Source organism: Suncus etruscus, chromosome 3 (assembly GCF_024139225.1).
Source record: "Suncus etruscus isolate mSunEtr1 chromosome 3, mSunEtr1.pri.cur, whole genome shotgun sequence".
Classification (NCBI taxonomy): domain Eukaryota; kingdom Metazoa; phylum Chordata; class Mammalia; order Eulipotyphla; family Soricidae; genus Suncus; species Suncus etruscus.
The window spans coordinates 152101598-152173686 of record NC_064850.1 but is presented as its reverse complement, the minus strand read 5'-3'; the positions used below and the strand labels follow the sequence as shown (position 1 = coordinate 152173686).

Below are 72089 nucleotides of genomic sequence, written 5' to 3'. Positions count from 1 at the left end.
GTTGGTGGTTACTGAGGAATCATGTTTATGCCTTAGAATGAACCCAGGTCTGCACAGCAAGCATCTTACTAGTTGTAGTATATCCCTGGCTGCAAAAGCATTTAATTTGAAAAATAAACATTACTGGAGCCCTTTTTATTTAAGAATGTCATGCTTTTAAATTATTCCCCTATTATTTTTTTTTACAATCTGGACGTCTATATAGCCATGACCTGAGGAACAAGGATCTGCTGTTTTAATCAAGCCTAAAAGATCCACAGGCAAACTTGTCAAGCAAGTGAGGACACAAAGGAAATTATTTTTCTGACAATAGAGATGAGGATTAGGAGGACCACTCTATGGTAGGAAGCTTGCCGCAAGGAACATAGAGTGCAGTTAGACAAGGGTCTAATACAAAAGGGACAATTAGAGCACTCCTTCATTAGCAGTAGTATAAACCAGTATATCAAAAAAGAAAAGGTGGATAGGGAAAGAGAGAGAAAGGGAAGTAAAATGCCTACACCAGAGGCAGGCTGAAGAGGAGGCAGGAAGAAGGATGAAAGAGAAACTGTTGACATAGGTAGCAGGAAATGCACACTGAAGATGCACAGAGAAGATGCAATACATGAGGGCTGGAGCGATGATGCATTGGTAGGGCATTTGCCTTGCACACAGCTGACTCAGGACTGACCCTCATTTAGATCCCTGGCTTTCTATATGGTCCCCAGAGCCAGGAGCAATTTCTGAGTACATAGCCAGGAGAAACCCCCGAGCATCACCAGACGTGATCCACAATTAAAAGAAAGTATAAAAGAAGATTGCTATACAGGAAGCCCAAGCCTTCCCTTACAGATCTCATTGACCCAGAGTGTCCTGTCTATTTGACTTAAGAGTGAGCAAAGGGGGCAGAGAAATAGCACAGCAGTAAGGTGTTTGCCTTGCATGTGGCCAACACAGGACTCACCCCAGTTGAATCCCCACATCCCTTAAGGTCCCCCGAGTCTGCCAGGAGCCACTTCTGAGCGCAGAGCCAGAAGTAAACACTGAGAAATGCTTGCTGTGGCCCCAAAACTCAACACACAAAAAAAGAGTGAGCAAAGGTGGAGATTAGATTATACTTTGTGTTGGAAAGCTATAGGTCAAACTTCGTTAAGGATTGAAGGGAAACTTGAAGCTATGGGGTGGGTCCATCAGTACATAAAGCTATCTGAATAAAACAAGAGCCAAAAGAGATGTGTCCCAGGCATGACTGGTGCTTGTTTGGGAGAGTTGAAAACACAGGATGGCTAAATTACACAACTAGGTAAACACCCAGAAGAAGTGAAGCACCCATTAAAAAAGAACCCCCTAAACCTTTCTTTATGATGCAGTGTATGTCTGGGGAACATTGTCTGAGAACTCAAGCCAAGTCCACTGATCTGAGGGTCTGTCTTTAATTCAGTACCATGCTGTTTTGATACCTATTGCTTTGTAGTACAGTTTAAAGTTGGGAAAAGTAATGCCTCCCATACTCCTTTTCCCTTGAAGTGCTTTAGCTACTCGATAGTGTTTATTGTTCCAGATGAACTTAAGTGTTTGATCCACTTCTTTAAATAATGTCATGGGTATCTTTAGAGGGATCGCATTAAATCTGTACAATGCTTTGGGGAGTATTGCCATTTTAATGATGTTAATCCTGCCAATCCATGAGCACGGCATGTGTTTTCATTTCCGTATATCCTCTCTTATTTCTTGGAGCAGGGCTTTATAGTTTTCTTTGCATAGGTCATTCACGTCTTTGGTCAAATTGATTCCAAGATATTTGAGTTCTTCTACAAAGCAAGCAACCACTTGGCTCACATTCTCTTGCCTGGGGAAGGCGGTCCTTTACTGCTCACATTTGCCACCGTGTCCAGGCTTCTTGGGGACCATATGGACCCTGCAGAACATGACTGCTTCTGCTCCAGGAAGGATCCTGCGGTGCCTGTCAAATGGGTGTCCTGACCACTCTTGGGCACAAGGGGACGTTTCTGAGCTTGAACAGTATTTTCAAGGAGGAAAAATTTCCAGGGTGGCCCTGTATCCATGCAATAGTGATAGAACTGGGAGGTAAACACATAAATGCCCTTAGCATCGCTCTCATCTACAGAGAGGCTTGAGCACAATCCCGATTTTCTACCACTACAGTCCTGGAGCCAACAAGCAGCAACCTACCGCACTGCCACCAGAGGCAGCACTGTCCCATTGCGCCTCACCAGGCCAGCATGCCATGTCTCAGGGACTACAGGGGTGCAAATCATGCCACACAATCCCTTCTCCTGAGCACACAGAATCAAGTCTGTAGAGGTGTAGGTGGCCACTAAATTCCACTGGGCTGGCTGCATAACTAGAGTCATCCAAATACCAGGTTTCAGCCAGCGAGGGGGCTCAATCTCACCCCACCAGAAAATGTAAATGCTGGAGCCAAAGGTCTAGTTGAAAAGCTAGAAAATCAGCTCACATTACTTGCCAGCCCTTGCTCCTTTTGTGCCTGCCTCCTTTTGTGTTTGCAGAACCTCTCCCATTCAGCTATGGTGGGGCCTGGACTCCCACTTTGGGAATCCACTGGCTGTTTCTACACATCCCACAGCAATGTGTCATGAGTGAGAATCTGAGGAGAAGTGCTTTATCACCTGGGTTCCCACATGCCAGTGGGCATAGGCAAGGCTCCCTTCTTGTTTGTTTGGAATTAGTAAAAGATGCCATCTAAAAGAGGACACAAGATGTCACAAGATGGCAACAGCATAAAGGGATAGGTATAGGTGATCTCTCTCCTGTGCGACATATAAAGGAACAGTTTGAGAACAAGTTAAGATTATAGAGTCTGAGAAATCTTTAGTAATCTGGACTCTCCAAGAAAGAGAGACTGGGTGATGGGAGAGGAGGCAGGTGGGTACGAGAAGGAACCCTGAGACAATGGTGAAGGGAAAGAGACATACTGGTGGAAGCTGTGCAATTGGCGTGGCATTTCTATAAATCTGCATATTACCTGTATTTAAAAATTGTCACTGAAATGAATGGAGTTTAGAAACAAGGCAGTACAATGGTTAAAAATTTTAGATATTACAAGGGATAAAAGATCCGCCTTTTACGGGGCCCACTCTCTGCACTATATAGCTCCCCTTTCTTCCTCTCTTCCTCTCTTGGTCTCAGACCCTCCCAGGAGAACAGTAAACAGACAGACCCTGAAAGAGTTTCTAATAAACTGAAATGTATTCACTATTACAATTCTCTTCATAACCCCCCATCATGCAACTGGGAGTCCCTGCTGATGTAAGGAGGAGCAGTCCAAAGCTCTTGGGCAGGCAGAACCCAGGAGAGGCTTAGGAGGAAGTGGCTTGCCCCCAACCTAGAAGAGCCAAGAATCTTGATCCTCTGCAGAACCACCTCTTCCGGTCTCTTAATAATGGGAATGTGGGACCATGCTTAATCACAGCTGAGACCCAACACATACTTAGGGTCCCCCCTTCGTTCTAGAGATATGCTCAATAGGGCAAGATTCCTGAAAATCCACACATATGATGTTTCCTAGATGGGGTACAGCAGACTCAGCAGTTTGGAAGGCCTCTGGAATTAATTCTGTGTGGATGCTGAACCTGAGACCCAAGCGAACTCTAGGCAGCTGCTGTCAGGGGCAGGTACAAGACTCGAAACCAATCCTCTTGCCTTTGGATTATCTTTGGACTTTGTGACTATCTCCATATCACAGCTGAGTCCCCAGACATAATGAAGGTACCCTCAGTTCTATGGATCTGCTCAGCAGGGCCAAATACTGGGACCCCCTAAATTACACTTTCTAGATGGGGCAGCAGCACCTGCAGGGAACTGGAAGTTCATTTTCTGTGGAGGGAAAGGCTAGAAACCCTCTCGACCGATAGGCAGAGGGGGCTAGAGACAGGAACAGGTTCAGGAGTAAGATCCTCCTTTTTGGAAGGAAGTGGGCCATCCAGTACTACCGTGACAGTATACATTTCACACATCCTGAGGAGGGCCCCTCAGGTCTTAGGGTTTGCTCACAGGAACCCTGGGTGCTCACACACACACTACTCTCCAAATTGGGAAGGAGCAAAGCCTACAGACTTAAAGATCCTTCTCTGAGGAGGGCGAGGCCAGATTATTGCTCAAACACTAGGAGAGCTTGAGTCTGCCAAGCAGTTCCTGATCCTAGGCCACCACACACACAAGATACTTCAGAGATATGGGAATAGCTTGTTCTCTGTGGAGGCCTAGACCAGAGGTCTTTTGGGGTAGCCGGGGCCAGGGGTAGATATAGGACCCAGGGACAAACCACAGAGCTACAGACTGTGGCTGAGAGTGCAGGAGGAAAGGCAGGCCCGGAAGCTCGTCCTCCTCACTGGACCATTCTGTAGAACCAGGCATCATGATGTTAGAGAAGGGTGGAAACAGAGGCTGGGGTTGGGGTCAAAGGTTTCAGGTGCCTAAAAGGAGCTTCTGCTAAACAAGGTCTTGGGGTGTGTCCAAGGACAGTTTTTGACACACAAGTTCCCAGGCTGGATGTGTGGTGGTGCACCTTGGCTGGCTACAGTCTCATTGAGACTCGAGTCATTGGATTCACTAGGTTTTGGAGATGAACCTTCTCAGACTCCTTGTTTCGCATTGCCTACATCTACTTATCCAAAGGCTGGTTGTCTGTAGCTCTGTGGTGACTGGCTATAGTCTCATTTATACTCAAGTCATTAGGGGCCACCAGGGTTGGACGCTTCTACTCTCTTGTACAGATAACTTTGTATGCCATTCCTGCAGTTGTTTATCCACAAGCTGGTGGGAGGGACAGTGTTTGATGAGAGATGGGCTGCATTGCTGAGAAATTTGGGGAACAATGTGACCCAAGTCTTCTAAGGAATAGACAACCCATCTCTGTTGCCACTCAGGCTCCTGGTAACTTATGTCCCAATATGTGGTTGTCCCTCTTGACTAGGTTGAGGAGAGCAGGGTGTAAACAATGGCTGGGGTATGGAGCAAAGACTTTTGGTGCCAAACCAGGAGCCTCTGCTAGGGGAGGCCTTGAGGTATGTCCATAGTCAGTTTTTGGGACACAGGTTCCAATGGTGTGCTCTTCTCTCAGCTTTGATCCTGTTTGTCTTGAGAGTGCATGTTGGCTGGCAACAGTCTCATTTAGACTCGAGTCATTAAGGGGTCACAAGGTATTGAAGATGAGCCTTCTCAGACTCCTTGTTGTGCCTTGCCTACAGCTGCTTATCACAAGGTGGTGTCTGTCAGTGATCCGTGGCTGGCTGCAGTCTCATTTAGACTCAGGTCACTGGGGTCACTATGGTTTGGAGATGAATTGTCTATTCTTTAGAAATGTTTGCATCCCATGCCTGTAGCTGTTTATCCACAAGCTGTTGGGCAGGACAGTGTTTGATGAGAGATGGGCTGCATTGCTGAGAAATGTGGGTGATAAATTCACCCAAGTCTTCTAAGGAATGCTGCTCTGATTGCACTCAGATTCCTGATAACTAATGTCCCTCTCTTCACCCCCATGCCAACGTCTTGCTATATTTGAAAGCTTTGATAGCCACCCTTCACCAGGACTCAGGCAAGGGACAGGACGATCTGAGTCTCATACTGGGGCCAACCCACCACTAACACCCCAGGATGCTATTTTTCTCACCTATTCCCTCTATTTCCCACTCAACTTTTTGGGTAGCAGGGGGCCATTTGCAGACATGCGACCCAGGGAGTGATCACAGATTTATAGACTGTGACTCAGTGGCCAGGTGGAGAGCAGGCTGAGAAGCTCCTCCTGCTAAACTGGCCTTTCTGTACACTCAGGCATCATAATGCCAGGAGTGTCCTCTACCAATATGTGGTTGTCCCTGTTGACTAGGCTGGGGAAAGCAGGGTGGAAACAGTAGCTGGCTTTGGGAGCAAAGGCTTTAATGCCAACAAGGGAGTCTCTGCTAGGATAGGCCTTGGGGTGTGTCAATAGTCAGTTTTTGACACACACGTACCTATGATGGACTCTGCCCTGTGAGCCTGGATGTCTCGTGGTGCACGTTGGCTGGCTACAGTCTCGAGACTCGAGTCATTGGGGGTCACCAGGTTTTGGAGATGAGCCTTCTCAGATGTCTTTTTGTGCATTGCCTACAGCTCCTTGTCCACAAGCTGTTGTCTGTAGCTCTGCAGTGACTGACTAGAGTCTCATTTATACTCAAGTCATTGGGGGGCCACTAGGGTTGGAGGCAGCTTCTCTCTTGTACAGATAACTTTGTATGCCATGCCTGCAGTTGTTCATCCACAAGCTGGTGGGAGGGACAGTGTTTGATGAGAGATGGGCTGCATTGCTGAGAAATTTGGGGGACAATGTGACCAAGTCTTCTAAGGAATAGACAACCCATCTCTGCTGCCACTCAGGTTCCTGGTAACTTATGTCCTTCTCTTCACCCCCATGACCATTTACTCCTTTCTTTGAGACCTCAGTGTGACAGGTAGACAGACAGGCTAGGAAGCTCCCCCTCTTCATGGACCTCTCTGTAGAACCAGGAATCATCATGCCAGGAGGGTCTTGTCCCAATATGTGGTTATCCCTGTTGTCCAGGATAGGGAGAGCAGGCTGAAATCAGTGGCTGGGCCGAGGGCAAATACTTTAGTTGCCAAACAAGGTAGCCTTTGCTAGGCAAGGTCAACGGGTGTGTCCACAGTCAGTATTTGGCACAACGTTTTTGTTATCATGTGGGGCTCTGCCATGTAAGCCTGGATATCCGTCAGTCACCGTGGCTGGCTACAGTCTCATTTAAACTAGAGTCATTGGTTGTCACCAGGCTTTGGAAATGAGACTTCTCAGACTCCTTGCTGTGCCTTGCCTACAACTGCTTATCCACATCTAGTTTTTGTCACAGTGTCATAGCAAGCTACAGTTTTAGGTGGATTCAATTATTTTGAGGTCACCAGGTTTTGGAGACTTCTCTCTTCTTCAGATATCTTTGAATGTGATGCCTGCAGCTTTGGTGTTCATCCACAAGACTGTGGGTACGACAGTGTTTGATGAGAGATGGGCTGCATTGCTGAGAAATGAGGACAAAGTAATCCAAGTCTTCTAAGGAATAGACAACCGACTCTGCTGCCACTGATAGCTAATGTCCCTCCCTTCACCCCCAATTTCATGTCTTGTCTTTGAGACCTCAGAGTGCCACCACTCACCAGGACTCAGGCAGGAAATGAACTATGGGGGGCTCATGCTGGTGTCAACCCCCCACTGGGTTCCTAGCATGCTGTTTTACTCACCTGTTCCCCCTCGTTCTCATTCAATTTTGGGTAGCAGTGGCCAGAGGTCTGTGGCTGAGGGGCCAGGAGGAAATCCAGGCTGAGATGCTCCTCCTTACTGGACTCCTTTGTAGAACCAGGCATCATCATGGCAGGAAGGTCATGTCCCAATATGTGGTTCTTCCTGTTGTACTGGGAGGGAAAGCTGGGTGGAAATAGTTGCTGAGTGTGGGGCTAAGTCTTTAGGTGCCAACAATTGAGCCTCTGCTAGGCTAGGCCTTGGGTGTGTCCATAGTAGTTTTTGGCGCACAGATTCCCATGCTGGATTCTGCCCTGTGAGCCTGGATATCTGTTGTTATGCCATGGTTGGCTACAGTCTCATTTATACCATAGTCATTTTGTTTCTCCAGTCTTTGTGGATAAGCAGCTATAGACACAGCATGACAGTCTGTGAAGGCTCAGGTGGACACTTCCAGATGCTTCTGCCTCCTTGGGTCCTGGGCATTCCCCATATCAAACCATGAACCCCGACATGACAACCTTGACTTGCCTTAAACCTTCCCACAGCATTGTGGAATCTCAGTGGGAGCACCGTGATCATGTCACCCCATTTTAAACAGTCCTCAGATGCAGGGCCTTGAGCACTCCAAGGCCCCTTTGACTCTGCCCCTGCCTGCTCTTGGACTGTGCTACAGCCTGTTCAAACCTATATCAGAAGGACCTGTGTTCCCCCACTCCAGATTAATGAAGCTTCAGACAGAAGAAGTGATGTATGTACAGAAGCTTCAGTTCAGGAATGGGGAGCATGGCCTATTGCACTCATCCCCTCCAAAGTCTGAGACTCAGGGGACTCTATCCCGATCTATGAGCAGAAACCAGGTAGCATATTGTACCCACAAGGAGGGGCCACAAATCATGATGTGGCCTCTGTGGGTCTGTTCCTTCAAAGGGCCATTATTGACTACAGACAATTCCCAGTCTGGAACTCAGATGCTCCTGCTCTTTTGAGTTCCTCATCCTATCAGTCCCTCACACACTCTCCTGAGAAGGGAGTAGGAGTCCTGCAGACTTTGAGTGTCTGTGAGTAGGGGTACTCACACTGAGGCTGCGTGGATATCAAGGTCTTATCCACAGACTTTGTTCACACAAGGCATCCGGACAACCAGTACCTTCAGGCACAGACCATGCTTCACAGCAGTTGGGTGTAACCTGTGTTAGACTAGCAGGCTGTTTTTGAGCTGAGGCCACAAGCTTTGCTTCAGGTTCAAACTGGATGGTGGTGACCTTGCCAAGCTCAGTGTCATGGGAGCCATATCAAGCAGCTCCTTTCACCAGGGGCATCATGGGGAAAGAAGGCAGCACCAGATGGTTTCCAGGATCAATAACCAAGGTCACCAGGTGGGGCAATTGAGTGGTTTCTCGGGGACACTACTGGATAGGCCCAAAAGTGAGGATGGGCAAGATCCAGAAAGCTGAGCCAGACACCCTCAGGTGCAGGGTCATGTCTGGGAGCAACAAAGGAGATACTGTGGAGACAAAGAAAATGGGGAATAAGAGTGAGGTCTGTGCACGGGAAAGTGGCCCAACTCACGACAGGAAGCTCACCACAGAGAGTGACAGGTGCCATCACAGAAATAATTACACTGAGAAACATCAAAACAAAATGCGACTGAATTGGGAAATGAGAAAGCCAGTCTAGAGTACAGGCCAGTGTGGGTTTTGGAGGAGGGATACTGGGTCATTGGTGCTGTGAATGTTGTACTGGTGAAGGTTTTTTAAAATAAAAAATCAAAAGATCTTAAAATTTGGAGAGTCACTCCAAGTGCATACCATTTTGTAGTTTATTTTCTTCTTCGTCCTAAAAAAAAACGAAATCTGTATGACATATAGACTCTCCCCATGTTTACTATACTTTTAGATGTTTTAGTGTCAATAGGAGGCCAGATGGATCCAAAAAGATCCAGAAAGCTGAGCCAGACACCCTCAGGTGCAGGGTCCTGTCTGGGAGCAACACAGGAGATACTGTGGAGACAAAGAAAATGGGGGATAAGAGTGAGGTCTGTGCAGGGGAAAGGGGCTTGTGTCCCTCTGTATTCCCCAGACATCCCTCAATCCCAGCTCTCATACTGAAGGCCTGTTGACAGGGTTCAGGGCAGTGAGCACTGACTCACAATGGTTCCTTAACATGGTTGGATCCTTTACCTCAGGCTCAATTATTGTTCATCAAGATCCCGAGTTTAGTGCACATATGTGCTGGGGAGGAATCTCAAATGGTTTCACTGAGAGCCTTCCATAGGCCTCTTCTTTACATTCATGGGAAACTCATTACATGTCCATGGGTATTTAACCCTGAGCACAGCCACTAGCAGTGGCTAAAGCATTCTGACCATATGCAATCAGCATATGGATATTTTTCTGATATAAATAATATTCTCTTTAAACTATACCTCTAGCCCCTACAAAACTCACCATCACAATATAACCTCATCCCTTCCCTTGAAAGGCCTCAGTCTTTAAATGAGTGATTTCATAGTACATACCCTCAGAGTAAGGCTGCATATATACATAAAGTGTGCATCTATTATCATTGACTTCTCTGCAGTAGAACACTCCTAAACTTTGCTAGAGGTCTGACACTCTGAGAGGTGGTGCAGATAATGATCTGATAATGATCTGTATTTCTTAATACAAATGATCAGAATGGCAATGCACATAGGGAACACCCTGGGTCCTTGCTCACAGTGCACCCCATGCTGTCTCTCTTACGTTTTCTCTTAATCTTTCTCACTCTCTTTTCACCCCTGCCACCTCCCTTCCTTCAGACCCATTCACCTGGCTCTTCAATGACTTTCGCTGTCTTAGAAGCATACACACACAGGAAAACATAAGAGAAGTGAATATTAAGAGAATCATACCTGAAAATGCATCTTTTATCTAAGTCATCTATTATTTTGGTGTCATTAGCAAGCCAGATGGAAACTGCTGTCAAAGATATCAAGAAATAAATTGAGAAGCAAGATTATTGGAAAGATCATTTCACTGGTATATCAACCCAGTTAAGTGAGGTTGGATATTTGGTCTTTGATCTAGTAGGTTAACACTGTCCAAGTGCAGAAATATGCATCTGCCACAATATATAGAAATATTTATATGTAGAGATAAAACTATGACTTTTTGCATCATACAAATAAAGCGACATTACAACTGTTTACTTGAAAACGGGATGCTTACTGTATGACTTCACCAAGGTCATTGTGCTTATAGTCCATAGAAAAAGGCACAAACTCATTCACGTTTGGTTCTAAAGGAAACAGGCTTTCTTTTTAACTTTACAAAGAACAAGGGAAGCTTACCTTTTTTAATTAACTTTTTTCTCCAAGTAACATGTTTTTCTTTTTTGGTATTCTCTGAGAAAAGAGAAATTAGAACTCATCAAGAGCTGCTTGATGTTACTTGTTGAACTTCACTTGCCAAAACATTCACAAATAAAGTTGGAATAGAAAGGATCCTCAAATTCAAGCAAAATAATATGTGACTAGAGACTAATGATCAAAGTCCTATCAGTGTACTGTTTTGTGTTTTTTTTTTTGTCTGTTTGTTTGGGGGCCACTTTCAGTAACAATCAGGGTTACTCCGGAATCTCAGAAATTACTCCTGTGCTCAGAAATTACTCCTGGCAGGGTCAGGGAACCCTAGCAGATGCTGGGGGTCAAACTAAAGTCAGGCCGGGTAGGCCTTGTGCAAGGCAAACACCCAACCATTGTGCTACCTCTCCAGCCCCATAAACTTATATTTCGAAGGGTTATGTCACTAAGTTCCCTAAGCAGAGGTTTGTTTGGTAGACACATTCAAACCTAATCAAATGTTTTTGAAGTTGAGGTTACTATGTGATCCCTGATTTTCACTGCTTTGATTAGTCATAAAGTATAAAAAGTACATAATATATTACATTATGGGATAGTGTTGGGATACATGAATATTACAGGGAATTCAACTGTAATACATTTCTTGGAAGGCTCACTATTTATGTGTCTTAAATTCTCTTTTTCCCATTGGTGGCAATACTCTATTACATTCTGTTATAATTCTCAACAGTGGGGCACTATCCAATATGCCGATTTATTACCTAGCCTAGGTAATCTAACCCTCAATCTCATGAGTACAGACCTAAAAATACATTTCTTTTGAGGAAGGTAACAAATACATTATTCAGTAGGATATCAATTTATTCTACACATCCCTTGTACTGTTCCTAGTAGCAAGTTGAAATTTCTTATGTTGGACAAGAAATGGATGCTTGAAGGAGATACTTCTAATCACTACAGTTCTCAACATAAGAATGAACACTGTCCACTTCCTTTGAAACTCCACAGATTTTTAAGTGAGTGAATTCACAATATATACCATGATCCTTGATCATCCTTGCTTCCTGCTTCCTTTATAGCTCTAATGCAAAAGAGAGAGAGAGAGAGAGAGAGAGAGAGAATATAAATTAAGAAAAAAAATTTCGAGAAACAAAACCTAAAGTCAATCGACAAACTGCTAAAAATACCTGATTTTTTTCAGTTGTTTTTTCACTATCATCTTTGGTGAAATTGGGTGGGCTGGGCTCTGCCCTGTGAGCCTGGATGTCTGTCGCTGTGCCATGGCTGGCTACAGTCTCATTTATACTGGAGTCATTTAGTTTCTCCAGGTTTTGTGGATAAGCAGCTATAGACACAGCATGACAGTCTGTGAGGGAAGGCTCAGGTGGACAGTTCCAGATGCTGCTACCTCCTTGGGTCCTGGGTATTCCCCATATCAAACCCTGAACCATGACATGACACCTTTGATGTGCCTTAAACCTTCCGACAGCAGATGTGGAATCTCAGTGGCCTGGCCCTTGAACCCTGCCCCTGCCTGCCATTGGGCTGTGCTAGAGCCTGGCTAGGCCTATCTGAGATCGACCTGTGTTCCCCCACTCCAGATTCACGAAGCTTCAGTCAGAGAAAGGGATGTATGTACAGAAGCTTCAGTTCAGGATTGGGGAGCATGGCCTATTGCACTCATCTCCTCCAAAGTCTGAGTCTCAGGGGACTCTATCCCCATCTGTGAGCCAGAAACCAGGTAGCACTTTGGACCCACAAGGAAAGCCACAAATCTTGAGGAGGCCCCTGTGGGACTGTTTCTTCAAAGGAGCTTTTTTGTCTTCAGACAGTTCCCAGTCTGGAGCTCAGCTGCTCCTGCTCTTTTTTGTTCCTCATCCGTCAGTCCCTCACGCACTCTCCTGAGAAGGGAGTAGGAGTCCTGAAGACATTGAGTGTCTGTGAGTAGGGGTACTCACACTGAGGCTGAGTGGATATCAAGATCTTATCCACAGACTTTGTTCAGACAAGGCGTCCAGACAACCAGTACCTTCAGGCACAGACCATGCTTCACAGCAGTTGGGTGTAACCTGTGTTAGACTAGCAGGCTGCTTTTGAGCTGAGGCCACAAGCTTTGCTTCATGTTCAAACTGGACTGTGGTGACCTTGCCAAGCTCAGTGTCATGGGAGCCATATCAAGCAGCTCCTTTCACCAGGGGCATCATGGGGAAAGAAGGCTGCACCAGATGGTTTCCAGGATCAATAACCAAGGTCACCAGGTGGGGCAATTGAGTGGTTTCTCGGGGACACTACTGGATAGGCCCAAAAGTGAGGATGGGCAAGATCCAGAAAGCTGAGCCAGACACCCTCAGGTGCAGGGTCCTGTCTGGGAGCAACACAGGAGATACTGTGGAGACAAAGAAAATGGGGAATAAGAGTGAGGTCTGTGCAGGGGAAAGGGGCTTGTGTCCCTCTGTATTCCCCAGACATCCCTCAGTCCCAGCTCTCACTACTGAAGGCCTTTTGACAAGTTTCAGGGCAGTGAGCACTGCTTGCACTGGTTCCTTAAGTTGGTTGGATCCTTTACCTCAAGCTCAATTATTGTTCATCAAGATCCCGAGTTTAGTGCACATAAGTGCTGGGGAGGCATCTCAGATGGCTTCACTGAGAGCCTTCCATCGGCCTCTTCTTTAAATTCATGGGAAACTCATTACGTGTCCTTGGGTATTTAACCCTGAGCACAGCCACTAGCAGTGGCTAAAGCATTCCGACCATATGCAATCAGCATATGGATATTTTTCTGATATAAATAATATTCTCTTTAAACTATACCTCTAGTCCCTACAAAACTCACCATCACAATATACCCTCATCCCTTCCCTTGAAAGGCCTCAGTCTTTAAATGAGTGATTTCATAGTACATACCCTCAGAGTAAGGCTACATACATATGTAAAATGTGCATCTATTATCATTGACTTCTCTGCAGTAGAATACTCCTAAACTTTGCTAGAGGTCTGACACTCTGAGAGGTGGTGCAGATAATGATCTGATAATGATCTGTATTTCTTAATACAAATGATCAGAATGGCAATGCACATAGGGAACACCCTGGGTCCTTGCTCGCAGTGCACCCCATGCTGTCTCTCTTACGTTTTCTCTTAATCTTTCTCACTCTCTTTTCACCCCTGCCACCTCCCTTCCTTCAGACCCATTCACCTGGCTCTTCAATGACTTTCGCTGTCTTAGAAGCATACACACACAGGAAAACATAAGAGAAGAGAATATTAAGAGAATCATACCTGAAAATGCATCTTTTATCTAAGTCATCTATTTTTTTGGTGTAATTAGCAAGCCAGATGGAAACTGCTGTCAAAGATATCAAGAAATAAATTGAGAAGCAAGATTATTGGAAAGATCATTTCACTGGTATATCAACCCAGTTAAGTGAGGTTGGATATTTGGTCTTTGATCTAGTAGGTTAACACTGTCCAAGTGCAGAAATATACGTCTGCCACAATATATAGAAATATTTATACGTAGAGAGAAAACTATGACTTTTTGCATCATACAAATAAAGCGACATTACAACTGTCTACTTGAAAAGGGGATGCTTACTGTATGACTTCACCAAGGTCATTGTGCTTATAGTCCATAGAAAAAGGCACAAACTCATTCACGTTTGGTTCTAAAGGAAACAAGGCTTTCTTTTTAACTTTACAAAGAACAAGGGAAGCTTAACTTTTTTTTTAATTAAAATTTTCATCAAGTCACATGTTTTACTTTTTTGGTATTCTCTGAGAAAAGAGAAATTAGAACTCATCAAGAGCTGCTTGATGTTACTTGTTGAACTTCACTTGCCAAAACATTCACAAATAAAGTTGGAATAGAAAATATCCTCAAATTCAAGCGAAACAATATGTGACTAGAGACTAATGATCAAAGTCCTATCAGTGTACTGTTTTGTGGGGTTTTTTTCTGTCTGTTTGTTTGGGGGCCATTTTCAGTAACACTCAGGGTTACTCCGGACTCTGTGCTCAGAAATTACTCCTGGCAGGGTCAGGGAACCCTAGCAGATGCTGGGGGTCAAACTAAAGTCAGGCCAGGTAGGCCTTGTGCAAGGCAAACACCCAACCATTGTGCTACCTCTCCAGCCACATAAACTTATATTTTGAAGGGTTATGTCACTAAGTTCCCTAAGCAGAGGTTTGCTTGGTAGACACATTCAAACCTAATCAAATGTTTTTGATGTTGAGGTTATTATGTGATCCCTGATTTTCACTGCTTTGATTAGTCATAAAGTATAAAAAGTACAAAATACATTACATTATGGGATAATGTTGAGAGAGATATGAATGTTACTGTGAAGTGTGAATTCAAGTGTAATTCATTTCTTGGAAGGCTTACTCTTTGTCTTAAATTCTGTTTTACCCAAGCATGGCAATAATCATTTGCATTCTGTTATAATTCTCAACAGTGGGACACTATCCAATATGCCTAGCCTAGGTTATCTAACCTGAAATCCCATGCCTACAAAGCCAATAAAATACATTTCTTATGAGGAAGGTAACATATATAATTTTCAATAGGATATCAAGTTATTCTTCACATCCCTTGTACTGTTCCTACTAGCAAGTTGAAATTTCTTGAGTTGGTAGATGAGGCCATCAGAAAGGCCTATCAATATGACATTAAATTTATTCCACAGTAAAGTAAAGAAGTAAAGACATGTTTTCTTTAGGGCATGATTTCAGTGTAGACTAGAAAAAAACAGTATAAATATCAGAGAATATTCTGCCCTGAACCTGTGGTTTCTTAAGAACTAGAAATTCAGTCAAATTTGAATGTCACAATCAATCATTGGTGAAATTCTTGGAATTGTCTGATCTTTTTGGAAGAATTCCAGGCCAATAAAATTGAGGGGATGATGACAATGTTCTTCAAGGATAAAATTGTTTTAGTAAAAGTAAAAAATAAATAATGTTTTGAGCAATGTGGATTTAACAGTTTTTTAATGGCTTCTCCTAAAAAAAAAAACATGTCGCCATCATTCATTTATACTATATTATTTTCTTTGTATCATTTATTCAACATCAGAGGACTGAAGTCAATCTGTTAAGCATACTTCTACAGATGTTGGTTTGTCATTTTCTATGTGATCTTCAACGTGTGGACCTGAAGGAGGTGAGCGTATGTCAGTCCATTGGTGTGTAAGGGTCTGTGCTGGCCTAACACTCAATTAGAGATCATGACAACTCCAAGAATGCAATTAGCAAGGGCGGGTTTATTGACTGACTAGGCAGGGATGCGATCATGTCAAAAGACAGAGGACCAGAGCCCCGAACAGCAAAGCAAGAGGGTTTTTATAGGGTTTGGGCTGTAGGGGAAGGCAATGTCCAATCAAGAGTTTCTTCTTCCAAATACGGCTCAGGCTTCCGGGGGGGGGGGGGCTTTCCAAAGTGATTTTTGAGTATGTTTCTAGCATTGCTAGGGTTTGGGCTATAGAGTAGTGGGGCAGATAATGTCCAGTGTAGAGTTCAAGTTAGCTTCCTCCTCCAAAAATGGCTCAGGGTTCCCGGGGGTGTTTCCAAGGGGATTTTTGTGTACCTTCGTTGCCATGTTGCCAACTCAAGGTGCTCATTTGGCCAAAGGTTTGGTTAATTGGTTTGATTGTCTTTTGTCATTCTGTTGACTCCTCTCCCCTCTAACACCCCATGCCAGGAACTTTCTGTTGGCACATCACACACCTTATGATAAAGGCGTTTTGGACAAATATTAGAACTTTAGCAAGAGTTTAACTTCAACAGGAGTCTGGTTTAAGCATTACAAGTTAAGCATTACAAGAATTACAATGGATTAAGCATTACAAGTTATTGCTAGGCCTTAATTAGTATATTTTAAACATGTTTTACCTGACCCTATTCTTTTACATATATAGATACTATTATTGCTATGCTTCAGTCAATATATGTTTTAAATCCTATTTCCCAGGTCCAGCTTAACTTTAAAAAAATCTAAACTTCTAGACTGTAGAAGGAATTGATTATGGATGTCATTAGTGAAAATCATATGAACGCTTTCCATGCTTATCTTTTTGATAGGAAGCAAATAGGAGCAGAAAAGAAAACAATAAAGTCATTATTAACTATATAATAGACACCCAAAACAAAGAACATATTAATGGTGTTCATTCTTGGCACTTGTAGTGACAGCACCAAGATATATTTACTGAAAATAACTTGACAGTTCTGAGAGAGCTGTAGCTTGTAACTCAGCTGTTAATAAAGAGAGTTTCTAGGTCTTTCTTTGATACCTCCCCGCCCTCTGGTTCTGAAGCTGAAGTGAAGAGTCTATATTCTTGGGTGATTTCACATTAATAATAAGCAAAGTTTAGGCAGCAGTCTTGAAGGGCAGTTGGAACATCATGGACCTGCATGTAATTCTGGCAATACAATCAACTTTACAAATCATGTTATGGTTCCTATGGATATTGTAGTCAGATCTATTGTTAGGGTATTGCATTCTATTCAGTATAAAGTTCAGCATGGGCATAGTGTTGATGTCTGATTTCAGATTAGCATAAACTACTCATAAAACTAAAGAATTTTGTTACAAGCATGTTATAAATACCAATTACTTCCCATAAAACAAAAGATTTGAGAGTAAAATTTAGAAAATTTTCCCTGAAAAACAATTTTGACAAATTACTTTGTACCAATAATTAATCTGAATGACTATGAATTAAACTTTACATTGAAAAGAAACTGAGTGGCAGGATTCATCAAGCAAAAAATCTAATTGTTTACTGGTTAGAGGAACACTCTGAAATTAAAAGACTCTCTGATATTAAGAGAATAAATACAGGCTAAGAGTGAAAGGATAAAAGTATACATACAAAGTTTAGATACAAAGTATGTATACAAAGTGTACTTGCAAACTCAATTAAATGAAACCTGTGATGGACATATTAAGTCAAAGCAAGCAACATTCAACTGAAGCCACTTAATAAGAAATAGTAAAAAATGGTTATTTTCTAAAGAATATATCATAAACTAATAATTTATCAAAATAGTTGCATCATATGAGGCCCTTGAACCTCTTATAAAGATTCTGCTCAGAGGCCATAAGAACTTTATTGAAAAAATACAATATTAGTATTAAATATCCATTGTCTATTTTGGCACTAGACACTTAAGTCAGGATATCAATAGATATACAAGAAAAAAGAAAGAAGAATATAAAACTGGGAGATATTTTCACAAAAAAAGCTTTTGATTTTCAATAAAACCAAAAATTGAATAGGATTATTTATAGTGAGTGCATGTGGAGACTTTGCTCTTTTTCAGATATCTTTGCATACCAGGCCTGCAGCTGTCTATCCACAAACTGGTGGGTGGGACAATGTTTGAAGAGAGATGGCTGCATTGCTGACAAATATGGGGACAAAGTGAGAAAAGTTTTCTAAGGAATAGACAACCCTGCAGTGCTGACAATCTGCTTCCTGATAACTAATGCCTGTCTCTTCACCGCCATGCCCACGTCCTCCTCTCTTTGAGACCTCAAAATGCCTTCTTCACCAGGTATCAGGCAGGGACTGGACTATCGGTGGCTCATGCTGGGGTCAACCACACACTGGCATCGCAGCATGCTGTGTTTCCTTTTCACCTGTTCCCTCTCAGTTCCATTCAACTTTGGGGGTAGCAGGGCCAGGGGCAGACAAACGATCCAGGGACAAACTAAAGAGCTACAGACTGTGGCTTAAAGGCCAAGAAGATTGCCAGGCTAAGAAGCTGTTCCTCCTCACTGCACCCCTCTGTAAAACCTGGCATCATCATACAAAGAGAAAGCTGTCCCAATATGTGGTTGTCCCTCTTGACTAGGGTGCGGACAGCAGGGTGGATAAAATGGCAGGGGTATGGGGCAAAGATTTTAGGTGTCAAACAAGGGAGCCTCTGCTAGGTGAGACCTCGGGGTGTGGCCATAGTCAGTTTTGGGCGCCCAGGTTCCCATGGTGCACTCTGTTCTGCGCTCTGAGCCTGAATGTCTTGTCAGTGCATGGTGGCTGGCTACAGTCTAATTTAGACTCGAGTAATTGGAGGTCAATTAGTGTGGTTATTACGATGTGTTGTGGTAGGGTTCAGGGGTTAGAAGATGTGCGTGGCTGCAGAGCAAAACAGAGCTGCCATCCCCCTCTGGCTCAACCCAAAAAGCAGGCAGGGAGCAAGGCAGCAGTCTTTTATAATGGTTCCCTGTGCCCAAATAGATGGCAGGAATCGTCCCTACGTTTAGTTTATTGGATATAGACAGCTTACCAGTTCTGCACCCTTAAGAGATTATGTTCGTTAAGGTCTTCTTGGCTGCCTCATGCAGAAATGTCCAATAATCAATGCTGAAATGCCAGCAGCACACCTACCTACTACCACAAAGATAATTATCACTTTCTTATGAGCCTGACCCTTGTACTTCATGTCTTGCTTAGTTTCATCTTGTGCCTTCTCCGAGTGGTCCACTGTGGGCATGACATTCTACTTCGTTAGCTAACATCTCACCCTGGTTCTCCACCAGCATGGCGATGTCCATAAACATGTTATGAAGCTCCTTGATGCTGCTCTCCAGCTATGCTGTGCCAGCTCTTGCACTCACTGAGGGCATGCTTGGAAATCTCAGAGGCAATGAACCCAGCAGAGAAGATGGTTGGGTTTCCATTCTCCAACATCTCCTGCTCCTCATCAGTGGTTTTCTTGCCAGTGATCTCGAGTTGCCACTGGAGTCGCTCTTTGCTGCGCTCATAGAAGTCCACTTGGGCTTAGTTGTATTTGGTCATCACCTCCACAAACTTCCAGGACAGGACTGAGAGCTGGGATTTCTGCATGCGTAGATTTGTGAACAAGCAGGTCACTTCCTCTTCAATTTGGCCCTCAAGGCTCTTCAGCTTTTTATGGACCTTGATGGCCCTTTTTTTGATTTCCGCTGTGAGCTACCCCAGATCATCCTTGGTTTGGGGCTCTGGAATGGGCTCAGACAGAATGCCACTGTAGAGCTTTTTGGCCTCTTCCACATGTGCTGATATTTGATCAATGTTGAGCCGGGTTTCCTTGATCTCTGCAAAGAATACGTCCATGAAAGCCGTGTTGTCAATGATGATCTCGACGCCAAGGCATCCTCATCCTACGTCATCTAGGCCTTGAGCTGCTCTAGCCGGTCCTTCATCCTGTAGTCCAGACGCCCATGGGCAGGTGAATGCATTGGAGGTGAACAGCCGGAAGGGCTGCCAGTTACAGTCCCTGCAAGGGAGCTCCTAGCCCAGGCAGAAGAGGCGGAAGCTGCAGGCTAAGGAGGAGCTTCCCCCACATTGTCCCCTCCCACCTGCTCCTCATGGCATTTTACTTAAGTTGGCATAATCTGAGAATGCGTCAATTTATTCCTGAATCCCCTTGTAGCAGAATTCATATTGTTCTAGTGTCTGATTCATGTGTGACCTCTGTAGCCATAGGTTCTTGACTTTCAGGAAGACATCTCCCCATCCTCCCCTCTGCTCTCACCCACTCCAGAACAGTGCTTAGAGCACAGCAGGTCCCCTTCCATCTTGCCCCAGTGCTGCAGTGCACAGTGATGGTGTGGTTCCCTGACTGCTGCTGCTGCTTCTGCACCTCTGCAATGATGCTAATCATGCCCTTTTCAGCACTGGGATGCCCTCTTCAGGCCAGCCGTGGAAGTGGAACTGTTGGATCTGCTGGCTCTTACTCTCCCTAGTGTTGGTGACAAGGAGGTCTCTGGCAGAGGAGCTTTCACAATCCTCTTCTTCAGCTCCACTGTGATGTCTTCAAAGGACAACAGTCTCTCTGAGGGCCAGTACTGAGCACACTTCTGGCCTCTCTCCTTCAGTCCATTAGCATAACAATGAGCAGGCTTTCCATTTCCAGGTCATTTTCCAGAAGTCTTCAATGTTGTGGAGAAGAGAGTCCTGGCTGATGATGCTGAAATCCTTCTGGCGGTAATCATCAATGAAGGAAGCATTCACATAGTCTGTGTTATACTCACCCACTTGACTGGAATGATCACTCTGTTGAACTCCTATGGAATTATCTGTAAAACAGTTCTTCTTCATATTGGCTGAGAGGAGTCTAGTCCGCATCTTGTCATTCTGAATTTTGATAGATGATAATTTCTTGAACTCCTAACCCATTGTTGCTGGTCCCTGGGATCTTGTAGATTTTCTGTAGATGTGGTTCTGGAGAGGTCGCTTCCAGTTCTGTACCTTAACAGAAATAATGCTCTAGAAGAGCTTGGTACACGAAGACACACTGCATGTCTCTGCACCATCTGCCAGCACTGTGCACCGATTCGGCTCACAAAGCATTATATGTCCACCTTCTACTCAGTATGCATCATGTCCAGCATGGCAATTATGACAACAAATGTTGTCCTACCCCTGAGTCATTTATTCTCTGTGGTCTCAGTTAAATTTTTTCACACAATCGATGTTGTCGGTGTCAAGTTTCTGTCGTTACAGATCCTGGTTTCTGTGAATATCCTACATAGAAGTCAGGGTGATGTGGAGCATCCTCTAGTTTACATTACTGGGCAATGCAGAGAATCTTGCCCATTACTCAGGTTGTTGCTGTTGCTAGGTTATCTGAGTGTTAACTTCTGGTTTACTTCTTGAAGTAAACCGATGCCAGGGCAGGGTAGGGTATTCCCTGACAGAGGTTAGCTTCCTGGTGATGTTATAGACAACTGTGGTTGTTTCTGTAGACAGTATCCATGGTTCAGGGTTAATGGATATTTTGGCAATATTTAGGGTGTAAGGCCCCACTGCATTACAAAATGAGTGTGTTCCTATCTCTATTAGATAAGAACTTATTTGCATATGTAATGTTTTCCCATTTTAATGTGCCTATGCAAAAGAGGAACAATGCCACAAGGTATTATTGGCTCCCAGCAGTCCCATGTCAGGAAATGCCCTCAAGTGGGGGACTTCTCAGAAACCGAGTCTGGTAGCAAGCAAAAGTCCACAGTGAAGGAAAGTAGAGAAAAGGCTGGCCACAGAGATTAGATCAATAGCTACAGAGTATTGGTTTCTTCTCTAGCTGAGAGTCTATCTTTTTACTTTGGGTGCTGGTTGGCAGCTGGCTGGAGTGGGGATAATTTGCTTTATGAGCAGCCAAGAACTGAGGGTAAAAAGGTTAATTGGTGGTAATAGTAGGTGGGAGTGAAGAAGTGAAGAACTAGAAACGAGCTTGTAAGGTGGTGATCAAAGGTGGGAAGGACAGTATACAACATAAGCATTCTGTTTATTGATACTGTACATTAGCAGGCATAGGTATGACAGGTCTGCATGCTCATGCACATATATCATCAGACACTAAGGATTGACCCATGGGTTACAGTCAAAAAGCTGACCCATATGAAAAAGAACAGAGTGCTTAAATGCTAAGATAAAATAAGTAAAGTTGGGAAGTCTGATATAAAGGTTTTCCATTTTCTAGCCCAGTCATGCTTGTGAAGGATAGAATATAAAGAGAGGCTTCATGGATTAGATTTGTGTATAGGGCCTTTCAAGGAAAAAATCATAGTATTTAAGTCTAGAAAGCAAAGTGTAATGGTAATGAGCACTTATGTTAAGTCAATACCATGAAGTAGACATATATATCCCAGAGGACATTGGACAGACATTGGTATGGCAAACACATATACTCACGCACTTATATCAGAATACACTGGGGATAAATCCATGGGTCAAAGTTGAAAAACTGACCCAGGTTCAGTGATAAAATGTCCTTTTTATGAAATAAAAGTGTAAATAAGGTAAAATAAAATAGAATATTTATATGTATATAAAGTTGGATAGTCTGGTGTAATGGTTTTCCATTTTCAAACCAATAGTGGTTGGTGATGGTAAACTTTACTGAAGAAAGGCTTCATGAATAAGATTGTATACTATAGTGTTATAAAAAAACAATCACTTTCTTCTTTTGAGCCAAACCCTATTTCTCAGCAGAGAGGTCTTTCATTCTTTGATCCCTTTCTATTTTCTATGGCTAGGACATGTACACTCTCACAACAAGTCACTTTTATCTTTCCCTCCAGGAGTTTAAGTTGGTGGAAATACTGGAGATCCTAGGATCTTGGCTGTCTCATCCATCTATCTTGTAGCCACATCACATAGCATGAACAAACTGTTCTCCAATGAATTTTATATTTATGTGGTAAAGAAGAAGCTGAGAAGAGTAGTTGATTGAAGAAAGTAGTTCAATATTCTGACAATATTCAGGTTGCTTATTCACATGTGATTTAATCTCTTTTAGAAACTGGTAAAATTCTTCCGAATTTTCATCATCTAGATGTTATTCTTTACCACCCTGCCTGCCTCTGGGGTAGAATTCCTCATTATTTCTCCTCATCCTCCTTCTCTCCTCCACTTCCTCCTCCTCTTCCTCCTCCTCCTCCTTCTCCTTCTCCTCCTTCAACTCCTCCTCCGTCTTCCTCTTCCTTCTTCCTCTTCCTTTTTTTTCACTTTCTCCTCCTCCTCTTCCTCTTCCTCCTCCACATCCTCCTCCTCCACTACTTCTTCTTCTTCTTCTTCTTCTTCTTCTTCTTCTTCATCTTCTTCTTCTTCTTCTTCATCTTCTTCTTTATCTCAGGCACTGTGTGATTGGCCTTTCAGCCCCCAGGAATGGTAAAAAGCTGAAAGTGAAGGAAGGCTCTTAAAGTCCTCCCTGAATTTGGAGGTGCTTTCTTTCTGCCAAGGCAGCCTTGGTGGTGAAAAGAGCCTCTAGGCCCACCCCTGAGGGCGAGCTCTCAGAGCCTGACTACCCTGCAGTCTGTAGGGGTGAGGGTGCGCTTCTTTGAGGATTGGTGCTTGAAGCTTTGTCCCAATAATGAGAACAGAGCCCTCCCTATGCCTATGGGTGCAGGTAGGGGGTGTCCTGATGCAAGGGATATCACAGTCCATTGGGTTTGTTGGGTTCTGTTGCCCCTGGTGATGTGATGCTACAGGCAGTTGGTGCCTCCTGGGCAACTTACAAGCTGGGAGTATACCTGTGGCCTCCTCTTGAGAGTTGATCCAGCTCTCAGACTGCTTGCTCTCCTTGCAAGGATCTTCCAGCACCCGAGAGGGACCAAGGCATAGTCCTCGGACTGGTGTTGAGCACAGAGGAAGGATTCAGCCTGGCTCTGAGCACATTCAGGACTGTGTACACCTCCCCTCGCCCCCAGCCAGGCAGTCAACTCTTCCCTCTAGGCCCTCCTGCCTGCCCAGGCTAAGTGCTGGGATCCTTTCTCTGAACCCCTGCTTGCTCTGGGACATGCTTTCAGTCTCACTAATCCCGAGCAGCCTCTGAAAGCAGCCTGGCTGCAGCCAGAGAACATCACTGTCTTTGTGCTTCCAGACTTCACGCTGTGCAGCCATGCTCAGGTGGGCATCGGCTGGTGCAGTACTCAGGCAGAAGCCTAGCAGTGCTCAGGGAACACTCCCTTTGTCCGTGAGCTGAAGAAACAGCAAAACCTTCTTGACTCATTCAGGTGCCTATCTCATGCCCTTTCTCAAGCAGTAAACAGTTTGCATTGGAGGAAACCTCCAGTCAGATACAAATCAGTGCAAGATCAAAAGGCCTAAGAGAGTATAGGCCATAGCTGAAACCAAGCCATGTAGACCCTTTCAGACAGGATTTTTTTATAGATTTATTGCTATAAAATTTTAATTACTTTATTGTTTATAAGGCATTGATTGTAATTTGTCAAGATGAGTTTTCGTGAAGCAATGTGCCATAATCTTCACCAGTGTGCATTTCTTTTTTAAAATTTTAATCAATATATTTACTGATATTGTGACTTAAATAGTCAATATTATTTATGTTTTTAAATATCTTTAAGCACCGTGAGTACAAACATGACTGCAGTTCAGTTTCAAAGAAAAATATTATTTGTAAATGTTTTGATGCAAATTTGCACAGATTCTTTCCAACTATGATAAGTACATTCAAGTACCTATAAGTATAATATAATATAACATAATATATATTTTTGTTTTATATATATAAATATTCTCATGTCATTTTTGAGTAAGCTATCATTTGATAGTATATCATTACTTATTTTCTTTCTTGAGCAATGACTGTGAATACATCCATTGCTTTATTTTTACTTTATTTTGACCATATTGGCTTACATATCTTTCACAGTAATAGTTCAGGTACATATTAACATTAAATCAGGGGGAATTCCCATCACCAAATTTATCCTCCTTCCACCCGCGTTTCCATCTTCCATACCATATCCCCCACCCGTACCCCCGTAGGCTGCTATTCCAGTGCACTTTACTATGGATCTATGTCCCCAGTAAATAAAATTGGCATTTTATGGACTATGTGACCTATACTGGTGCCTGGACACACTTCAATCCTACTGCGCAAATATTGCTTATGTTCTGCAAACTGAAATCCAAGGATGGTTGAGAATGTGGAAGAGTAGATGCAACTCTCATGTTATTAATGGCATTACTAATCATTAATAGAATTATTAATATGATCTTTATATTGACAAGAATAAACAGGTGAAGATGGTTAGCAAAACTACAATTTGACTGTAAGGAGTAAGAAGAGACAATCTAATTACACCCTTTCAAAACACCTACCAAAGAAGAACTGATGAAAATTTGGGCCCCTTATTTAATAGGAACAAAATATATTAATGGAACATTTCAGATGTGATTATGGGAATTTCATGCAAGAATCAAGCTTAATTTTCTGGAACTAAAATACTCATTTAGTTTACCCATAAAGAAGAAATTGAATAGTCTTTATTTACAAGGTTATTTCCCTCATACATGAAGTTTTTCAGTGAAATTCGGACTGAGAGATGACATATCTGCAGAGTATATTTATTAATTTGGACTTTTGCATTGTAGAAATTTCAGATAACAGAGTATCACATCTCCGCTCTCAAAGTGACTGGGTGAGGACATTGTGTCATGTGACTATCAATCTGGAGTGAAATAATAAATCAGAGAGCTATGTTGTAGGATCTGCTACAAATACATTCCAAGATCCTTAATTCTAGAAAGATATTTAGATATGCATGTCCAATTTTCACAGGAAAATAGTTACCTCAGACCATCCAATTAATAAATTAAAAATTAAATTTAAAAACTTGATGCTACCTTTCATCATATAAAGAAGTTGATATATAGTCCCATCTTCCTCCTTGTTTCTTTTTTTTTTCAATTCATTTTTTTTAATTTAAACACCTTGATTACATACATGATTGTGTTTGGGTTTCAGTCATGTAAAGAACACCACCCATCTCCAGCGCAACATTCCCATCACCAATGTCCCAAGTCTCCCGCCTCCCCACTCGACCCCCGCCTGTACTCTAAACAGGCTCTCCATTTCCCTCAGACACTCTCGTTATTAGGACAGTTCAAAATATAGTTATTTCTCTAACTAAACTCATCACTCTTTGTGGTGAGCTTCCTGAGGTGAGCTGGAACTTCCAGCTCTTTTTTGTGTCTGAAAATTATTATTGCAAGAATGTCTTTCATTTTTCTTAAAACCCATAGATGAGTGAGACCATTCTGCGTTTTTTTTCTCTCTCTCTCTCTCTCTCTCTCTGACTTATTTCACTCAGCATAATAGATTCTGTGTACATCCATGTATAGGAAAATTTCATGACTTCATCTCTCCTGACAGCTGCATAACATTCCATTGTGTATATGTACCACAGTTTCTTAAGCCATTCATCTGTTGAAGGGCATCTTGGTTGTTTCCAGAGTCTTGCTATGGTCAATAGTGCTGCAATGAATATAGGTGTAAGGAAGGGGTTTTTGTATTGTATTTTTGTGTTCCTAGGGTATATTCCTAGGAGTGGTATAGCTGGATCATATGGGAGCGCGATTTCAAGTTTTTGGAGGAATCTCCATATCGCTTTCCATAAATGTTGAATTAGACAGCATTCCCACCAGCAGTGGATAAGAGTTCCTTTCTCTCCACATCCCCGTCAACGCTGTTTATTCTCATTCTTAGTGATGTGTGCCATTCTCTGTTGCAAGAGGTGGTATCTCATTGTTGTTTTGATTTGCATCTCCCTGATAATTAGTGATGTGGAACATTTTTTCATGTGTCTTTTGGCCATTTGTATTTCTTCTTTGTCAAAGTGTCTGTTCATTTCTTCTCCCCATTTTTTGATGAGATTAGATGTTTTTTCTTCTAAAGTTCTGTCAGTGCCTTGTATATTTTGGAGATTAGCCCCTTATCTGATGGGTATTGGGTGAATAATTTCTCCCACTCAGTGGGTGGCTCTTGTATCTTGGGCACTATTTCCTTTGAGATGCAGAAGCTTCTCAGCTTAATATATTCCCATCTGTTAATTTCTGCTTTCACTTGCTTGGAGAGTGCAGTTTCTTCCTTGAAGATGCCTTTAGTCTCAATGTCCTGGAGTGTTTACCTACGTATTGTTCTATATATCTTATAGTTTTGGGTCTGATATAGAGGTCTTTAATCCATTTGGATTTTACCTTCGTACATGATGTTAGCTGGGGGTCTAAGTTGAATTTTTTGCAAGTGGCTACCCAGCTGTGCCAACACCACTTGTTGAAGAGGTTTTCCATTTCGGATTTTTTGCTCCTTTATCAAAAATTAGGTGATTGTATGTCTGGGGAACATTCTCTGAGTATACAAGCTTATTCCAGTGAACTGAGGGCCTGTTCTTATTCCAATACCATGCTGTTTTGATAACTATTGCTTTTAAGTACAGTTTAAAGTTGGGGAAAGTAATTCCTCCCATATTCTTTTTCCCAATGATTGCTTTAGCTATTTGAGAGTGTTTATTGTTCCAAATAAGTTTAAAAAAATGCCTGATCCACTTCTTTGAAGAATGTCATGGGTATCTTTAGGGGGATCGCATTAAATCTGTACAGTGCTTTGGGGAGTATTGCCATTTTAATGATGTTAATCCTGCCAATCCATGAGCAGGGTATGTGCTTCCATTTCCTTGTGTCCTCTCTTATTTCTTGGAGCAGAGTTTCATAGTTTTCTTTGTATAGTTCCTTCACATTTTTAGTCAAGTTGATTCCAAGGTATTTGAGTTTGTGTGACACTATAGTGAATGGGGTTGTTTTCTTAATGTCCATTTCTTCCTTATTACTATTGGTGTATAGAAAGGCCATTGATTTTTGTGTGTTGATTTTGTAGCCTGCCACCTAGCTATATGAGTCTATTGTTTCTAGAAGCTTTTTCGTAGAGTCTTTGGGGTTTCCTAAGTAGAGTATCATGTCATCTGCAAACAGTGAGAGCTTGACTTCTTCCTTTCCTATCTGGATTCCCTTGATATCTTTTTCTTGCCTAATCACTATAGCAGTACTTCCAGTGCTATGTTGAACAGGAGTGGTGAGAAAGGACAGCCTTGTCTTGTGCCAGAATTTAGAGGAAAGGCTTTCAGTTTTTCTCCATTGAGGACAATATTTCCCTCTGGCTTGTGGTAGATGGCCTTAACAATATTGAGAAAGGTTCCTTCCATTCCCATCTTGCTGAGAGTTTTGATCAAGAATGGGTGTTGGACCTTGTCAAATGCTTTCTCTGCATCTATTGATATGATCATGTGATTTTTATTTTTCTTGCTGTTGATATTGTGTATTATGTTGATAGATTTACAGATGTTAAACCAGCCTTGCATTCCTGGGATGAAACCTACTTGATCATAGTGGATGATCTTCTTAATGAGGCATTGAATCCTATTTGCCAGGATTTTGTTGAGGATCTTTGCATCTGCATTCATCAGCGATATTGGTCTGTAATTTTCTTTTTTGTAGCATCTCTGTCTGGTTTAGGAATCAAGGTGATGTTGGCTTCATAAAAGCTATTTGGAAGTTTTCCTGTTTTTTCGATTTCATGAAAGAGTCTTGCCAGGATTGGTAGTAGTTCCTCTTGAAAGGTTTGAAAGAATTCATTAGTAAATCCATCTGGGCCTGGGCTTTTGTTTTTGGGCAGACATTTGATAACTGTCTTAATTTCCTCAATAGTAATGGGTGTGTTTAGATATGCTACATCCTCTTCATTCAATCGTGGAAGATTATAAGATTCCAAGAATTTATCCATTTCTTTCAGGTTCTCATTTTTAGTGGCATAGAGTTTCTCAAAGTAGTTTCTGATTACTTTGAATCTCTACCATATCAGTAGTGATCTCTCCTTTTTCATTCCTAATATGAGTTATCAATTTTTTCTCTCTTTCTTCTTTGTTAGTTTTGCCAGTGGTCTATCAATCTTGTTTATTTTTTCAAAGAACCAACTTCTGCTTTCGTTGATCTTTTGGATTGTTTTTCGGGATTCCACTTCATTGATTTCTGCTCTCAGCTTTGTTATTTCCTTCTGCCTCCCTATTTTTGGATCCTTTTGTTGAGCACTTTCTAATTCTATGAGCTGTGTAATTAAGCTATTCAGGTATGCCCCTTCTTCTTTCCTGATGTGTGCTTGCAAAGCTACAAATTTTCCTCTCAGTACTGCTTTTGCTGTGTCCCATAGGTTCTGATAGTTTGTGTCTCCATTGTCATTTGTTTTCAGGAAGGTTTATATTTCTTCTTTGATTTCATCTCGGACCCACTGATTATTCAGTATGAGGCTGTTTAACTTCCAGGTGTTAAAGTTTTTCTTCTGTGTCCCTTTGTAGTTCACATATAATTTCAGGGCTTTGTGGTCAGCAAAGGCAGCCTGCAAAATTTCTATCCTCTTGATATTATGGAGGTATGTTTTATGTGCTAACATGTAGTCTATCCTGGAGAATGTCCCATGTACATTAGAGAAAAATGTGTATCCAGGCTTCTGGGGGTGGAGTGTCCTGTATATATCTACTAGGCCTCGTTCTTCCATTTTTCTCCTCAGGTCTTGTATATTCTTGTTGGGTTTCAGTCTGGTTGACCTGTCTAGTGCTGACAATGCCGTGTTGAGGTCTCCCACAATTTTTGTGTTGTTATTGATATTATTTTTCAGATTTGTCAATGTATCAAGTCAGCCCCTGAAGAGGTTGACTGATGGTGGGATGGAGAATGAGGCCTTTTTCTTCCAGCTCAGAGCACGCGTCTGCCACCCTGTCTAGCCCACGGTTCTGAGGTGAAATGGCGGGTAAACAGCTCCCAGTCAGGCTCGTGGAAATATTCGCTTTATTCGGAGGACAAAACTGAAGTCCAAAGACTCAGCTTCAGTTCCAGCCAGCAAAAGCCCCGGCCTTCCACAGACCCCTGTTTTTATACTCCAGAGTCAGGTACCACCCAATGGTGGGATCAGATACCAACCAATGGTGAAAGCAGAATCAGGTCCTACCCTACGGTGGGGGCAGAATGCCAGGTCACACCCTAGGGTAGGGCACAATCACCAATCAGTTTAGGGTGAGTAACATAGTAATCCCCCAAAATATTTACATACACAACAATTCCCCTGTTTGTTTATAGTAAACAAACAATATTGTCTACAATTATTAAAAGAAAAATTAGTCAATAATTAAAGAGCGGCTGTTTGCATAAGCGCATCACAGGAAAATGTAAAGAAAAACTTCTAACCTAAGCACAGGGTGTCTAAAACCAGAAACATGTATCAAGGAATCAACTACAAGCTCCTGATAAGATAAATCTAAGACGTACATAGATCTTTTGAAGAGACACCAGAAAGGTTGTGTAGCAGGCAAGAAGAAGCACCTTTTCTTTATTTGTTGTTGTTGTTGTTGGTTTTTGGGTCACACCTGGCAGTGCTCAGGAGTTACTCCTAACTCCACATTCAGAAATCGCTCCTGGCAGATACCGGCATTTGAACCAATGACCTTCTGCATGAAAGGCAAACGCCTCACCTCCATGCTATCTCTCCAGCTCCATTTTCATTCAAGTTCAGGTAGACCAGAAAGCCCATCTTTGAGGGCATTGAACTAGGCCTTTATTTCGGAAGAAGAGGCACAAACACCCTCTGCACAGTGGGGAGCCACTGCAATGATGATCAATAGGTATCTGAACTTAGTCCAAGTTCTTAATCCTGTCTGAAGTACATAAGATGTCTGAAATTGATGTCGACTATTTATAGATGGGAGCTTAAGTCACAAACCAAAACAAAATGTTTAAGGCAGAGACCCTCCCTGTGTAAATAAACAACTTGAGGGCCCATCCAAAATGGATGGAACCTTCTATAAACCTAATATTTTGCCTATGATGCGCCCACGCAAAAAACCCTGAGAACAGACAAAAATATCATTTAGGAAATTATAGACAATAATATCTAACTCACAAACCTAAAGTCAAGAAAGCAAAACCTTAATGTAATACAACATCGATTAAAAACTAAAATAGAGAAACATTAATTACGATAGTCAAAAGAAGTGTAGTACCAAATATAACTTCAAAGAATTACAGTTATAGGAAAAACAACAGATAAAATTTCTACAGAGTTCAATACCAATCTGTAAATATGAGGGGTCTGGAACTCCAAAAAGACCGGCAGAAGACACTTGATGGGTCTGGAAAAGCGGGTTGAAGCCTTGTACAGGAGATAACATCAAGCTGAATGAAAAAGGAAGGCCAGTATAGTCATCCATGTGTTGGGGCATCCCCAAACGTTACATTATTAGATCATGAGTTGGTTGAGCTTCTGCATTTCCTTTGGGATCGGTGCAATCTTGGGGTAACCATTGTAGAAATGGTCAACAATAGCACTGTGTATGTGGATGGAAAACCAGAAATTCAGATAGCACAGTTTAACTGGGATCCAGAGACTGTGGGTCTTATCCATGGATCTTTTCTCTGGGGTTACATTGTGACACAAATTCCAGGTGGCTTCATTTCCAACAAGTTTGCAGCATATATGGTGTAAAACTCCAACAGTCACAGATTTCTTCTTCCAGCCGAGATCAGGAAGCTTGTAGTTGTGGGTGAAGGAGATGATTTGCACATGTGAAGGGAATCCTGAAAATTAAAATGTTAAGGACTAGGAAGAGTGAAGGAAGGATAAGGAAGACTAAATTGGGGAAGATAAAGTTAGGAAAAAGGGAACTATATACAAAATATGCAGAACAGACAGACACTAAACAAGACATACACATACAGACTTCACAAAAAGTATGGCCATAACACTCACTCATACTAAAAAATATTTGTTGGAAAGGATCCAAAATAGAGCAAAAGAAAAGAGAATTCAGCTGAATCAACTAAAAGCGCCTTAAAATGTAATAGCCGGCAATTGTTTCAAATTCAAATTTTTTTTATGGCAGAGCAGAGCAGATCTGAAAGAGAATTTCATGCGTAATACAAACATGGAAAACTCTACTGTAAGTGTATATCAGTATATATACAAAGTTATTGTATAACAGTAACTTTATGATAATCAATCATAGGCAAGAAGCACTGTGAAGAAAGTCCACCTAAAATTATCATTATGTCAGCGTCTTAAAACCTAAATCGAGAAAAATAAAGCAATGATGTTAAAATAAAAAGAGTAAAAGTCGTTAAATGAGTATACCTAGAAAGAAAAACAACATTAATATGATGAGAAATTTCTCTTTCAGGTGAACCTTGACTAAATTAATTTGTAAAATTTCATGATTAACTGAGACCTAGAGCAATAATGAAATTAAGAAATAAATCCATCCTACAAGGAAACACATTGGGGATTCATGATTTTCAATCTATATTCATTGATCATGCCTGTGGAAAGAATCCTAGAGCATTAATAGCAACTGATAAGGAAGTGAAATGATTATCTGGTGTTTATTGTAGATCTTTAAGAAGTATAAAACATGATGTATGCTGCTGTGGATTTCACCAATTTATTAGGGACTTTTTTGATCTTCTTGTCATCAAAATTGATCCAGTGTTGTTTTGCAGCAATTTTACAGTATGAAGTACAGTGCCCATAGTAAAATTTACCATAATGGTTTGACACCGATGATAAGTTGTATTTTTTTTTTTTTTTTTTGGTTTTTGGGCCACACCCGGTGACGCTCAGGGGTTACTCCTGGCTATGTGCTCAGAAGTCACTCCTGGCTTGGGGGACCATCTGGGACGCCGGGGAATCGAACTGCGGTCCTGTCCAAGGCTAGCGCAGGTAAGACAGGCACCTTACCTCTTGCGCCACCACCCGGCCCCGATAAATTGTATTTCTTAATCTTGCTTTTATTCTCTGAAGTGAATTCCTCTAAATTGAGGTCTTCTAAAGAAAAATCTACATAAGTATGCAATTTTTTTATTTGTTTGCCATCAAAAGCAAAACGTTTCAAGTGTATTATAAGTACTGGTGGCAGTTTCCATAAGTACGTTTTCTTTGAAAAATCCCTTCTAGTTTTGCAACTGTTGCACAGAACTTTGTTGTCATTTCTTAATTCTTCTTCTTTAAAAAATTCAGAGAGGCATTCCTGTAATGTACATTTATCTGTAGATGTAACAGCCAGAGACAAATGAACAAATGTCTCATAAACCTCAGACTTTTGGTGGCAAGTGAGACACTGGAGTATAGATTTGAATTGTCCTTGAAAGAGATCATAAATAATAGATTTGTGAGCCTTTTGGTGTTCTGGACTAAATTGTTCATAATTTTCATTTTCCATGAGATGTGTAGTTTTTTCTGTCATTAGATTTATGGTAAGCAAGTCCTGATGTAGTCCCTCAATTAGGAACATCAATAGTTCATGAGGATCCTGCTGATTGTGTCCAGCAAACTGGTCATTAAGTAAACCAATTGTTACTTTGAAGCTTTCAGGGTTAATATATGTATGAAATCCATTTCCCATGGTTTTGATGAGCCGACCAAATTCTTCTGCTAATTTACCTTTATGCCCCATCAGAGTTTTCTTGTTAATATACTTTTTATAATGATCTTTATGAAAATACTGAGTCAAGTCTGAAATATTATACAAGCATTGCAATATTGAGTTCATGTAGCAAGAGTTTCCTATATTTTGGAGCCCAGTTAAGACAGGTTCCTGTCTTTCCTTTTGCATCTCGGAGTGTAAGGGTTTATCACTACCATCAGTCTCACTCATTGTATGGTGTGTGACAGCTAAATCGTTGTTCCCTGCCCCAGAGACCTCAGCAATATTGCTGCTGTTAGTGTCTGACGTATTCTGTTTTTGCTCTGAAGGAAAGTTTGTAGTCTGAGCCTGATCATTTGTGCTAGCCCGATTTCTAACAAGGCGTAATGGAACCCAAAATTTCTTGGGAGGGTTGTCATTTATAGAAACATAGGCATAACCCCTTCCTCTTAGGAGAAGATATCCAGCTATCCATTTTTCATCCTCCTTGATCCAAATAGGTTTATGGGTTGTTTCTTGTCTCTGAATATCTTCTTTAAAAAGTCTTTCCGCTGCAGTGTAACTTTCCCCTTGGGGTAAGTTAAAGTAATTTAGTGTGATAAGAGTCAAAGATAGCAAATCCGTTGGTGGTAAGCCTCTTTTTCTATTTTTTTGCAATTGAGTTTTTTTTTTTTTTTTACTTTGCAACATCCTTATTTTTTTTTAAGAAACCTTTAAGTTAGAAATTTTTTATTGTTTTGTTTGGGTTTTACTATTTTTTTAATTTTTATTTTTAATTATGAGAACAAGGGTGCAAAGAAAGAGGACAAGGTAAAGTTACAGTGGAAGGACAATCACCCATAACATAATTCTCAGAAGTCCCCTTGCTGATATCTTAACTTTGAAATTTCAGCCAAAGAACATTAAGATAAATAAGACAGAATCCATGTACAATTACTTTGTCCCTCAAGTCCCCAGATTGTAACACATTATAATATTTCTTAACAGTACACAAGGCAATCTAAGGCCATAAAACTTACGTAACTCCTTAAACATTACAGGCATAGTATTTTCTTACATTTCCATATACATGCATATTAGCTTAAGTTAACCTCAAATTTTAAGTGAGTTCTTTTTAAGGATTAGAGTCAAAGGAGTAAAAATGGTGTTAGAGTGGCAATTGTTGTTTGCATAGGCCCACCAAAATATGAGGGACATGGAAAGAAATAACCTTGGCCTAAGTACAAAGAGACCAGACCCCTGAAGTTTCCTGGCACAAGACCAAGTCTAGGCTCCAGGCAAGCTAGATCGTCCAATCCAATACATTGTCTGTAGTGCCAACACACTTTTATTTTTCACACAGTCTCTGTTGTTGGTATCATGTTTCTGTATTAAAGATCCTGGAATCTGCATATCTTACATTGAAGTCATGAACTGGAAGATGAAATGCAGAACAACTCCATACAGCAGAAATGATTGGAAAATAACCCTAGGCAAATTATCAGACAGTGGAAATAGTATTCAAGGAGTGTGAACAGATAAAAATAGAAGTCTTTGTAAACTCAACAGAAGCGACATAAGAATTATTGGGGTCCCAGAGGCCCTTGAAAGAGAACCCCAGGAAGAATCAACAGTCATAGGCATCATGACAGAGAAACTCCCAGAGAAGTCTTTCAAGAAAAACACTTGAATAGTCAAAACAAAAGTAGACTCAAAATCAAAGGCTGAAAGAAAATTAACCATGCAAACAACACCCTTCAAAAAGGTGGGTTGGCTATATTAATATCAAATGACACATACTTTAGACTTAACAAAGTTGTACAGGACAAAGGTGGACACTTCGTACTAATCAAGGGATATGTGCAACAAGAAGAAATCACACTATTAAACATATAAGCACCCAATGAGAGACCAGCAAGATATCTAATAAAATTATTGACAAATTTGAAAGAGGACATCAATAATAACACAATAATCATGGAAGACCTCAGCACGGCACTGTCGATACTAGTTAGGTCAACCAGACTGAAACCCAACAAAAATATACTAGCCCTCAAAAGAGAAATGCAAGAGAGAGGTCTAGAAGATATTTATAGAACACTCCACTCCCAGAAACCTGGATATACATTCTTCTCCAATGTACATGACTCACCAGGATAGACCACATGCTGGCACATAAAACTCCCCTCCTTAAAATCAAGAGACCAGAAATTTTGCAGGCTGCCTTCTCTGGCCACAGGCTCTGAAATTAGATGTGAACTACAAAGGGACACAGAAGAAAAACTTTAACAACTGGAAATTAAATAGTCTAATACTGAACAACTAGTGGGTTGAAATCAAAGATGAAATCAAAACATACCTGGAAACAAATGACAATGAAGATGCAAACTATCAGAATCTATGGGACATAGCAAAAGTGGTACTGAAAGGAAAAATTATCGCCTTAAAGTACTCATCAGGAAGGACAAAGGGACATGCCTGAATAGCTTAATGATTTAGCTTATAAAATTAGAAAATGATCACCAAAAGGAACCAAAAATAAGTAAACAGAGGAAATAACAAAGCAGAAATCAATGAAGTGGAAAACCAAAAAACAATCTGAAAGATCAACAAAAGTAGAAGTCGGTTCTTTGAAAAAAATAAACAAGATTGAATGACCATTGGCAAAACTCACACACAGAGAAACTTGATAACTCATATTAGATAAAAAAAGGAGATCACTCCAGATATTTTAGAGATTAAAGGGATAATCAGAATATACTTTGAGAAACTATACCAGTAAATATGAGAACCCGGAAGAAATGGTTAAATTCTTAGACTCTCATAACCTTCCACGGTTGAATAAGAAAGACATAGCATATCTAAACACCCCCATCACTATTAAGAAAATTAAAACAGTAATCAAATGTCTGTCCCAAAACAAAAGCGAGGACCATATGGATTCACGAATGAATTATTTCAAACTTTTCAAGAGGAAGTACTACCAATCCTGGGCAGGCACTTTTATGAAATTGAATAAACAAAGACACTTCCAAATATCTTTTATGGAGCCAACATAACCTTGATACCTAAACGAGACAGAGATACTGCCAAAAAGAAAATTACAGCCCAATATCCCTGATGAACACAGATGTAAAGATCCTCAACAAAGTAATGGCAAATAGTATCCAATGCCTCTTCAAGAAGATCATTCACTATGACCAAGTAGGTTTCTTTCCCAGGAATTCAAGGATGGTTTAACATCTGTAAATCTATCAACATAATATATATCAGAATGAAGAAAAAGTCACATGATCATATCAATAGATGCAGAGAAAGCAAGTAATAATGTCCAACGCCCATTCTTGATAAAACACTGAGTAAGATGGGAATGAAAGGAACCTTTCTCAATATAGTTAAAGCCATCTACCACAAGCCGTGGCAAATAGTATCTTCAATGGAAAAAAACTAAAAGCCTTCCCTTTAAATTCTTGTACAAGAAAAGGCTGCCCTAGCTCACCACTCCTATTCAACATAGTACTGTAAGTACTAGCTAATGCGATTAGGAAGAAAAAGTTTTCAAGGAAATCCAGATAGGAAAGGAAGAAGTCAAGTTCTCACTGTATGCAGATGACATAATATTCTACTTAGAAAATCCTAAAGACTCTACTAAAAAGCTTCTAAAAACAATAGATTCATATAGCAATGTGACAGGTTACAAAATTACACACAAAAATCAATGGTATATTTATATATCAATAATGATAGAGAAGAAATGGACATTAAGAAAACAACCCCTTTCACATTAGTGCCACACAAACTCATATATCTTGGAGTCAACTTGAATAAAGATGTGAAGGACCTATACAAAGAAAACTAAAAATAAACCTGCACCAACAAATAAGAGAGGCCACATGGAAATGGAAACACATTACCTGCTCCTGAATTGGCAGGATTAACATCATTAAAATGGCAATACTCCCCAAATTATTGTACAGATTTAATGTGATCCCTATAAAGAAACCCATGACATTCTTCAAAGAAGTGGATAAAACACTCTTGAAATTTATTTAAAACAACAAAAGCCCTCTTGTAGCTAAAGAAATCCTTGGGAAAAAAATGGGAGATATAACTTTCCCCAACTTTAAAATGTATTACAAAGCAATAGTTAACAAAACAGCATGGTATTGGAATAATAACAGACCCTCAGATGAGTAGAATAGGCTTGAGTATTCAGAGAATGTTACCCAGACATACAATCACCGGGTTTTGGATAAAAAAAAAAGAAATCCTAAACAGAACAAGGAAAGCCTTCAACAGTGGTGTTGGCACAACTGGTTAGCCATTCACAAAATGCGAACTCAGAACCCAGCTAACATCATGTACGAAGGTAAAATCCAAATGGATTAAAGGCCTTGATAGCAGACTTGAAACCATAAGTTATATAAAACAACAACATGTAGGTAAAACACTCCATGACATTGAGACTAAAGACATGTTCAAGGAGGAAACTGCACTCTCCATACAAGTGGAAACAGAAATAAATGGATTTGACTATATTAAGCTGAGAAGCTTCTGCACCTCTGCACCTTAAAGGAAATAGGCCCAGACTACATGAGCCACCAGTGAGTGGGAGAAACTATTCAACCAATACCCATCAGATAAGCGGCTTATAACCAAAATATAAAAAACACTGACGGAACTTTACAAGATAAAACATCTAACCCCATCAAAAAATGGAGAGAAGAAATGAACGGACATTTTATCAAAGAAGAAATATCAATGGCAAAAAGGCACATGAAAAAATGCTCTGCATCACTAATCATCAGGGAAATGCAAAACAAAACATCTATGAGGTACCATCTCATGCCACAGAAATTGGTGCGCCTCACAAAGAATGAGAACAAGTAGTGCTGGTGGACATGTGGAGAGAAAGGAACTCTTATTCACTGCTGGTGGGAATACCATCTATTCCAACCTTTATGGAAAGCGATTCAGAGATACCTCCAAAACCTGGACATTGAGCTCCCATACAATCCATCTATACTACTCCCAGGGATATATATCCTAGGAACACAAAAATACAATACAAAAATTCCTTCCTCACACCTATATTTATTGCAGTGCTGTTTACAATAGCCAGACTCTGGATACAACCAAGATGCCCTTCAACAGATGAATGGCTAAAGAAACTTTTGTGCATATACAATGGAATATTATGCAGACATCAGGAGAGATAAAGTCATGAAATTTTCCTATACATGGATGTACATTGAATCTATTATGCTGAGTGAAATAAGTCAGAGGGACAGAGATAGGCTCAGAATAGTCTCCCTTAGAAGGCCGGGCAGATATCTGACTTCCAGTTCCTTCTGATCCTGGAGGCCAGCTCTTCCTAGGTATGGGGTTAGGGGACACCCCACGCTGAGGCCTTCTCCCTGGCTGGGGGGGTGCTGGGAGGCTTGGCATGCCCCCAGCCCTTACCCTATTTCTCCCCTGGACTCCAAACCTTCCCTGGGTGCCAGCTCAGGAGGCCTGAAGTGGGTTCCAGGTGGACTCTTTGGGGACCTCAGGATTTCCCCCCTAGTCTAGGAAGGAGGAACATGGGGAGGTGGCCGGGCCGATATCTGGCTTCTGGTTTCTTCTGATCCTGGAGGCCAGCTCTTCCCCCAGCCATTCCCCTATTTTTCTCCTGGACTCCAGAAATACCCTGGGTGCCAGCTCAGGTCAACTCTATAGTGGTCCTCAGGCTTTCCCCCTTTCTCTACCTACACTAACGGGGGGACTCATGGGGAGGAGAGTGGGCCGGTGCAGCACTGGTGTATGTTGGGACATTCACTGGTAATTTTTTTTCTCATTGGTCTCCATTTTCAAAACTGCGAGTACTATATATATATTTGAATATAAAAATAAGAGGATGGACTCTCAGGCTGGGAAGAGACCAGTACTCTTTTCCTACTTGTTTACTCTTAGTGGCTTTTGGCCTTTTCCTTCCTTCATTGTGTAACTGTGGTTGCTACCATACTAGGTTTCTGATTAGTACCCACTCAAATGCATTTCCCGATATGGGAGTGATTTTGCAGATTCCAGAAGGCCAAATCACAGACCAAAGTGGTGTCCAGGATTCAGCACCCTCCTCCAGACAATTTCTAATGACATAAGAGGGACATGTATATCTCCTTTGAATATTGTAAGATATATCTCCTTAACTGCTATAACTATTATTGAATACCCCCTTAAATGGTGACAATTATTTCCACTGACTTATGTTAGATTGCTTATTTTTTAAACAACATTTTATCTTTTCTTCCTTTTTGTGAACTGTTGAATAAGGAATTTTGGTGTAAGAGTCCCTCAGTTTAATGCTTATGTTTGAACCAAGTTTCGGGGATTGTTGGACTTGTTTTTACGGCCCCCATATGTGCTGATAATGCTACGTGGCATTATTCCTTGTTTGCATAGGCACATTAAAATGGAAAATAATATACATACAAATAAGTTTTTTATCTAATAAAGATGAAAACACACAAATCTTGTAGTGCAATGGGACCTTACACCCTGAACATTGACATAATAACCTGGCACAGGCCTCAGAAGAATGAGCATTCTCCATTCACCCCTGAACCAGGGAAGACATCTATGAAACATCCAACGTTGTTTATAACATCACCTGGAAGCAATCCTCTACCAGGGAAGACCACAATGCTGCCAGACACTGATCTACTCAAAAGAGTCTTCCCTTAACATTGAGAAGACTGAACTACAACAACTGGACCTGCATACTTGACAGGGCTTTCTGCTTTGCCCTTTAATTGTAAGTTGAAATTAGAGGATGCTCCACACCATCCTGACTTCAATGTAGGTTATGCAGATTCCAGGATCTTTAATACAGAAACCAGATGCTAACAACAGAGACTGTGTGAAAAATAAAAGTGTATTGGCACTACAGACAATGACCTGGGTTGGACAAACTAGTTTGCCTGGAGCTGAGAGTTGGTCTTATGCCAGGAAACTTCAGGGGTAGGGTCTCCTTGTATTTAGGACAAGGCTTTTCCTTTCCATGTCCCCCATATTTTGGTAGGCCTATGTAAACGATAATTGCCACTCTAACACCGTTTTTACTGTGCTCCTTTGACTCTAAACCTTAAAAAAACACACTTAAACTTTTGAGGTTAACCTAAACTAATATGCATGTGCATGGAAATGTAAAAAACTACTAGGCCTTCAAGTTTAAGGAGTTACATAAATTTTGTGCCTTTAGATTGCTTTGCGTACTGCTAAGAAATGTTGGGCCCGGAGAGATAGCACAGCGGTGTTTGCCTTGCAAGCAGCCGATCCAGGACCAAAGGTGGTTGGTTTGAATCCCAGTGTCCCATATGGTTCCCTGTGCCTGCCAGGAGCTATTTCTGAGCAGACAGCCAGGAGTAACCCCTGAGCACCGCCGGGTGTGGCCCAAAAACGAAAAAAAAAGAAAAAGAAATGTTATAATGTTCTTCAATCTGGGGTCTTGAGAGACAAAGTAATTGTACATGAGTTCTGTTTTATTTTTCTTAATGTTCTTTGACTGTAAGTTCAAAATTAAGGTGCCAGCTGAGGGAATTCTTCTGAAAAATTGGTTTTGGGGTGATTGTCCTTTCACTGTAATTTACCTTGTCCTCTTTCTTTGCATCATTGTTCATATAATTAAAAATAGAAAATAGAATAGTCTTCCTCATCTATTTTTTAAGAAAAATAAAGAATATTTTTGCAATAATTCTCAGAGTCAAAAGAGAGGAAGGCTGGAAAGTCCAGCTCACAACATGAAGCTCACCACAGAGTGATGAGTGTAGTTAGAGAAATAACTACATTGAAAACTATCATAACAAAGTGAATGGATGAGGGAAGTAGAAAGTCTACCTAGAGTACACGTAGGGTGGGGTGGGTGGGAGGGAAATTTGGGACAATGGCGATGAGAATGTTGCAATGGTGAAGGGGGTTGTTCTTTACATGACTGAAACCCAACAACAACCATACTTGTAATCAAGGTGTTTAAATAAAGTATTAATAATAAAATAAAATAATATATTGGATAAAAACAGTCCAAATAATATCATGAACTAAAGGCCTATGCACACCCTACCCTAATTTTTTTATAAATATTAAAACTTATAATGAAAAAAAGACATAAGATTGATAGATTTTGTAGATATAGGGTTTAAAGTAAAAGTTTCTGGTTTAAGATTACCATTTATTTCTTCTTATCTTTTTTTGTGTGTGCCACATCAGCTATGTTTTAATGTTACTCCTGGCTTTGCATTCAGGAATTATTGCTAAAGGTAATCGGGGACCATATTGGATGTGCCAGGAATCAAATCTGGTTCAGCTGTGTGCAAGGTAAATGACCAACTTGCTGTACTGTACTCCAGCCCCTAGTTCTTCCTATTTTAACACACAATGTTATGGAATTGCAGTGTAATATTTTGCTTTTCAATAAAATTCACTCCTGGTATATTTGTAAAAAAAGAAGAAGATTTGAAAGTATCTCACCTCTTCAAACTTGTCTACTTTATTTATTTATTTATTTATTTATTTATTTATTTATTGGTTTTGGCCACACCTGGGGATCCTCAGGGGTTTCTCCGGGGTATGTGCTCAAAATCTCTCCTGGTTTGGGCACCATTCGGATACTTGGGTATCGAACTGCAGTCCGTCCAAGATTAGCGCATTACTGCTTGAACCATCATGCCACCATCTCTACACTTAATTCAAAACTTCTACTTGCCTTTGGATTTGGTAGGTGAAGAGATGGAATACAAAGCTAATGTTCATGGAGGTTTTTAATAGAGAAATATGGACATATTTCATACATAGATGAGTTTTTTCAGAAAGACTTCAGGGAAATGTTGATGCATAATGAAGAGGGGGAAAGGGAATGTGTATTTGCCTTTCTTTCCAAGGTCATTTTTGCTGCAGTGCTTCCATACAGAGCTCGCAAGGCATTTCAGATACAAGGAAATGAGGGTTGCCAGATTCCCAGGCTCTTGTCTATTCAGAGGCTGAATGGTAGGAACTCTTCCTTATTAGAACCAGAGCCCCACTAGACATGTGAATGCACACATACACACGCAAGTATACTCACACTGTCACTCATTCTTTCAAATACACACTGGTTTTCCCATCAGGCTCAGGAGAATACAATGGTCTTATTATTTGGCACATGGAATTTAAAACAAATTCTGATTGATTTTCTTGGCTGTCACTATGTGGCCTCACCCCCTCATACCATCCCACAGCCACCATCATCTTTCAGCTCATTACTCTCTCTGGCCTTCGTTTAGTTCCTTTGTTTTCAAAGGGTCTCTGACTTAGTGATTGTTGTTCACCTTAGTCAATAAATTGGGGTGAAATTATCTTTGGATAAATACATAGTGATTCTGGGTCATACAGAGTTTTGTCATGTATATATATCATATTCCATATCCATATCATAGCACCTGTACCAATTGCTATTCCTGGTAAGATAGTGTCAGACTTCCTTGTTTTCCACCTGTTACCAACACTCATTTTTATCTTCATAATATATACAATATACTCAACTATAAGCTTTCTCCCTAGTAATATATAGCATGGCATTTTTTATTGTAAGAATTTATTCAAGAGACAAAATTGATTAACATATTGAGGTGAACTAGCATAACATAATATAGTAACATAACATATAATATAATTAATATAATATAATAATACATGTAAGTCAAAGAACATTTCTGAATAAAACACAATTTTTTATCATAATGGCTTACATATCTTTCACAGTAGTATTTTAGGTATATATTAACATTGAATCAGGGGGACACCCATCACCAAATATGTCCTCCCCCCATCCCAGTTCCTTTTCTGCAACCCTTATCCCCCCCTTCACTCCCCCTGGCTGCTAGAGTAGGTGGTCCCCTCTTTGTCTAGCTTACTATTAGTGATCATATATCTGTTTGGTCCTGTTACCCTCCCTTGTTTCCCCCTCTATTTAAGAGGCGGAGATAGATAAATTGAGTTATGTAGTTTTGTTTGAAGGAAAGAAAAGCAATAGATTAGGGTACAAAATAAGAAAAGAAAAGAAACAAAAAGAAGTCAAATACACTAAAAATGGGTGGAGTCCTTCTAGAGGTTTTCAACCTTAGTTTGAGAGAGGTTGTGAAAAAAGGTAATTGAAATACCACATCAATACATAAAGAAATACCAAATTAAATATTCACTGAGCACTACAGCAATAAAGACAAGCACCACTCAATAGTCTCGGTTCTGAAATCAAATCATGCTGGAGTACAAAAAGAAAGAGAAAGATAAGATAAAATAAAATAAAATAATATTGGAGACAACAACTTCAATATCTACACCAAAATAAAAACGTCAAAAAAATCGATCAATCGATAAATATGTGGAAAAATGATTGTTTTGTGTGTTTTTTCCCTCCCCCCATGCATAGGCACAGTAAGTATTGGGGATATTGTAGAGGGAATTACCTTGGCCTAGGAGATACAGGGTTTCTCCACCCCTGAAGTATACTATCATGGGATTAACTATAGACAACTTGCATGATCATTTACTCTCCTTGGTGCTTTCATGGTGTATAAAAGACTTCTGCTTCATCTTGGATGGTAACATCAGACCTCTGTATCTAGAGATGTTGGTGACTGTGCAGCTCAAGTAATGGAGCTTATGATGAAGTCTTTCTTTTTTTATTTTGTAAACATGCATATTTTATTTTATTTTATTTATTTTATTTAAACACCTTGATTACATACATAATTGTGTTTGGGTTTCAGTCATGTAAAGAACACCACCCATCACCAGTGCAACGTCCCCATCACCAATGTCCCAAATCTCCCTCCTCCCCAACCGACCCCTGCCTGTACTCTAGATAGGCTTTCCATTTCCCTCCACATCACTAATCATCAGGGAAATGCAAATCAAAACAATGATGAGATACCACCTCACGCCACAGAGAATGGCACACATCACAATGAATGAAAATAAACAGTGTTGGCGGGGGATGTGGAGAGAAAGGAACTCTTATCCACTGCTGGTGGGAATGCCGTCTAGTTCAACCTTTATGAAAAGCAAAATGGAGATTTCTCCAAAAACTGGAAATCGAGCTCCCATACGATCCAGATATACCACTCCTAGGAATATACCCTAGGAACACAAAAATACAATACAAAAACCCCTTCCTTACACCTATATTCATTGCAGCACTATTGACCATAGCAAGACTCTGGAAAAAACCAAGATGCCCTTCAACAGACGAATGGCTAAAGAAACTGTGGTACATATATACAATGGAGTATTATGCAGCTGTCAGGAGAGATGAAGTCATGAAATTTTCCTATACATGGATGTACACGGAATCTATTATGCTGAGTGAAATAAGTGAGAGAGAGAGGGAAAAACGCAGAATGGTCTCACTCATCTATGGGTTTTAAGAAAAATGAAAGATATTCTTGCAATAATAATTTTCAGACACAAAAGAGAAAAGAGCTGGAAGTTCCAGCTCACCTCAGGAAGCTCACCTCTAAGAGTGATGAGTTTAGTTAGAGAAATAACTACATTTTGAACTGTCCTAATAATGAGAATGTCTGAGGGAAATGGAGAGCCTGTTTAGAGTACAGGCGGGGGTCGGGTGGGGAGGAGGGAGACTTGGGAATGTGATGGGAATGTTGCACTGGTGATGGGTGGTATTCTTTACATGACTGAAACCCAAACACAATCATGTATGTAATCAAGGTGTTTAAATAAAAAAAATTAAAAAAAAAGAAAGTTGAAAGATGTGATGAAAAAGCAGCGAGCAGGTCATTTACCTCTCAGCAATCTATCAGTATGTTTAAATTCACAATGTATATGAATGTCAAATCCCAAATAATTTTAGACTGACTTTGGCGAATACTTAATAATCCATTGAAAATTGGAAGTTTAATAATTTGTTTCCCACACACTATCACCAATATTATCGAAGAAATATGAATTCTGGGTTTTTACACCATGGACAAAAATTTTGCTGAAGAACTTTTCATTTCTGCCTTTATTGTTGAACTCAGATGCACTTCTATTCTTTTCAGGTGCTAAGAGAGACCTCACTTGGTCATTGGCGATTGAGTTTTCAGGGATGGAAAGACTTGGATAGGGACTATAGACGTTTGTGCTGTTCAGTTCTAGCCTCCTAAAAGAAGGAGGTGCCGTGTTCCTGGTATAAAAAAAACCATTGCACATGCCAGCAAATACAGCGCAACATATACATTTTAAACAACAAAAACTAATCACCATAAATTGCCTTTGCACATCAGTATAGAGCATGTTAAAATATATCAACGAATAGAAAAGTGATTGTCTGTTCTCAGAAATGTACTCAGAAAGCATTGTTTAAGCACAGAAATTCATTAACACCTCTAGCCTTAGGAAGACTTAGCTCTAAACTATGCAAGGATATTCCTTTATTAAAATAGATGTTTGATTCGAAAGCTACCCAGCGAGCCAGTGAGTGAGTGAGAAATGGCTGCATGTGGGGGTTTCCAGGCAGAGTGCTGATTGCTCTACCTGCAGAGTCTACACCGGGCTGTGCTCCTTCTGAGAAAACTGAGCACCGGAAGGGAGCCCTGTCCTACCCTTCTCTGTCCTTCCTGAACTCTGGAAGCTCTCCTCAGAGCCCTGGGAAGCGAACCCCAAAGAAACTACATTCGGGAGCTACCCAGCGAGCCAGTGAGTGAGTGAGAAATGGCTGCAGGTGGGGGTTTCCAGGCAGAGTGCTGATTGCTCTACCTGCAGAGTCTCCACCGGGCTGTGCTTCTTCTGAGGAACTGAGCACCGGAAGGGAGCCCTGTCCTACCCTTCTCTGTCTTTCCTAAACTCTGGAAGCTCTCCTCAGAGCCCTGGGAAGCGAACCTCAAAGAAACTACACTCGGAAGCTACCCAGCGAGCCAGTGAGTGAGTGAGAAATGGCTGCATGTGGGGGTTTCCAGGCAGAGTGCTGATTGCTCTACCTGCAGAGTCTACACCGGGCTGTGCTTCTTCTGAGGAAACTGAGCACCGGAAGGGAGCCCTGTCCTACTCTTTGTCTTTCCTGAACTCTGGAAGCTCTCCTCAGAGCCCTGGGAAGCGAACCCCAAAGAAACTACATTCGGGAGCTACCCAGCGAGCCAGTGAGTGAGTAAGAAATGGCTGCAGGTGGGGGTTTCCAGGCAGAGTGCTGATTGCTCTACCTGCAGAGTCTACACCGGGCTGTGCTTCTTCTGAGGAAACTGAGCACCGGAAGGGAGCCCTGTCCTACTCTTTGTCTTTCCTGAACTCTGGAAGCTCTCCTCAGAGCCCTGGGAAGCGAACCCCAAAGAAACTACATTCGGAAGCTACCCAGCGAGCCAGTGAGTGAGTGAGAAATGGCTGCAGGTGGGGGTTTCCAGGCAGAGTGCTGATTGCTCTACCTGCAGAGTCTCCACCGGGCTGTGCTTCTTCTGAGGAACTGAGCACCAGAAGGGAGCCCTGTCCTACCCTTCTCTGTCTTTCCTGAACTCTGGAAGCTCTCCTCAGAGCCCTGGGAAGCGAACCCCAAAGAAACTACATTTGGAAGCTACCCAGCGAACCAGAAACTGAGCACCTGAAGGGAGCCCTGTCCTACTCTTCTCTGTCTTTCCTGAACTCTGGAAGCTCTCCTCAGAGCCCTGGGAAGCGAACCCCAAAGAAACTACATTCGGGAGCTACCCAGCGAGCCAGTGAGTGAGTGAGAAATGGCTGCAGGTGGGGGTTTCCAGGCAGAGTGCTGATTGCTCTACCTGCAGAGTCTCCACCGGGCTGTGCTTCTTCTGAGGAACTGAGCACCAGAAGGGAGCCCTGTCCTACCCTTCTCTGTCTTTCCTGAACTCTGGAAGCTCTCCTCAGAGCCCTGGGAAGCGAACCCCAAAGAAACTACATTTGGAAGCTACCCAGCGAACCAGAAACTGAGCACCTGAAGGGAGCCCTGTCCTACTCTTCTCTGTCTTTCCTGAACTCTGGAAGCTCTCCTCAGAGCCCTGGGAAGCGAACCCCAAAGAAACTACATTCGGGAGCTACCCAGCGAGCCAGTGAGTGAGTGAGAAATGGCTGCAGGTGGGGGTTTCCAGGCAGAGTGCTGATTGCTCTACCTGCAGAGTCTCCACCGGGCTGTGCTTCTTCTGAGGAACTGAGCACCGGAAGGGAGCCCTGTCCTACCCTTCTCTGTCTTTCCTGAACTCTGGAAGCTCTCCTCAGAGCCCTGGGAAGCGAACCCCAAAGAAACTACATTCGGAAGCTACCCAGCGAGCCAGTGAGTGAGTGAGAAATGGCTGCATGTGGGGGTTTCCAGGCAGAGTGCTGATTGCTCTACCTGCAGAGTCTCCACCGGGCTGTGCTTCTTCTGAGGAAACTGAGCACCGGAAGGGAGCCCTGTCCTACTCTTCTCTGTCTTTCCTGAACTCTGGAAGCTCTCCTCAGAGCCCTGGGAAGCGAACCCCAAAGAAACTACTTTCGGGAGCTACCCAGCGAGCCAGTGAGTGAGTGAGAAATGGCTGCAGGTGGGGGTTTCCAGGCAGAGTGCTGATTGCTCTACCTGCAGAGTCTCCACCAGGCTGTGCTTCTTCTGAGTAACTGAGCACCAGAAGGGAGCCCTGTCCTACCCTTCTCTGTCTTTCCTGAACTCTGGAAGCTCTCCTCAGAGCCCTGGGAAGCGAACCCCAAAGAAACTACATTTGGAAGCTACCCAGCGAACCAGAAACTGAGCACCTGAAGGGAGCCCTGTCCTACTCTTCTCTGTCTTTCCTGAACTCTGGAAGCTCTCCTCAGAGCCCTGGGAAGCGAACCCCAAAGAAACTACATTCGGGAGCTACCCAGCGAGCCAGTGAGTGAGTAAGAAATGGCTGCAGGTGGGGGTTTCCAGGCAGAGTGCTGATTGCTCTACCTGCAGAGTCTACACCGGGCTGTGCTTCTTCTGAGGAAACTGAGCACCGGAAGGGAGCCCTGTCCTACCCTTCTCTGTCTTTCATGAACTCTGGAAGCTCTCCTCAGAGCCCTGGGAAGTGAACCCCAAAGAAACTACATTCGGGAGCTACCCAGTGAGCCAGTGACTCTCCTCAGAGTCCTGGGAAGTGAACCCCAAAAATACAGCATTCTGAAGCTGCCCAGCGAGAGAGTGAAAACTACGCCTGACCAGTGGGGCCCGACTGTGAAATACTGTGAGTGCTGCCTGTGTGTGTCTCTCTGCTATCCTGTTGCGTGAACCTCCTGAGAGTGGGCTGAAAAGAGGCTCCAGAAGGCACTTAGCTCGACTTCGCTATGCAGCCATGCGCTCTTTCTAAAAAAAGAACACCATCACTAGAAGAAAAAAACCACACTAAGAACTGTACTGGATCACAGAAGCAAGAATTTCTCTCCAGACTGTCTTCTCTGCTGCGTGCTTGGGCCTAAGATTTGATCCTGTGTGAGGCTTCATCCACGGAGGACTCTCCTACCTTGGAGGCAAGTCGGCCCATCCAGAAAGGGCAGAGCCAGAGAAGTGTGTTGCCTGCATCATATAACCAATGAATACCACCACAACACGTAGAAAAACCCACAATACAAGTGTGACAATGGGGAAACAACGCAGGCCAGCATCAGACATAGACAATGAAGATGACAATTCTGATGACCAGTTAACGACCAACCAACTAATCAATCTCTCAGATAAAGACTTTAGAGTAGCAATATGAAATATATACTCAAAGAACTCAAAGAAACCATGAATAGAATAGAACAGAATACTAATAAAAATCAAGAAAATATGAAGACAGAAATCACAAAACTCCAAACTGAAATAACATGTCAAATAACAGAGATTCAAAGGGTAATCAGAAACTACTTTGAAAAACTCTATGCCACTAAAAATGAGAACCTGGAAGAAATGGATAAATTCTTGGACTCTTATAATCTTCCACGGTTGAAAGAAGAGGATGTAGCATATCTAAACACCCCCATCACCATTGATGAAATAAAAATGGTAATCAAAAGTCTGCCCAAAAACAAAAGCCTAGGCCCAGATGGATTCACTAATAAATTCTTTCAAACTTTCCAAGAGGAACTACTACCAATCCTGGCAAGACTCTTTCATGAAATTGAACAAGTGGAAACACTCCCAAATAGCTTTTATGAAGCCAACATCACCTTGATACCTAAACCAGACAGAGATGCTACGAAAAAAGAAAATTACAGACCAATATCGCTGATGAATGCAGATGCAAAGATCCTCAACAAAATTCTGGCAAATAGGATTCAATACCTCATTAAGAAGATCATCCACTACGATCAAGTAGGTTTCATCCCAGGAATGCAAGGATGGTTTAACATCCGTAAATCTATCAATATAATACACAACATCAACAACAAGAAAAATAAAAACCACATGATTATATCAATAGATGCAGAGAAAGCATTTGACAAGGTCCAACACCCATTCTTGATCAAAACTCTCAGCAAGATGGGAATGGAAGGAACCTTTCTCAATATAGTTAAGGCCATCTACCACAAGCCAGTGGCAAATATTATCCTCAATGGAGAAAAACTGAAAGCCTTCCCTCTAAATTCTGGCACAAGACAAGGCTGTCCTCTCTCACCACTCCTATTCAACATAGCACTGGAAGTACTTGCTATAGTGATTAGGCAAGAAAAGATATCAAGGGAATCCAGATAGGAAAGGAAGAAGTCAAGCTCTCACTGTTTGCAGATGACATGATACTCTACTTAGAAAACCCTAAAGACTCTACCAAAAAGCTTCTAGAAACAATAGACTCATATAGCAAGGTGGCAGGCTACAAAATTAACACACAAAAATCAATGGCCTTTCTATACACTAATACTAATAAGGAAGAAATGGACATTAAGAAAACAACCCCAGGGGCCGGGCAGTGGCGCAAGAGGTAAGGTGCCTGCCTTACCTGCGCTAGCCTTGGACAGGACCGCGGTTCGATCCCCCGGCATCCCATATGGTCCCCCAAGCCAGGAGCGACTTCTGAGCACATAGCCAGGAGTAACCCCTGAGCGTCACCGGGTGTGACCCAAAAACAAAAACAAACAAACAAAAAAAAAAAAAGAAAACAACCCCATTCACAATAGTGCCAAACAAACTCAAATATCTTGGAATCAACTTGACTAAAAATGTGAAAGACCTATACAAAGAAAACTATAAAACTCTGCTCCAAGAAATAAGAGAGGACACTCGGAAATGGAAACACATACCCTGCTCATGGATTGGCAGGATTAACATCATCAAAATGGCAATACTCCCCAAGGCGTTATACAGATTCAACGCTATCCCTCTAAAGATACCTATGACATTCTTCAAAGAGGTAGATCAGGCACTTTTGAAATTTGTTTGGAACAATAAACACCCTAGAATAGCTAAAGCAATCATTGGGAAAAAGAATATGGGAGGAATTACTTTCCCCAACTTTAAACTTTACTACAAAGCAATAGTTATCAAAACAGCATGGTATTGGAATAAGGACAAACCCTCAGATCAGTGGAATAGGCTTGAATACTCAGTAAATGTTCCCCAGACACACAATCACCTAATTTTTGATAAAGGAGCAGGAAATCCTAAATGGAGCAAGGAAAGCCTCTTCAACAAGTGGTGTTGTCACAACTGGCTAGCCACTTGCAAAAAATTGAACTTAGACCCCCAGCTAACATCATGTACGAAGGTAAATTCCAAATGGATTAAAGACCTCGATATCCTACCCCAAACCATAAGATATATAGAACAACACATAGGCAAAACTCTCCAGGACATTGAGATTTCAGGCATCTTCAAGGAGGAAACTGCACTCTCCAAGCAAGTGAAAACAGAGATTAACAGATGGGAATATATTAAGTTGAGAAGCTTCTGCACCTCAAAGGAAATAGTGCCCAGGATTCAAGAGCCACCCACTGAGTGGGAGAATCTATTCACCCAATACCCATCAGACAAAGGGCTAATCTCCAAAATATACAAGGCACTGACAGAAATTTACAAGAAAAAAACATCTAATCATATCAAAAAATGGGTAGAAGAAATGAACAGACACTTTGACAAAGAAGAAATACAAATGGCCAAAAGACACATGAAGAAATGCTCCACATCACTAATCATCAGAGAGATGCAAATCAAAACAACAATGAGATACCACCTCACACCACAGAGAATGGCACACATCACAAAGAATGAGAATAAACAGTGCTGGCGGGGATAGGAGAGAAAGGAACCCTTATCCACTGCTGGTGGGAATGCCGTCTAGTTCAACCTTTATGGAAAGCAATATGGAGATTCCTCCAAAAACTGGAAATCGAGCTCCCATACGATCCAGCTATACCTGTTGTGAGCCAAACCTGTCAGCTAGACGCCAGCGCCTGCAAACAGATTCTTCGTGGATTTTCGGGAAAAAACCCGCGGGGAGAGAGTGGGTACACGGATGGCGAACGACGGAAAATATGTTGTAGAAATGAATGAAACCACGCAGATTGCATGGGGACTCTCGTTTACAGAAACGGAGACATTTTTATTTTCTGAGCTAGCTGTTTTTAAAGGTTAGAGGCTTGGAAGGCAGATGCAAATTTTAGGCATCAAAGAGACTGGGGAAAGGAAAGGAGGACTCTAGCTTAGATTAGCATATAAAAGAGTTGAAACTGAAGGTGAAAAAAGCAGCTAGTTTTGGGTTCCCTTGTTTTGGGTAAAACAGGAGGAAAAGGTAATTTTCAGGTGGACTGTTTCAGAGTTTCGGGGAAACACTGAAGATTACAGAGGAAAACTGAAAATTGCTTTGTAAGAGTAAACAGAGAAAAAACTGAAAATTACTCTGTTTTGGGTAAACAGAGCAAAAAGTGAAAATTACCCTGTTTTGGGTAGACAGAGCAAAAAGTAAAAATTACTTCACTCATGAGCTAAGTTGAAAAACCAGTTCTTGGCACCAAGGTAGTTTTGACAGTGGGAGACTTTTGGCTGGATTGATTGCTGTTCTAGTAGAAAGAATTTACTAAGGCCTGATTTCTAATATAGGTTAAAAATAAAGAGAGAAATAGTTACAGCCCTTATGAAATTATGTCCAAATAATCCACGCAAAGGGTCAAGTGATTTTGACTACTCTAAGCGGGCCTTTTTGGCAGATAATTTCTTTCTCAGGAGGGCACTCTACCTTGTGGTGTGTGCCTCTTCTGAGTGGGGTGTGACATTTCACCCTTTTTTTTTTTTTTTTGTGGGCACCTGGTGGCAATATTAGGCTTTAATTGGCTGTGAGCTTAGGATAGCCTTTTGCACACTAGGGACCAAATAGGAGTTAGAATTACTGTTTGCATGCGAGGCAAAACACCTTACGTATGCTATTTTTTGTAATAAGTACAATTAGAAAGAATAGAGACAGTACCAAAAGAGCCAAAAGTTATAATTATTATTTGCAAGGTGGGATAAGGAGCTATGATACACTTAGCTATATAAGGTATAAAATATATACTATTATATGAAAATTAAAATATAGACAGGTGATTGTAAAAAATATAAAAATTGAGAATGTGCACTGGCACTGAGGAATAAAAAAAACAACTAAGTAAGATATTATAAGTGAGAGAATTGTAAGGAGAAGATTGAGTAATACTACATTATTAAGAAAAGTTAGAAATAAAGAAGAAGCATAGGAAAGTTGGAAATTAGAGGACAATTTAAGCAATAGTAATAACATGGCATATATGAAACAATTTTTGCTGGGAAATATTTGGAAGGGGAATTGCTGGTTTGCAAATTATAAACACATATACAAAAAAAAATTTTTTTGTTACAAATTACAATGATAATAAAAATTTTGTTGCTGCTTTTAAGAAGGTATTCTTCTAAGAAGAATAAAAGATGGTATTTTGCTGAAGAGTTCATAAGTTTAGTTTTTAAATTTTAGAGTTCGTAAGTTCAGCTGCGGGTGTGACGTCATTTGTTTTCAGGCAGCCTTTAGGGATCATCAGTGATGGCGTTTTTTGCAGAAGTTACAGGACTGGGGGTTGAAAATGCAGCTGGAGTTGTTAGGTGAAATCAGCAGGGGTGCTGAGTTTGTGAACTTGTTAGCTTCTGTGGAGGGACTAATTCCTCAGGCAAACAGCGTTTTAGCGTCAGTAGTTTCTGTGAATTTTTTTTGAAGAAAACTGGAAAACTTAAGTGAAAAAATTAGTGGAGGCATGGTAATTGTATCACCTTGACCGGGTTCCAGAGAAACTTTTTAGACCTGTGGAAAAATTAAATAGCTTTTAATTATGCTTTGGAGGAGCTGTATGCTTTCCTTTTGGACTTATGTTGTAGAAGTTCTATAAAACAAAGGTTGTTAGAAGAAAGTGAGGGTAAAGAATTTGCATTATTTGTATTTTGGATGTTAAAGGAGCTGTACCTTTTTTGCTTATAAGAAAGGAAGAAAGATTTTTAGTTACTTTGATTGCAAGGGAATGTAATTGACTGGTATAAATTTGTAGTTTCAATTCCTGGAAAGGATTAAATTGATTAGTGGGATTTGAGCAGATTAGATTTAAAAACTTTAAGATTGTTTTAGAGGTGCACGTGTTTTTGTTTCCTGTAGGAGGATACAAAAATTAATTTGCAATGAAATACAAAAAATTAAGTAAAAGCACTTACAATTATTAATTAGTACAGATTGGTTATAAAACAAGGTAAGGTTATAATATTTAAATGCATTTTATAAGCAAGTAGATAAGGTAGTGGTGGTAGGTATATTTAGAGGCTAGAAATATTAGGAAAAATAAAAGAAGCAAAACTTATTAACATAGTAGCAATAAGATTATAAAGTAATGATTTTTATACTTAAAAAAGAAGAGAAAATGTTTGTTAAGAAAACCGCAATAATTGACCTGATTATACTGTATACATATTGAAATAAAAGAAAACAAATTTATAGAAAAAATTATAGAAACAATAGAGAGAAAATATTTTTGAGTTATGTAAATGAAAAGTTATGCAGCAAATAAGACGTAAAAATTGATGTAACTTATTTGTTATTGGCATTTGTGTGAAGGCACATTTTCTGTTTTTAGGAAGAAAACTTTAATGATTTTTTGGGAGAAAACACAGCTGAATATTACTGTTAATTTGTATACTATAAATTTTTGGGTAAGAGTTACCGTGATAAGGTAGAGTAATTAGTACATGAATAAACTTTTGTTACTAATGACCAGTTTTTTGTAGTTAAGTAACTTATACTTAAATATTTTTTAAATGCATAAAAAACAAATACAGAAAGTAGTTACCAAATACAAGTTAACTAAAAATTTTAACTTTAGATAGCTGAAAATTAAAATTATATTTTTAGACATATATATTTTTAAGATTGGAGAAAATTTTTTCTTTTGGGGCAGCCACTGAAGGCTGTCTGCAAATGTGGTTTGCAGAGAAGGCATTTTTGTTTATACATATGCAAATTAAGGTAGCCATTGAGTATAAACAAAAGATAAATTTAAAGATTTAAGAGGCTGAAAGCACAGAGCAACAAGTAATTTAATTTTTTTTTTAAATTGCGATAAGTTATGTAGCTCTGATTATATGATTACTGTATATGAGGTTAAAAAACATGCTTTATTATTAGAATTTTACCATATAAAGCATTAGATTAGAGTTTAGAAAATAATTTTGCATTAACAGACTGACAAATGAAATGGCCAGATTAATTATTTGTTAAAGTTGTAGACTTTGGGGGATAAGTTCCCTTTTACAAATAAAAGGTACTAGAATTTGTTGAAAATTTGAGGGCATTTTTTGTAGATGAAATACACCTTAACTAATTAAAACCAGTGCTGACAGGTGGTATATGCCAGCTATTTGTTAACATTAGAAAATTCTTAAGGTTTAAAGATGGAAATAATGAAAATTACCCTTAATTAAAATATAAGTAAATAAAATGCTAGATGTTATTAAAGACGATTAAAAATTAGTTTTTTGATGTATATTATTTTAGATAACAATAAGGAATTAACACAATTTGATACCAGTTTTAATATAATTATGACCAATGATAATATTACATAGTAATAAATTTATGTGACCAAGAAAAAAAAATTTTTTTTTAAATTAAGTTGAAAAAATATTATGCATACACAAAATTAATACTATGGTTAAATTTTAAATAACTGCAATATTATTAGACAATTTGGATTTATAAAAAAAAAACCTTTTAGAAAGAGAAATTTGGAAACCTTGAGAAATTTTGTTCTCATTCTGGTGACCACAATGAGCTCTCTGCGGGGGAGGGTTTCTTCCCCCTCAGGGCCTAGAAGCCGCTTGAATTCAAAGCGCAAACACACCTTTTTTTTTTCTTTGCTTTACTCTGAGGCGAGGTTTGACCTAGGAAAAAGCTGTTTGTTTTTCAAAATTGCACATTTGTAATATGCTTAGTTATATAAAAGAAGCACACATTGTTTTCAGACACACAATTTTCAGTGCACACTTAGACAAACTTTTAGATTCACACAGCACATAAATTGACAAACTTATAGGTGCAGGTAAAAGATGAGATGAGAAAAATTGTGGGAAATTTTTGGACGTCTCCAAATTATTTCCGCCAGATTTTTGCTGGCTATTAATAAAAAATTGTTCTAGGAAAAGATAAGATAAGGCCTTTTTAGAAGAAAATAGAAGAGTCGACTCTTAGTTAAAAAGGGAGGTTTTTTGAAGAGAAATAGAAAAATTTAAGTTTATTTGTTTACCTTTATAAATTTTTAATTGGCGAATTTCTACTTTTGTTGCATTAGATATGACCTGCAACTTTTACGGATACACACATATTTATAAAAAGAAAAACTTTTGAGCAGAGACTTATGAAAAGAATTTATACATTAGATATGCAAAAATGTTATTAATTATGATTTTTAGACAGTTTTTAGCACATCTCTTCCCCATATAGTATACGATAAATGAGGTAGGATATAGGGCTGGAAATTTCCTTTGCTTACACCATTATTCCAAGGTAGGACTACAGCACTTTTTAGAACACTTTTAGGCAATCCTAGACCCCTTAAAGGGAATGGAACGTGTTTCACTGCCCAGGAGTGGGGCCAATTTTTTCCAGCGATGCAGGAAAAGTCTGCTCCGGTATCCACGTGGCCTAAAATATCTTTGTCCTGAATTTTTATAGATGTTACAAGTGGTTTTGAGGTGTTCTCATATTTTTCAAACATTACAGGAGAACAAGACTCAGTAGCATGAAAAGATGCAGCATACAGATTGTTTTGTTCTAAAAACTTTTTAACTTTTAGCACAGGAGAAACAGTAGCCAAAGCTAATTTTGATTCATCTATAACTTGGTGTCTTCTGGGGGATTCTTTTGTTTCTAAGTTTAGAGATGCCATAGAAGGAAACAGCTCTTCAGTTGTTAAAAGTTCTGAGCCATCTTTTTCTCTACCTAAGTCCTGATGGCTAGCTGTTCTGTTAGAAGTTATATTGGTCTTCTGCCTAGGCTGCTGACCATGACTATATTTATTTTCCGCCCTGGTAGCTTGTACTGATTCTTTTTTATCATCAATCACCTCCATGACCTCTGTCCAAATTGTATAGATAAGATTTAGGTGGGCATCAACACCATACGTATCATATACATTTTTGATATCCTGCTGCACTTGTAGCCAATCCTCCAAACATAGAATACCCCTCTCAATAAAGCAGAGGCTATAAGTTTCTAAGAATAGAATAAATTGCTGTATCTGCTGTGGAGATATGGCATAACTCTTAGCTCTTAGAATATACTTTATAGTATCAGAAAGAATTTGTTGCTTAGAATAATTTTGACCCATGTTCCCGTTTACCTTCTCGTCTTAAAGCCTGGTACTTTTCCAGGGGTTCCTAGGCAACCTTGACGAGGGCCAGTTCCGTGTCCTAAATTTGAAAAAGAGAAGGAAAGAAAGGATAGAAGAGAAAAAAAGAAAAATAGCTTACCCTCTCCGAATAGCCCCAAACGTTGAGCGCCAATTTGTTGTGAGCCAAACCTGTCCGCTAGACGCCAGCGCCTGCAAACAGATTCTTCGTGGATTTTCGGGAAAAAACCCGCGGGGAGAGAGTGGGTACACGGATGGCGAACGACGGAAAATATGTTGTAGAAATGAATGAAACCACGCAGATTGCATGGGGACTCTCGTTTACAGAAACGGAGACATTTTTATTTTCTGAGCTAGCTGTTTTTAAAGGTTAGAGGCTTGGAAGGCAGATGCAAATTTTAGGCATCAAAGAGACTGGGGAAAGGAAAGGAGGACTCTAGCTTAGATTAGCATATAAAAGAGTTGAAACTGAAGGTGAAAAAAGCAGCTAGTTTTGGGTTCCCTTGTTTTGGGTAAAACAGGAGGAAAAGGTAATTTTCAGGTGGACTGTTTCAGAGTTTCGGGGAAACACTGAAGATTACAGAGGAAAACTGAAAATTGCTTTGTAAGAGTAAACAGAGAAAAAACTGAAAATTACTCTGTTTTGGGTAAACAGAGCAAAAAGTGAAAATTACCCTGTTTTGGGTAGACAGAGCAAAAAGTGAAAATTACTTCACTCATGAGCTAAGTTGAAAAACCAGTTCTTGGCACCAAGGTAGTTTTGACAGTGGGAAACTTTTGGCTGGATTGATTGCTGTTCTAGTAGAAAGAATTTACTAAGGCCTGATTTCTAATATAGGTTAAAAATAAAGAGAGAAATAGTTACAGCCCTTATGAAATTATGTCCAAATAATCCACGCAAAGGGTCAAGTGATTTTGACTACTCTAAGCGGGCCTTTTTGGCAGATAATTTCTTTCTCAGGAGGGCACTCTACCTTGTGGTGTGTGCCTCTTCTGAGTGGGGTGTGACATATACCACTCCTAGGAATATACCCAAAGAAAACAAAAATACAATACAAAAATCCCTTCCTTACACCTATATTCATTGCAGCACTATTGACCATAGCAAGACTCTGGAAACAACCAAGATGCCCTTCAACAGACGAATGGCTAAAGAAACTGTGGTACATATACACAATGGAATATTATGCAGCTGTCAGGAGGGATGAAGTCATGAACTTTTCCTATACATGGATGTACACAGAATCTATTATGCTGAGTGAAATAAGTCAGAGAGAGAGAGAAAAACGCAGAATGGTCTCACTAATCTATGGCTTTTAAGAAAAATGAAAGACATTCTTGCAATAATAAATTTCAGACACAAAAGAGAAAAGAGCTGGAAGTTCCAGCTCACCTCAGGAAGCTCACCACAAAGAGTGATGAGTGTAGTTAGGGAAATAACTACATTTTGAACTGTCCTAATATTGAGAATATATGAGGGAAATGTAGAGCCTGTTTAGGGTACAGGCAGGGGTTGGGTGGGGAGGAGGGAGATTTGGGACTTGGGTGATGGGAATGTTGCACTGGTGATGGGTGGTGTTCCTTTTATGACTGAAACCCAAACACAATCATGTATGTAATCAAGGTGTTTAAATAAAAAAAAATAAAATAAAAAAAATAATAAAAGATGATTGCTAAAAAAAAAAAAAAACAGATGTTAACAACGCAAAAAATAAACCATACAAATCTGCGACTGGAAAGAAGTAGCTTTGAATCTGGTACCTGAGACCAACTTAAGGATGTAAAGAAATTCCTGTAAGACTTGATTCTGTGTGCTCAGGAGAAGGGATAATGTGGCATGACTTGTACCCCGTCCTTCCTGAGCCATGGCATGCTGGCCCTGGTGAGGGGGCACTGGGACAGGGCTGCCCTGGTGGCAGTGCGGCAGGTTGCTGCTTGCTGCTCCAGGACTATAGTGGTGGAGAATCGGGGTTGGGCTCAACTCTCACTCTGGAGAAGAAAGCAATGGAAAGGCCCCTTTGTGCTCAATTACCTCCCAGGTCCAACAACCTTGCACTACTGCAGAGCCGCCTTGGTAAATTCCCACCTTGCAAACACTGTGAGAGCTCGGCACGCCCCCTTGTGAACGAGAACGTTCGGGACGCTCATTCGCACAGCACAGCTAGATCCTTCCTGGAGCAGAAGCAGGGAAGCTTGGACTTGGTGGCAAAGAGAGGACCCCGACTCAACAGAATGTAACCAAATTGAGTGCTTGCTTGTGGAAGAGGAACTGAACAGTCCTATTTTAAACCACTGTTGAAAACATATTAATTATCAAGTCCTTGATGGTAGTGGATTAATGGTAAGATGGAGGGATGGAGAGAGGCCTCCCTCTGCCTGCAGTTCCCTCCAGCCGGTTGTCTAGGGGTTCAGGTAGCCACAAGGAAATGATCCACAGGCAGTCAGGGTCCAGGAGACATCAACTTTATGTAGGCCATAGGCACCGTGTGTGGCTCCTAAGCTTTTAAAACCTTTTAAGCCTGCACCCTAAGTAGTCTGCCTGTCTTGTTTTATTTTATTCATTTTATTACGTTTGGGGGCCACTCCCGAGCAACTTCTGGCTCCATGCTTGGTGGACACACCTCACAGTGTTGGGGGTACCAGGCCATGCCACGGAAGAAAGAACCGAGTCTTCTGCCAGTCCACACCCCAGTGCATGCAGCTAGCTCCCTGGATTCCCCTGTTATTAGTTTGCTTTGGGTTGAGCTTTCAGGTCAAACCCAGTGATACTCAAACCTTAATCTTGGCTCTGCACTCGGGAATTACTTCCGGCGGTGCTGGGGGACCATATGGAATGCTGGAGATCGAACCCTGGCTGGCTGCATACAATGCAAGAACCTTCCCCACTTGCTAGCTATCACTCCAGCCTCACTATTATTTTTTAATGTAATTTTTATTTTGATCATAGTGGCTTACATATTGTTTTCAATAACATTTTAGGTACATATTTACATAAAATCAGGGGGGATTCCCATCACCAGATTGTCCTCCCTACACCTCTGTATTTGTCCTACCTCCCATTCCCTCTTCCCTCACCCCCAGGGCGGCCAGAATATGTGATCCCCTCTGTATCCAACCCTCTACTTAGTAGTCTTGCACCTGTTTGGTCTTGATGCCTCCCGTATCTCCCCCTCTAACTGTAGTTAGGACCCCCGTGCACCCCCTATCTGCTTCCTGTTCCTGTGTGGCCCACGAGCCCTAAAATCTGGAAATTTGAAATCACCTTTATCTCACAACCCCCAGCACAGTTCTCCTACATCAGTGCTCATTCCTGTTTTAAGATTGTGCCTTGATGATAAAAATGAATCAGCCTGTCTAAATTCTGTATAAAGAGAGACTGGCTTAAGGTTTAGGGGTCTGCAAACCTCTCTTTGCCATGGGTACATTTCGGACCCTGACCGGTCAGATAATAATGGATCTCACTTGCATTATTGCTGGGCTTGAGTCTTTTCATTACTCTGCACCTGGCAGCTGGAAATCGGGTTTTCCGGACCCTGCATTTGGCAAGCCAGCCAGGAGCCCACACACACTGCCTGGACCAATGAGATGAAAAGACCAGCCTGGTAAGTTCCCTGGGATCCCTTCCTTTTTCTCAGCCCCTCGCTTACCTCGCTTTGGGTCTATCTGTTCGTTTTGTGTTGCTATCACTGAACAAACCTGGTAACTCAGAAGGGAAACTGAGTCATGGCAAGGAGGGTTAGAGTCCCTCACGTGACTAAGGGATCTCCCACTTGATGTGTATTCCGAGTGGCGGGGTACCCACTTGACGAGTATTCCAAGTGGCAGGGAGCTGATGGGCTAGTACTGCAAGGTTATGGCCCTGGAGGTGCCCCAGGGAGCCATTGTAGGTAACTCAACGTGAAGGCAACAGGGAGACAGTCTCTGGTTGTGGGAAAAGGTCTGTCTGTGTGAAGCGTACTGTGTTGTTGGTTCATTCTTTGTTGCTATAATTGGTTTTGGATTTATTGTTGGTTTTTACAGTCAAGAAATAATCTGTGAATTTTACAATTGTGCCTCTGAATGTTCGTTTGATTCCCCTCTGTCTCCTTTATCTGTCCACCTTTGTGGTGATTCTACAAGTTTGATTCCTTCTCATTTTCTTTTTCTATGGTTGTATTTCAAATTGCACTTCTCAGACAGAAAATTTCAATACTTTTATTGGGTTGCTTGCCCTTCATATTGTCATAGGCTCTGGAATATTTTTCCTCCTAGTGATTTGCTGTATTAGCCACTTTGATAGAAAATTTCAAACTCGCTAGAATGAGGCAAAGTCAATCCACCCCACTTAATCTGACACTAGAACATTGGGCAGAAATTATTTGAATGCATTTGTTGGGGTTGTTCCAGTGTGGTGCCACTGTCTGCCTGTTTTTTTCTGTGGTTCTTTATGTTCTATGTTTTCTTTGTTCTGACCATGGAAAAAGAACTCTAGGGACCACCTCTTCTCAGGTCAGAAATTGTGTGTTAAGCCAGCTTTGTTATTCTAGGGACATGGCAGAGGGTGTCGGAAATCGCAAACCCCAGATTTCTCAATGGCCATCGGGGATAAATTTTCCCTGGAGAATTTCTGGACTTTGCGATTGCCCAACTTTCCTGCCATGTGTTAAGGCCAAAAAGAAACAGGAGCAACTGGCCACTTTTTTTTTAGCTGAAGAAAAAAAAAGGTGCTTTTTAAACTCTCCAGCCTGAAGGAATTCGCTGAGCCCCCAGGGCAATGGCTATTGTCCTCCCAGACTCACCTGGATGGGAAATGTCGGTGTAGGAGAAGTAATCCCAGTGGATCTTTTCCATATCAAAGAAAAATTTAGCTAATTGTTTGGAAGTCAGAAAAAAATTTTGAGCATTTAAATTTCTAACTTAAAGATTTCTTAAAATCAACAATAGGGGAAAAAAAGAGGATGTTGCAGATTATTTGGTTGTTTTTTTTTAACAATAATGTTAACTTTGTGGATGCATGTTATTGTTACAGTATCTCAATTACATGTAGAATTTATCTCACCAAAATTAGTGGTGGATTTGAAGGTAGCTTAATGTGTAAATCTTGATGGTACTAAGTTGTGAATACCTAAAGAAAAAGGAATCAATAAAATCTGGTCCTGCTAGGAGCAAAAAAAATAGTCAGCAAAGTAATTCTAAACTAGCATCAGACAATTTAAAGCTCTGTTCCTAGGGTCCTAATGCTAAGTTCTAGTCTGAGTTCTGTGCACGTGGAGGTTTTTAGCAGCAAAACCACTCCCAAAGGATGAGTGGAGAAATTAAAATAAAAGAAGAAGAGAAGAAGGATCCAGATGGTAGGGCATTTGCCTTGCATACAGAAAGGAAAGTGGTGCAAAAGAAATTAAAAATGTGTACTACGAAAAATCTGTATAATCAAACTAAATGATTATTGACATGTCTTTAGGTTAACAAAAAGAATGTAAATATTTTTGAGCATGTTCTGCCAGAAGTAGTAAGCATTCATTCTTTCTGGTTTTCAGAAATAATTTGTGTAACGTGAATTGCTGGTGTATTCTGCCTTTAAACCGAGGTTAGAAGACTAAGTAAACTTCTATATGTAGAGTTAAGCATGTTAAAATATTATTTTACAATTTTTCATTATTTGCTACCAAGAACATTAATATTTGTATCACAGGAGGCTTTGTAAAAATGCTCATGGTTTTAAGAAAAAAATATATAAAATATTTCGTTGTAAAAAAAGGATTCTAGAATTTTCTGAGTAATTTAAGTAATATTTGCTTTTTCTCTTCTCCTAGAACCTTTTAGTACCATTTTATGTCACGGCATCATATTGCTTTGCACAAGATACAAGCAGATGGCTTTCCTCTCTGCATGAGGAGTGATCCCCATGCAGACAGAAAATCCTAAAATTAGTGAGGGGACCCCAAAGCCCTCTTTCAGAGGAATAATTGGAGTTGAGGTGGTGTGACAAGCAGGAACCCTTAAACATTTGACATTAAAAACCGGAAAGAGACCGAGATAAATGGCCTGAGTAAGGAAATTGAAGATTTCCTAGAAGATACTGGAGCAGCACTAACTGACCACAGCCTGTGGGCCCTGCTCTCACCCTCCACCCTCAATCTCAAGAGAAAGAGGATTCGAGGTCAGTCTCTTCCAAACCTGAAGAGGAATGGAACAGACAGATCACCTCTGGAAATTCCTACAGAGGGTGAGATGCCCACAGCCAGCCACAAGATCCTCATGCTGAACTGACCAACTCATCAGCCAAACCTGAGTGACTGTGACATGATAAACCTGCTGTATCTACAACCTATCCTCAGAAAAGCTTTGTAAGTAATGGGAGTATACCAGATGGAGATTACTCCAACAGCACTGTATATGTGCAAAGGAAAAAGCCAAGTTATTCACATACCTGGTAAGGTACAAGGTAAAGGTGGAGAGAAAAACTATTTATGTAGCTAATTAAAATTCAAGTGGGCCTAACTTAAAACCCACTTCTTTGAAGTAACTTATGTAAAAATGTTCTTACAAGTTGTACTACAAATGTTAGTCTGGCTAAGTAACTCAGAGCTGTCTTTATTAATAATGCTATACTGCTTTGTTTTCTGTTGTTTAATTTGTGCTATCATTACAGATAATAAGGACAGCTGTGCCATTCAAGTTGTACTATTTACTGCTCCAAGGCCTGACTGGGTTAAGTAATATTCCCCTGTCTAATTGATCTGATCCTTTTCAGGTGTTAAGACTGCAAAAGTGAACTAGTTAACTCCTCCTTTAGGGAAATATGAGATATCACCCCGTCTAGAGATTGAGATTACAGTCCCATACCAGCCTGAAGTAGCTACAGAAAATTGATCTTTGACCACGTTCCCTTTAATGACTTCTAGGGTAATGAAATCTCTAGGAAAACATGGAGCAAAATGATCATCAGAAAGAGCTATAAGGGAAATAAGGGGAAAAGAAAGGCCACAGAAATTAATAAGCCAAGTTAACAATTAAAGATAACATTATGTCTATCTATCCCAGAGGTTGAAGCAGGTAGAGAAAATAAACCAACTCTAACATTTAATAAAGATGGGTGGTAAAAGGGATGAAGCAAAAATTATGCTTCCCTTGGTAATGTTAACAGTAAGACAATTATTACTATATATGAGATTTCTTCATCTCTGTCTGGCCCAGTGCAGGAAAGGCAACTGGAGTTTAGGGCTCTATTGTTCTCTCCACCCCAACAGCTGTTTAAGTTGCAGGATTGAGGAAAAGGAAGCAGAAACCTCCTTATCTTCATGGTGAAATTCATAGCCAATAAGAAGTAAACCCTGAAGATCCAGCTGAGTCAGCTCATAAGACCAGAACAAAAGTCCTAGTCTTCCTAAAGCAGCAACCATATGGCACCTTCTGCTAGTTGCAATAGGATCTTGTATCATAAATCACATTACAACTTTCATCCGCACTCAGGTGGGGGGTGTAAATTAATGGTACTAAGGCAATAATATCAAGAAGTGCCCACAAGTCTCAAACAGTGCCCTGAGGAACCCTGAGTAACCACTTGCTGCTCCATGAATCAGGTCCCTGTCCTTTTTTTTTCTTTCCTTTTTTTAGGTGAGCCTTTGCCCCTCCTCAGCAGGAAGTAGTTATGGAAGAATGACCATCAGCCCCAAATCCCTCCAACATTCCTGGTTTATAAAAGCAGTGTTTACTACAGTGCTAATTTTAGGATTAGAATTATGTACTAGAAAAAGTGGGAAATGAAAGAAGTGAAAAACATACTTTTAATGAAAGCTTTAAAATATGCACCGGCCAGCTGGAAATTGGGTTTTCCGGACCCTGCACAACCTTCGTAATGAGCAGTGGAGGCATGTGAGCCGATACCACATGTGCAATCTGAGAGAGCCATGCATGTACCACCCAGGCCATCCCAGCAACAACCCGTCACAAGAGAAAGGGGGAAAGAGAGAGGGTAAAATGAATACTTAGACTAGTAACTCCAGCAGCACTCAGGGATTACTTATGACTCTGTGCTCAGGAATCATTCCTGGCAGGCTCGTGGGACCATATGGAAACCTGGGGATAGAACCTAGGTCAGCAGCATGCCAGGCAAACACCCACCCTGTTGTACTATTTCTCTGGCTTTAGAATTCTTAGATTTTTTAAACATATAATTGTTGTAATTTTTATTCTAAATTTATACAACAATGTAACTTCTAAATACATAATTATTTTGAAGTTCACAGATATTAATGTAGTTTACACTGCTGTTTTAATGGGCTGATAAAACATTTTTAAAGTTCGTTTCTAAGAAAATGTGCTACCTTTGTTGTCTTCAAAGCAATTCTTGAAAAAGAAATTTACACACAATTGAGGACATTTATTTAAAAACAAAAACAAACAAAAACAAAACAAAAACAAACAAAAGGCAAACAAAAATCAAAACAAAAAACAATAAACTCTCACAACTCTTCAACATCAATATCTTCATTCATTACTGAAAGACAAAAGAGAAGTGTCAATTTAATGGTACAGCTGAGGCTGTACTCAGCCCACCCCAGAAATATATAAGGGAATATTCTTTGGGTATATTTGGTTAAAAAAAAAGTAAATGACTCTGATCAGAGGAGGAAGGCCAACAGGAACCGAAAAAGAAAAGAAAAAAAGAGATCTCAAGTTGTAATCAGAGGCAATTTGAAAGATGCAGAGAAAACCACATGGCACTAAGCTACATGTCATAATTTAAAAAATGAGTATCTTACTAATCCGACTAACATCAAAATAAATTAATTCTCATCATCTCAAAGTATTCTCAGTCAACTCTTTCTCTGTAGATAAAAATTCTACCCCTTATTAGAAAGAAGAGATAGTATGTTAATTATATCCAGAGACCAGGGTCATGAGGGTCTTGATGGCCAGTCCATGGTCAAAATCTTCTGAAATAGAGTTGAAGGGTGCCATTAGTGCAGAGAATGTACAACTGTGACCATGTTAATTGAAAATAATTATGCTGGACAGGAATTGTGTGTTGAAAGAAGATAAAATGACAGGTATAATACCCCTCAGAAATATTATTACAAACCACTGTGTGTAAAAGGGGCAGGGGGAGAAACAAAGTGTGTGTATGTCTTATGTGCATATGTGAGTGAGAGAGGCAGAGAGGAGAAGAAAAAATGACTACTTCGTAGGTATCAGGGGGAGGGCAGAGGGGTACCTGGGGCACTGGTGGTGGGAAATGTGCACTTGGTAAAGGGTGTTATACATTGAAAGATTGAAACCCAATCTGGAATATTTTGGATCTGTGAAAACAAACTAACAGTATTATGAACAATCTTTTAAACACAGTTTTAAATAAGTAATGAGAATTTATAAAAATCATTGAAGCACTAAACAACTTGTTAACTAAAAATTTATTCTACGTCTACATTATTATTTGTTTTGATAGGGTTTTAAATTTTTACTTATTAGGTAGAACTACACTTTCTTTAATTTATTTACTAACCACTCATAAATTACTAGAAATTAATATTCTAAAATTTTTATATATGCATTCTTTTTATATTTTCTGACAATTTTCTTCTGTTTACTCCTTTCTTGGCAGAAGAGAAGAGGGTTTTGTAGACAGTCTTGTCCAAAATATCTATCACCCTTGCTTAGTAGGATCTGCCTTATTCCTTCCTGGTAAGAGAGCTAGAGACCAGATTCCTTGGCTACATACATGTAGGAGTGTATTTTTGACACTCTCTATGTAGATGAGTATGTTTTTGACACTACCACAGCTGGGATATATCCCCAAACCTGGAGAAAAGAGAGTCTTCTTGGCAGAATGATAGTGATGGTGTATGATATAGGACTTTCCTTGCATGTGACCCACCAAGTTTGATCCCTGTACCTGCACAGGTTATTGAGTACCACCAATGTATTCCCCTGAGTACAAACCTAGGAGTAAGCCCTGAGCGTTTCTTGGGTCTTCCAACCACCCAAGGCCTACATACCACCCCCACAAAATCACCTTGCAAAGCATAGTTGCATGGAAAGTTGATGAAGCAAGAAAGCAGTCTTCTGCTCAGATGTTGAGATAGACATCTATACATGTTTTCTCACACCAGCTATGGGAATTGTTTTTCTGTGCAGTCTCTAGTCAAGGTGTGGAACATGTGACTGAGTTTTCTTGCATAAAATGAGCATGTGTCAGATAGACTAATCCTATAGTGTGTGCATAGACTTTGTATAGACCAGTTACACTAGCAGTCCAGGAGGCTTAGGGTGGTGGTATGGAATGCATAAAATCTCTTATGGAATAAGGGCTAGGATTAATAGTCAGCTTCAAACACTTGCAAAAATAATTGAGACATAACTTGTACTCTGAGTGTCTACCACACAGTGGATAAGTGAAGAGAGAATGGAATCAGGGGCCTCTTTAGCATGTATTGGCTTTGCAACATCACAAAATTCATCACCCAGTTCTTGTGGTAAAGCATAGGGTGCAGGGCCCTTGCTTTACACACAGCGAACCCAGGTGCAATCAGTGGCGTCCCACATGGACCCTGAGCCCTGCCAAGAGCATAGCACCAGGAGTATTGCTGAATATCTTGGGTTTGGCTCCAAATGTAAAAACAAAAGTCATCAGTCTTATCTATCCTCCCCCTACCCGTCTGTCAATTTGTCCTTTAACTGTAGTTTTATTTTAATCACAATCATATCAGATCTTGGGCAAGTCAGACATAAAATTGTCATAAATAATATCACAGAGAAAAGAAGATTCTAATATAAGTATTGAACTTGCAAAGAAATGGTGTGAGTGTATATATATACACATTTATATATAAACAAAGGGGATAAGATAATTTTGATAGAAAATATTAAAAAATCCAGTGTCATCCTAAGGTACAAATTAATGAAAAGGAAGCCCATAAATATGTTATCACTGGTATACATACACCCTCTCCTTAAAATGATACCTCTAACCCCAACAAAACCCAAGATAAAAATGACTCTCCTGTATATAATTTTCATCATCTCAGTCTTTCTCAGGGATCTCTGTCTCTGTAGATAAACTATTCTACCCCTTATAAGAAAAAAAAGATATGAAAAAGAAAGAAAAGGTAGTATGGTAATAATATACAGAGGCAACATAGATGAGGGCCAGAGAATCAGTCAATGGTAGGAAGCTTCCCAGAAATAGCTGAAGAGTGCAGGTAGAGAAGAGAAGGGACCATTATGACAATGATACTTGTAAATAATTCTTTTGGACAAGAATTGGGTGCTGAAAGGAGATACCTCTAATCACTACAGTTCTCAACATAAGAATGCACACTCTCCACTCCCTTTGTAACTCCACAAGTTTTGTAAGTGAGTGAATTCACAGTACATACCACGATCCTTGAGTATCCTTGCTTCCTGCTTCCTTTAGCTCTACATGCAAAACAAAAAAGAGAGAAAATATAAATTAAGAAAAATAATTATGAGAAACAAAACCTAAAGTCAATCGTCAAACTGCTAAAATTCCTGATTTTTTTTCAGTTGTTTTTTCACATATATCAGTGTCTTTTTCGGTGAAATTTGGTGATAAGGCAGAAGGAAAAGAGTATATGGTTAGTTCAAGGTGCAGCTTAAGTTTAAGAAAATATGACTTTTGTATAGGGAATTGCTTATAGATGTAATTAGTGAAAATTAAGTAAAAGCTTTCCATGCAGATTTTTTTAATAAGAAAGCAAAGGGGATCAGAAATTAATGGCCTTTTTATACATCAATAATGATAGGGAAGAAATGGACATTGAGAAAACAACCCCATTCACATTAGTGTCACAAAAATGCAAATACCTTGTAGTCAACTAAAGATGTGAAGGAACTATACAAAGAAAACTATAAAACCTACATGAAAAAGGAGAAGACACGTGGAAATGGAAGTCGATACTCTGCTCATGGACTGGTAGGATGTACATCATAAAAATGGCAATATTCCCCAAAGCATTGTACAGATTTAGTGCAATCCCTCTAATGGTACCCAACAATTTTCAAGGAAGTGGATCAAGCACTTCTGAATTCATTTCAAACAATAAACACAAACAAATGGAACAAGGAAGGCCATTTCAATAAGTGGTGTTGGCACAACTGGTTAGCCACTTGTTTAAAAGCAAAATTAGACCTCCGGCTAACATCATTTACAAAGTTAAAATTCAAATGGATTAAAGACCTAGCTATCAGACCTGAAACCATAAAGTGTATAGAACAATATGTAGGTGAAATGCTCCATGACATTGAGACTAAAGGCATCTTTAAGGAGGAAACAGCACTCTTCAAACAAGTGAAAGCAGAAATTAACAGATGGGTCTATGTTAAGCTGAGAAACTTCTGCACCTCAAAGGAAATAGTGCCTAGAATACAAGAGCCACCCACTGAGTTTGAGAAACTATTCACCTAATACCCAAGAGATAAGTATACCGGAACTATACAAGACACTGAGAGAAATTTACAAAAAAAATTATCTAACCCCATCGAAAAATGGGGAAAGGAGATGAACAGACACTTTGATAAAAAAAGAAATACAAATGGCTAAAAGGCACATGAAAAAATGCTTCGCATCACTAATTATCAACAGAGATTGGTCCACTTCACAAAGAATGAGAACAAGCAGTGCAGGCAGGGATGTGGAGGGAAAGGAGCACTTATTCACTGCTGGTGTGATGCCATTATAGAAAGCCATATGTAGATTCCTACAAAAGCTGGAAGTTCAGCTCCCATACTATCCAGCTATACCACTCCTAGGGATTTACCCTAGGAACACAAAAATACAATTAAAAAAATCACTTCCTCACACTATATTCATTGCAGTGCTGTTTACAATAGCCTGACTCTGGAAACAGCCTACATGACCCTCAATAGAAGAATGACTAAAGAAACTGTGAACATATATAGAATGGAATATTATGCAGACATCATGAGATGAAGTCATGAAATTGTCCTACACATGGATGTATATGGAATCTATTATGCTGAATAAAATTATTCAGAGGGAGAGGGATAAATGCAGAATGGTCTCACTCATCTGTGGGTGTAGAGGAAAATAAAAGACATTTGTGTAATGTTTCTCTGAGAGAAAATAGAGGAGGACAGGAGAGCCAAGCTCACAACATGAATCTGACCACAAAGAGTGAGGGTGCAATCACAGAAATAATTACACTGAGAAACACCATAAAAAATGTAACTGAATGAGGGAAGTATAAAGCCTACCTAGATAGCAAGCTGTTGTGTGTTGGGAAGGAGAGAACCTTGGGTAATTAGTGATGGGAATGGGACATTGGTCAAAAGTTTTTTTTAATATAAAATAGTTCTTAAAAATGGAAACAACTTGACCTAAGTGCAGGTTATCCTACCTTTCCAGCTAACGACAAGACAAAATTAGAAGACTTGTCACCCTTTGGTAGGCACAAAAGCCAAGATTGCGAGTTACAGATGACTGCTGCTAGAACCATGACCAGACTGTATAAAGCCTGGGACCAATAAAAAAGCCCTAACCTAGAGTTTGACCTAAGATCTGCACAATAAACATGATCCCCAGTTCCAAAGGTCTGGCAGAGACCATTGTAACGGAATGGGGCTTCTGGGAGCACAAAGAAAGACACTGTCCTAGGTGCCATCCTAGGTTCAGTGCAAATACCAAGATCACCAACCACAGAAGATGAATTAAAATGACACTGATGGAACAGAACTTCTAGAACCACAAAGACTGACTTCATCATAACTCCCACCGCAGGATCTGTGCAGATACTGAGATCCCTAGACACAGAGGCCTGATAGTATCACCCAGGACAGAGCAGAGGTCTTACAAACACCACAAAAGCACCACCGGGAGAGTAAATGATCCTGAACAGAGTCTATAGTTGATCCCATGAGAATACACTCCAAGGGTGGAGAAACCCCATATCTCTTAGGCAAGTGAATTCCTTTTCGAATGACCCCAATATTTACTGTGCCTGGGCAGGAGGGAAAAAAACAAAAAGCACAAAACATTGTTTATTTTTATATATATTATTTTATTTTCATTTATTATTATTATTTTTATTTACCTATCTATTTTTGGTCAATTTCTCTGTTTGGGTGTGATAATTGAAGTTGTCCCCAGTTATACTTATTCTTTCTCTTCCTTTCTGTTCTTCCTTTGTATGCTATGCCATGTTTCTTATATCAAGACCATGGCGTTTTTTTTTGTTTGTTTGCTTGTTTTGTTTTGTGTTTGTTTTTGTGGGGTTTTTTGTTTTTTGTGGGTTTTTTCTTTTTTTTTGGTGCTTGTGTTTATTGTTGGAGCCCTCACGGGATATTTGACACTTCTTTTTGTACTGGTGGAATGTTTCACCTTTTTTCTCTCCTTTGTTTCCCAAACCGATGTTGAGAGCCTCTAGAAGAATTCCACTTATTTTTGGCGTATTAGACTTTTACCCCAGTTTATTACTTTTCTCTCCTTCAAACAAAACCACGTAACTTGAACTAGCTAGTCCTGCCCCCCCAATTAGAGGGGGAAACAAGGGAGACACCAGGACCAAACAGGTGCAAGACTACTATGCAGTAGGCTAGATACAGAGGAGACCACATATTCTAGCTACCCTGGGGGTGAGGGAAGAGGATATGGGTGGTAGGACAAAAACGGAGGTGTAGGGAGGACAATTTGGTGATGGGAATCCCCCCTGATTTTATGTAAATATGTACCTAAAATATCATTGTCAACAATATGTAAGCCACTATGATCAAAAGAAAAAAAAAAGAAAAAAATAGTTCTTAAAATTTTGAGAGTTACTCCAAGTACATACCATTGTTTAAAATTTTTATTTCGCCAACCTAAAAAAAGACAATTATTACAGTCAGACTCCCCATGTTTACAAAGATTTCTGATGTTTTTGTGTCAATAAAAAGCCAGATGGAAAAATATAGTTGAAAAAAAGGTTGCAAAAATAAGAGGTGAATCAACAATAGCCTGAGGA

General features: G+C 40.5%; 2 pseudogenes; both read right to left on the bottom strand.

Annotated features, from left to right (window-relative positions):
- Nucleotides 1–18908: 18908 nt before the first annotated feature.
- LOC126004499 (syntaxin-3-like) lies at nt 18909–19776 on the bottom strand (annotated as a pseudogene).
- Nucleotides 19777–19939: 163 nt separating this feature from the next.
- LOC126004498 (receptor-type tyrosine-protein phosphatase alpha-like) lies at nt 19940–56850 on the bottom strand (annotated as a pseudogene).
- Between the last annotated feature and the right edge of the window lie 15239 nt (nt 56851–72089).